The 72089-nt window shown below is 33.4% G+C and overlaps 2 protein-coding genes and 1 long non-coding RNA gene across 3 annotated transcripts; all 3 read right to left on the minus strand.

The window, feature by feature from the left end:
* Positions 1-690: 690 nt before the first annotated feature.
* LOC129227585 (uncharacterized) lies at positions 691-9346 on the minus strand. Its single transcript, XR_008580852.1, has 3 exons — positions 9221-9346; positions 6682-6746; positions 691-766 (listed from the first exon to the last, which is right to left on the minus strand). It is a non-coding gene; the product is annotated as an uncharacterized LOC129227585 (long non-coding RNA).
* A 4690-nt stretch (positions 9347-14036) lies between these two features.
* LOC129227961 (astacin-like metalloprotease toxin 5) lies at positions 14037-27000 on the minus strand. Its single transcript, XM_054862585.1, has 6 exons — positions 26931-27000; positions 22859-22932; positions 19546-19621; positions 17775-17889; positions 15659-15834; positions 14037-14305 (listed from the first exon to the last, which is right to left on the minus strand). The coding sequence occupies exons 1-6, from the start codon at positions 26998-27000 to the stop codon at positions 14070-14072; spliced, it is 747 nt and encodes a 248-aa protein (XP_054718560.1). The 3' UTR covers positions 14037-14069.
* An 8253-nt stretch (positions 27001-35253) lies between these two features.
* On the minus strand, positions 35254-46075 carry LOC129227318 (phenylalanine--tRNA ligase beta subunit-like). The gene is given in 3 exon segments (XM_054861861.1): positions 35254-36162; positions 36164-37385; positions 46039-46075. Coding segments are annotated over 2 exon segments (1758 nt in total). The 5' UTR covers positions 37334-37385; positions 46039-46075; the 3' UTR covers positions 35254-35574.
* Between the last annotated feature and the right edge of the window lie 26014 nt (positions 46076-72089).

Consider the following 72089-nt stretch of genomic DNA (forward strand, 5'->3'; position numbering starts at 1 on the left):
GGAATTCAACTATAAAATTTCAGTCAATTTTCAAGATGAAATTCGGTTGATTTCGCGAGAGAAATAACTAGCTTTTGCCTCTCAGTTTTTTTTTTAATTTCATCCGAAAGTCGGACTTAATTATCCAGCGGTTTGTATTGACGAAATTTGTGAGACTTGTGAAACTGAACAATTAAAACGAGATGCATATTTAGGAACGAAACAACAATTGATGTGCGAATTGCCTCCGAGGTGAAGAAAAATTTTATTCAAAACTAGTGGTACCCGCACGGCTTTGCCCGCAATAGAAAATTAAAAGGTCTTTTGGTACGCCTGTATATTTACAAATAATGTATGGTGAGTTTTCTCGCCAATTGGCATGTGCTCATGTTACGGTTCCACGTTATGATAATTTCGTAATTTACTCGTCCATCTTATGATAATTTTGTTCGGTAAAATGTTCTTAAAATTGGAATAGAAAAAGAACCACTTCGAATTTTCGAAAAATCGCTTCGGAGATGCACATCCCCATGATAGAAATCATGCTGTACCAAATTTCATGAAAATCGGTCGAACGGTCTAGCCGCTATGCGCGTCACAGAGATACTGACGGACAGAGATCCTGACAGGCAGAGAGACTTTCAGCTTTATTATTTTTTAGTAAAGACTGTTATTTAATAAATAAAAAAAAAATGTGATTTTTGAACTTACTTAAAGCAGGATCAATTACATAAGGGATTTTCCCTTCAGGCCATAATCTTCGTCTGCCTGTAACAGCATTTCTGTCCTTAAAAGAAGGGAAAAAATGCATAAATTGATCACGATCACTAAAGGATAGTTCCATGTGTGACTTACTCTACTAGTGAGCTAAACCTAAATCTTAAAATGACCATGAAAATACTATTATGACAAATTACTGAGTTTCACCTGTTGTTTAACCTTGATTGATTTTTGAATTATATATCCTAGCCATTAAATTTCATCCACTTCGTTGCATATTCTGTGTACATGTATAAAGCTCAGTTGTGACTCACTACACGAAAAGGAAGTGATACGGTATTAAGTACAAAAACTCCTGTTTTTTATCTCTGTTTAGTGAAAAAAAATTCTTTTAGGTGGTTGTAACTTGTAATAATAATAATACTTTAATTTTATATTGCTATTAGATTAATGAAATATATAATTAGTTTATGAAGATTAGATTAATGAAATATATAATTAGTAGGGTCTGGTGGGGGAAAGTGGTCAATGGGGTAAAGTGGTCATACGTCAAATAAATGACTACAGCTTGGAAATAAATGTTCGAATGAATGTGAAAATTTTATTTTAGGTTCGGGGAGTTAGAAACTACATTTTGAATAAAAAATTTCAAAACTGGAAAAATTTTATTTGGTAAAAAAAAATATTTTGTGTAAATATGAAAATTTTAAAAATCTAAACACCTCTTTAAACTTCTTTGGGAAATTTTGTTTGTTAGAATTAGGAACAGATTGACGGCACAGGAAGCTTCCTACATGTCTTAAGACCGCTTACTCATTAGCAGTTAGCTGAATATATTTTAGATAATTTTTTAGAACCATTTCAGTAAGATGGGGTAAAGTGGTCATAATATTAGGCTTAACGAATATTGTTCATCTAATGTCACTTAATAGTTAAGTATAAGGCAGATATAAATTAAATATTAATTTCACTTAATATGTATTGTTTTTACAGTAAATGGGGTTACATATACGGGTATATACGTATGCATACGCATATACTCGTGTAGGCGCGTATATAAACGTATTCACACAAATGCACCAATAAATACGTACATGGGCATCAGCGATATGGGTATTCTTTATCTATACATTCGAATATACACGTATATACTTGCTTTTACTCGTATGTATACGAACACTTATATACTCAGGTAGACGCGTATATACACGTACGTACTCGAGTAGACTCTTACATACAAGCATATGATATACAAGTATACAGGGTGAGTTTGAACTAGTGGGAAAATTTTTAAAAAGGTGTTAGAGGGGAGGATAAGAAGAAAGAATCATAAGGAACATATGGTCACACACACAATGCTGGCGCACTACATGCACGCAAAGCCAAAGACTGATGGATGCAAAACAGGTCCCAAATTTGTTCTACTAAGACAATTTTACGCAGCATTTCCATTCGTAAGAAAGTTTTAAAGCGATTGAAGAAATTTGTGGCCTGCAGCTGTAATACATGCGTCGCAAATCACAAAGCACTCTCTATTTTAATAACAAGACTTTTGAAAAATTTTCAGCCGTCGCTGCGCCTTTGTTGCGATGCATGTTTTAGAACTACTACGGGCCGTAACTTTTGAAAAGGGCTCTAAATATTTCTTAAAAACTAAAATTTTGAGTAAAATCAACTTTGTGTAAAAAATTTGTGACCGTTTTTGCATCCATCAGTTTCTGGCTTTATGTGCATGTAGCGCGTCAGCGACCATAAGCTCCTTATTATTCTTTGCCGTTTATCCTCCCCTCTCACACCTCTCAGATTTTTGCTCAAGAGCTTGAATTCACTCTGTAGGCATGCATGTACATAAGCGTATATACTCGTGTATACATATATGTACTAGTGTATACACGTAAATGTACGTATATACGTCTTTTCAGGTATATAATTGTGTTTACACGTATACATACGTATATACTCGTACTTTCTTTATACATGTATATGCGTGAGTCGACACGTACAAACACGCACTGGATGCATCCACGAATTAACTCGTGTACACCCGTATATACATTTATGTACACTTATGTATCTATCCACATGTACACTTGTACATATATGCGTATATACGTCTACTATACACGTATATACTTAGGTATGCACGTGTATACTCGAGATACAAGTGCATACATGCATATGACGTTTGTTTATACGCATACATACACGTGACACGTATATAAACATGACACATATATACTCATGTAAATACGTCAACACTCCTTTAGGTAATCACGTATACAGGCATATATACTCGTGTATACACGTATATACTTGAGTAGGCACGTGCATGCATGTAACTGATGTATACATGTATCTACTCATATATGAACGTGTTTACTCATGTTTACACGACATGTATATACTCGCGTATACACAAATATATTAGTGCATATACTTGTAACCATAAAAATAACTGAAATATACAAATATTAGGGTTATTTAATATGGTTTTGCATTTATTTTTAACTATGACCACTTTACCCCGTGCTATGACCACTCTCCCCCGTCCCATGGGGTAAAGTGGTCATAAATACAAAGGGAAAAGAAACTGTTATAAAACTAATTAAATCAAATTTTTTTTTTCTAAACTTCAATGTACTGTGTACTTTAATAATGCAATGTAAAATAACAACAAAAAAAGTTGAAGTGTTTAAATAATTTGTTGTATTTATTATCCACCAAAGTTAAAAACCTACGATTTTATGACCACTTTACCACACCAGACCCTATAACATGACATTTTACGCGTGACTTACACTACATGACCAATGTGACTCACGCTACTTCTCCAAAAAATATTTTTTTACGATAAAAATCCATACAAAAAATGCATAAAGAACGAATTGTTCTTAGTTTTACATAAATATTAAAGTTGAATCTATTATGTATGCAATTCTTTTTAGAAAAAATGAATGGAAAGGTAAACCCACAATTCTGTACTATGGTGTAGTTTGGCATGGAATTAGCCTAACGTAGATATTCTTGGAAAACAAATAGTTCTTATATAGGGGAATGTGGAGCAAAGTGAAACAGCAGGGCAAAGTGAAAGAGTGGGGTAAAGTGAAAGAGCGGGGTAAAGTGAAAGAGCGGGGTAAAGTGAAAGAGCGGGGTAAAGTGAAAGAGCGGGGTAAAGTGAAAGAGCGGGGTAAAGTGAAAGAGCGGGACAAACTGAAAGAGCGGGGTAAAGTGAAATGGTGAACTATTTACTGTCTTTAGCATCACCTATCTGGAAATATTTTAACTGTGAAGAAACACAAGTAGTCTATTCTAGTCAGAAAAAAGCTACCTCTGGATATTAAAGCATTGATAATACAAACAATTTTCAAAAATTGATACTCATATTGAAATACAGTGGACGCTGGTTAATTGAATCAGTGGTTATTTGAATCAACCGCTTTAATGAATCAATTTGTCAAAAACAGAATGAAATCCAGCTTTATTGAATCAGCCGCTTTATGAATCAAAACTGTTTACTGTCCAACTACGGATTGTAGGGAACTTTTAAACGTCCAGATAAGACGAATCTATGTGAATGAGGGGGAAAAGTAAAAATTTGATGCGCGTATTCCGCTCATTTGAATGAGACTCTGCTTCTGTAAAAGCTGGCATCGCTAAAAAAAATAATAGATTCGTCCATTTCCGGCTGTAAAACGGATGTTTGACTTTCCATACAATCGATGGTCAGACAGTAGAAGCTGATTCATAGAAACGGCGACCACTGTATTTTGTTTTAAATCAAAAATTATTTTTAATATTATAAATTGATAAAGTTTTTGTTATTAATAGTTTAAATATTAGTTGAGACCTACTAATCAGTGCGCTATTTAATTAGTCAATATCAAGTTTATTTGTATTTTAAATCTTTTGCACAATTAATCAAGTGCATGCGGAGCAAAGTAATGTAGTTCATTTCGTTTACTCATTTAATCACTCATTAAACCACTTACGTTTTCATTTACTAATAACTTCATTTGCATTTTTTCATTTAATAATTCACTTAATTATTCATTCATTCCCTTGTTTTCTTATTCATTCACTATTTAATTCACTTATTTATATTTCTCGTACATTAATTAATTAATCTACTTATTCATTCATTTATTGCTTCATTATGTTTTTACTTTTATTCATTTTTCCTCCTATTTACCCTTTCATTTGATCAAAATATTTTTTATAATCTAATAAAAAATATTTCAAAACAAACATTTTTGTTTTTCACTTTAACCCTATAAAAAAAAGTAAAAAAAAAATTTCACTTTTTTTTTTTTGAAGGTACACATTTATTTCCAAAAGTAAACAATAATGTTTCAACCAGCGGTGTTCCCGTAGGGTATACTCCACATGCGCCGTATACTCTCAAACATTTTTTAGCCATATAGCGTATACCCTCAAGCTTCAAAATTATTCATATTATGTCAAAAAGTACATATTGTGCATTAAAGTAAGAAAAACAACGTTAAAAAAAGCACAAATTTGCCAATTACAGCAGACACGTGTTTCGTCGTTACGGGGAACGCCTTTTTCAGTGCAAAAAGTAATGAGCTTATGGATGAAAAGACATCCGACAAAAGCGTTCCCTGTAACGCCGAAACACGTGTCTGCTGTAATTGGCAAATTTGTGCTTTTTTTAACGTTGTTTTTCTTATTTTACTGTTCAGCACAATATTTATTTATCTTATCTTATATTGTGCATAACTGATTACTGGGAGTGCACCCCCCCCCCCCCACAGAAATTTTAAAACCAAATCTCCAATTTGTTCATTCTGAAATTCTAAGTTAGCTTAATTATTTCACTTTGCCCTAATTGATGCGTTGGCAACCAAGTACAACTTAACTAATTTTACAAATATGTACTGATGCAAGGGTCTAAATACCGTGGGCACTTTGAGTACAGTATCAAAGCGTAATAGTTACATATGATAGCGATTTGAACATAATAAAAGTATAACTCTTATTGACTTTTTAAATATTAGGGAAAAATTCTCAATACCTTGCTGAAAAACTAAAAGCAAAATTCTATAGAGAACTCCAAATGACTGAAAGAGATCTCTAATGACTAAGTGCAAAAATTCTAATCATTGAAAGAAAATCTTAATGAACCAGAAGAAATTCTGTGAAGTAAAAAATAGTAACTACAAAGGAAAACTCTGAATACTGAGAAGATCCCAATGACTTAGTGAACAATTCCAGTGTTTGAAGGAAAACTTAAACGATTGGGAAAGGAATCCTTAAGATTAAATGAAAAAATCTAATGCTTAAATGAAAAATTCAAAAGACTAAATGGAATCATAATGACTAAGTGAAAAATTCCAAAGCTTAAAGGAAAACTTCAAAAGACTGTGAAGGGAATAATAATGACTTAATAAAAAAAATATGTCTAAAGGCAACTTTAACAGTCTGAGGGGAATCATCATGACTATAATTTAAATCTTTAAAGGAAAAACTCCAAAGTCCGCAAGGGGAATCTTAATACCTAATTGAAAACATAATGTGATTAAGGTAAAAATTTAGAACACTAAGGGGAATCGTATTGACTTCAATTCGAGTGTTTAAAGGAAAACTTTAAAAAACTGAAGAAAATCCTAAGAACTAAATGAAAAATTGTTATTTTTGAAAGAAAACTTCAAAAGACTGAGGGGGATCTCCTAATGAATAAGTCAAAAATTCTAATGTATAAAGGAAAACTACAAAAGCTTGTGAAGAGAATAATAATTTGAAAGTGAAAAATTCTAATGTTTGATTGGAAATGTCAAAATATGTAAGGATAAATCCTAATGACGAAGTGACGAGCTCCAAAATATGCAGCTTAACTACAGAGTTTTTCTACAAAAATTAGTAATACATTTATGAAAAAGCATGCTTAAAGATAACTCAAATACAAGGAAATATATGGCAGTAATATTTCGCATTTAAATTGTCCAAATCATTAATCATACTTACTTCAGGTGTAAAACCTAACATATCACCTTCAAAAAGATCTGGATTTTCCATTGCACGATCTCCATCTAAAATAAAGTAGCTACTTTAGACAAAATTATTAAAAGTTCGAAGCAGGATAAAAAAATTCTGCAACTTTTTCTTTTGTTTGAAAAATAACACACTTCGGCTTCACTTCCCTTTGATTCAATCTGTCAAATTTTTAGTCTATGTAGAAATGTAGTTTGGTTTTTATTAATAACTATTCCATTTTTGCTTCCGAAACATGAAACTAAAATTGCAGATAATCTGAGTATAATGTAGTAAACATTTGTTTATTACATTTGACTCAAAATCTCTAACTTTCTCGTTTTTTTTTGGAGCTAGAAATATTTTTCGGTGCTATAGTTTTGAAGATAAAAATGTTTGAATTTCTTCCGTAGACGCCAGCGTTATTTTTTTTTTAATTTTTTTTACTTGCTCAAAAAATACCCTCAAATCGAAAGATCATTTTTTCCCCACTTTAAGTCATTCATGGGAATGAGGTGTGATGGATCAGTTAATTTCAAACAAAAAATAATTTTGATCGAATCTACAACCACGTAATTTTTTTTAAGTGGGAGGAGAGGGGGGAGGAAGAGACCGACGGACATTGAATCGTTAGTTGAAGGTTCCTTGAAATAATTAATTTTGTCTTCTGATTTACTTTAGAGGCATTTTCATTATTCTTCTAGCTTTTTACCATCCCCCCTTTTTTGTACGGAAAAGTAGGGTGGTTATACATGCATTCATAACAAATGAGGGAACGGGAAGTTCTTTTAGATTTTTTATCGAAAAACAAAATGAAATAAATCAGCAGCTGTAATCATTTTATACAAATATGCAAAAACTTAAATCTTTAATGATTTGTATAGACCCTTACCAAGGGTAATTATACAAAATAAACCTCATAAAAGTGGTACTGTCAGGAATTAATCCTAAATAAAAAAAATTAAGGAAATAAATAATAGGAAAATAAATTGGCCATCATGTTCACTTTTCCAACTGAGTTGCAATGTAATATAATATATCCCACCAAAAATGACAGTATTCAAATTTTGATGTCAAAATGTGAATTTGTATGGAGAGAATTAAAAATTTATTGAAATATAATTTATTGATAACAATGACTTGTAATGAAATTGCCATTCCATGTGATGGAACGGGACATTTGAAGTAAGATTGTCAGTAGATTTTGTTTCTTAAATTCAAAAGAAACAGGCTAGAAAATTTTATTTTTGATCATGTTCACTTTTCCAACTGAGTTGCAATGTAATATAATATATCCCACCAAAAATGACAGTATTCAAATTTTGATGTCAAAATGTGAATTTGTATGGAGAGAATTAAAAATTTATTGAAATATAATTTATTGATAACAATGACTTGTAATGAAATTGCCATTCCATGTGATGGAACGGGACATTTGAAGTAGGATTGTCAGTAGATTTTGTTTCTTAAATTCAAAAGAAACAGGCTAGAAAATTTTATTTTTGATAGCAACAGTAAAGACTTGTCATAAGAACTAGGTAGAACATGAAAAGCTAATCATTTTGAAGAAAATAATTGAACGATATGCAATAAAATGCCTGCGACGGAACGGGACTCATACGAGTCCCGTTCTTTTACGGACATTTTACTGCATATTCTTCAATTAATTTATTTAAAAACAATAACTTTTGATGTTCTATATAAATCTTATGCCAAATCTTTGCTGTTGCTATCAAAAATAACATTTCTAGCTTGTTTTATGCGCATTTATGAAACAAAATCTATTGACTAAATTACTCTAAATGTCCTGTCCCAACACGTGGATTGGCCCAAAATTAAAAGACGAATTCACTGAGCAAATTTAACTTTAGACGTTGAGATGCTGTTTCATGATTTAATTTTTAAAAAAAAATTGTTAAAAATATTCACTTGTAAACCAAAATGAGTGAATTTTTTAGGGAAAGTTTTCAACCTTGCCTGTTCAGTTGTATTAAAAAATGAGTCGGATTGTAAGATTCTGATAATGGAACAGTTCGTTTAATTGAAACTCGAATAATTGGTGCCCTTTTGCAATTAATGGCCAGGGATATGTAACTCATTTTTTTTATTTACCGGCTAACTATCAATTAACCTTATGAATGTTCCACTACCTTCTCTGATACAAAAAAAATGTTTTGGATTAGTTAAAATGACTTTCGGCTGATCTGATTGGCTTTCATATCACAGAAGTTGTTGTTGTAATGTCTGGAATATATGAAATAAATTTCTTCCACTAAAATTACGTTGCGTTTTAATGGTTTACTTATTGCTATCTCATTGATATTGAGGATAAATAATTAATTTCAAGGAATTCAAAATATATTACATAACAGTAAGGATGAAGGCTTTCACGGCCGGTTTTAATGAAGTTGTGAGATTCCTGGCTGTTGTACCGTGGTCTGAGGGGGACAACACTCAGACCACGGCACAACAACCCGCAATCTCACAACTTCATAGTACATGTGTAATTAAAATACATCAATTTAATTTTTACCATGTTCCACATGACGGCTCTCCGCGAGATTTTGAGAACACAACCCGCAAATTACACAGAAAATCACTATCCAGTTCATGCTGAAGCAGTAAATGACTAAAAAAAAACCACTGCATTCCTTAAAATGTTATCATTACCTTGCTTTTTGATAAAGATTTCCTTACACACTTTCAAACCTTTAGCTTCACTTTATCGACGCTGTCATGTGTGAAGAATCCCACGGTTTTTTATGCCGTAAAATTTTGAAACATTAGTTGAAAATCTGATAAATGTTTTTATCCTCTAGGTGTGTGTAATTCCTTTAAGTTGTTGGTGGTTAGGTTATTATGTAATAGCTAAAACTACATAATAATCGTCTTGATTTTTCAGTGAAAGAGAGTCATATACATGGTTTTTGAAAAAAACATTTTCGCTTGCTTTACTGAAGAATGTGACCGTATTCCAGTGTTTATTCCAATCTTAAAGCTTGTGAGACTTTGGTAGGACTCCCCAATGGGAGGTCACGGGAGATCCCTGTGACCTCCTAATTTTTTTGTTTAATTTTAATTCTGAATAAGGTAGTTTGAAAACGTGCTCAAACAAAGTAGGGGAGACCGGGGTTAGTTGTTACACGGGATAAGTTGTTACATTCGAATTTAAAATTAACCACCAGTAGAAACTGATTTTCCATGCACCAGATGATAACTCTCACTCATCTGCATTCCCTTACGGTCACTGGAGTGCAAGCAGTCAATAGCAGGGACAGTGCTCAAGGAAGACTGTTTTTTGAGTCTGGAAGTAATTTTTCTTTCCGCTGTTATTTTTCTAATTGTGACTAAGCCGTTGCAGATAACAGATTGATTTCTATACCACGTGAAAGCCTACATTTTCAGGCATGTGCTAACATATTTAAAAGTTTTGTACAAAGATATAATACCAGTAATATATGGGCCACGATTTGAAGTGGCGTCATATGGGGCAAGTTGTTACAATTTTGTTGGGGTTAGTTGTTACAAGTAACAACTTACCCCATGCAAGTTTTAATTTCATATCATGTTTTCTTTTGAAAGGTGATATGGCGGGGGACTATAAAAACAAGACGGACAGGGGCAAAACACCTAAAGAAACATACCTAGAGGCGGGTAAAGAAGTAATGGCAGTTAGTTCATTACGAAAGGCAGTCGATCAATGCGAAATAAATTTCATGATAATACAAAGATTCTGCAGTAAGATGAAAAATGATGGTAAGTAGTATTTCTGATATGTTTCATTGCATAATTTAATTCATATGAAATACTGTAGTTGGATGACGATAATAATAATAATAATAATTCTGATCTCTTTCATTGTATGATTTAATTTATTGTTAATATGTGTTGTTGAATAAATAATAATTATAAAACCAGTGATAATAATGACAAATAATGTATTATTCGAATTTAGGTCTTTTCTCCAACGCCGCAGAGAGCGCAGAAGTGAAGACGGACCGCAAGCGGAAACCATAGGTCAGCCCCACTTTAACAGATACAACAATAAAAAATACTTTGCAAGCCGAAGCTGGGAAGCAAAAATCCTGAAAAGGAAATTGTCTCGAACTAAGAAGAAATCAACAGACACAAAGGCAGAAAAAAAGTGCAAAAAGGTGCATCCAAACAGTGCATCCTTCGGATGAAGATGATGAAAACTGGTTCTGCATAGAGTGCGCTAAACCGTACTTAGAATCCAAAACACCATCTAAATAGCTTCAATGAAATTGTGACGATTGAGCACAGGACCGATGTGCTAAGTTTGATGAATTATATGCTTGTAAAATTGTAATTCGGACAATGATTATGATGAAGATAGTTTATCGGAATAAGTCATTAATGAAGCAAATTTGTAAAGCCAAAAAAGTTTTTGATTTTTAACGTGGTTGAGAATTTTTATAATTCTAACAGAATAAATCACTAAATGTGTAAGATTTATTTTACTACTTATATATATCTTATGTAGCAACTAACCCCATGCAGTGTAACAACATGCCCCGTGGTTGGGTAAGTTGTTACAATGTACATGTATTCAAAGGACTTGAAATATTTTGGAGTAGTGATTTCTAATCATTTTTTAAAAAAATATGTAATGAATGTTAATCAATCTAGATGCATTTTAAAGTTTCACACATGTAAATACTTGAAATAGTAAAAAATATTGAAAAAAAGTGTAACAACTAACCCCGGTCTCCCCTACTGATGTACAACTCACCTTACTTAAAGTAATCCATAACACAGGACTGTCGCTATTTTTGCTTAATTTTCACACAATGTTTTCCAAATTTTGTATTTTCTGAAAACTTTCTTCAGTTCTCTCATGTCTTGCAGAACACTGTTTTACAATGTTGATGCTCTAAGAGCTTTGCGTATGTCATCGCTTCAGTTGGTTTCCAAAATCAAACCTTAACACCGAAGCAAGAGAGAATTTCGATACTAAAATTGGAAGAGAAATTATAGTATTTTTTTACCCAAAAGTTTTGAATTCCACGTAATTTGAGTCATTTTTCTTTTGCCAAGACGATCCGGTTTCGATCTCCGGCTTGGCCACGGGAATGAACTCTGCAGCTCTATCGTCCTGTTTGGAAATTAGAAGACTTCGTGTTAAGAGGATGGTTGATGAAGGAATTCAGACAAACAGTTTGTGCATTACGAAAAAGTAATAAATCATGAAGATTTTGAATCTTTATCTTTACTAATAATAAAGCTGAAAGTCTCTCTGTCCGGATTTCTGTCTGTCTGTCAGGTTCTCTGTGACGCGCATAGCGCCTAGACCGTGCGGCCAATTTTCATGAAATTTGGCACAAAGTAAGTTTGTAGCATGGGGGTGTGCACCTTGAAGCGATATTTCGAAAATTCGACGTGGTTCTTCTTCTATTCCAATTTTAAGATCAAAATCATCATAAGATGGGCGAGTAAATTACGAAATTATCATAACGTGGAACCGTAACATGGGCACAAGCCAATTGGCGAGATACGAAATTATCATAACGTGAAACCGTAACATGGGTACAAGCCAACTGGCGAGAAAATTCACCATACATTATTTGTAAATATACAGGCGAACCAAAAGACCTATTAATTTTTATATTACGGGCAAAGTCGTGCAGGTAGCACTAGTTAATAATAAAGCTGAAAGGTGTCTGTCAAGCGGGTGTCTGTCCAGGCTCGGCTCTTGGAGTAGGCGACATAGGCGGCTGCCTAGTGCGCCAGATTTTAGGGGCGACAAATTTCGAAATTGAAAATTTTCTTAAGAGTATGAATATCTGTTTCAGAGCCATAAGATTCATTGCTTTATTGCTAAAAAAAATGTTAATAATAATAATAATGATTTAGAGTGTGTACCAGTCCTTGGATATGGAAATAAAAAAACCAAAGTTGGAGTCGGCATGTTTTCGAACGACTCCGACTCCTTTACCACAAAATCAGTCCGCCTCCGAGTCTTCGACTCCGACTCCACAGCCCTCGGCAGAGCCGGCCCTGTGTCTGACTAGTCTCGGTAGTGAGTCTCTGAAAGTCTGTGTGTCTGAATCTCTGTTACGCGCATGGCGCATAGACGGTTCACCCCTTGGCACAAAATTAGTTCGTAGCACAGAAGTATGCACCTTTAAGCATTTTATTTTTAAAAATTCGGTTTGTTTCTTTCTCTATTCCAATTTTAAGCTCATTTTTCACATTAATTTGAACATATGAGGGAGAAATATTTCCTTCACATTTACAAGTTGAAGTTTACTTGAAGTATCTACGAGTATTGGAGGAGCTGTATAGGGATTATTTTTAGAAAACCAAAGTTCAAGGCTTACCTTAAGCAAGCCTAATGATTCTAAATGATTCAGCTTATTAAAATGAGTTAAATTGAAATAATTTGACAGCTTAAAAAAGTCGTTACTTTCTCAGTTTTTATGGAACCAAGCTCAGTAAATTAATTAAAATATCATATAACAGGCGCTATTGCAACGTTCTTTCTAAAATGTTTGATTTGGAAAAATGTTTAGTCGTTATATATCGGTGCATGACTACTGGTTCTGATTTAAAATGTTGATATTTGTTTTCAGATAATAAAAGCATTTTTAATTTAAGCTAATTCCAGGCAGAAATGTTTACTTTTTCTTTCGTTTAGAGAGTATGCAGTTTACGGTTCTGTGTTTGATTTATTATTAATTGAATGTTATATATGAAATGTTACCGCATGCGTGTGTAAAATGGTACAACTTTGTGCCAAGGGGGCAAAAACGGGCCACTGTTTCCATGGTGATGATTTTGATCTCTAGTGGTATCATTTTCGAACTTACGAGCTCCAAAAAATTCACCAGGTAGTGTAACCATTTTGGTAGGTAAAGAAGTTTTTTAATAGATTGCCATTATTGTCGTATACCTTAGATAACTTAGTCGTTCTTAGTGCCCGTTTAAGCAATTTGTTGTTAAGTGAAAACGAAAGGCACAAACGATAGCAGTTGATTAGGGTTACAGATTAATCATTTCATGACATAGTCATTTATGCAATGGAGGTGCACGCAAGGCTCAAACTATTGCTATCTATTAGAATTACTGATTGATTATTTCTTTATTTCCCGACATATCCATTTATGCAATGATACGAGTAAACTTTCTACATAAGTTAGTCATCTGTAAATAAGTTGTGCTGTTTTTCATTACAACACTTGTGGTCAAATAGCGTTTGAAGTCAAAAAGTAGTTGTCACACTTGGTAATCTTTGCTTGAACGCCGACGAAAAATTTTTCATCCGACTTGTATCGCTTCTGAACGGATTTAAAAATGAGCCACTTTAAAAACTTTATGACATGTTTTTGAAGCATTTTATTTAACCAAAAACGAAACAAACTTTAGCAATTATACAGCTTAGAAATCCTGAGAATATCACTTTCACTAAGACCGGTTTTTGCACTAACGTCATGCAATGTTCTTCCATCCTTTGCAGTTATTGTCTTCAACTTCTCCGCTGGGTTCTTCAGTTTCTTGCTGAAGATAGTTTCACCGTACATCATTATCGAATCATAATCGAATGGCGTGAGCAGTTCGTGCTGTTTCGGATTCATCTTAACGAATTGGTACTCCATACCTGAAAGACATCATCATTAAAACAACTACAGTATAATCTCGATTTAACGATTTTCAAAGGACCGGAAAAAGTTATCAATAGATAAAGAATATCGTTAAATCGAGGAGCATAGGCATAGACATTTAATGCAGTCAAATCCGGATCAGTGAAATGTATCATTAAATTGAGAAAATCGTTAAATCGGGTACCGTTAAATCGAAGTTATGCTACTACAAATGGAAATCGAATGATATGTTACAGATATGGACTGATAGGGTTAGTTGGGGCAAAATAGAAACAAATTGTTTTATCAGCAAGACCCGACTGCGATTCTTAAAGACACTGGCCACGAAATTTATTTAACCCCCCTCCCCCCACCGCTCCTACAAACTTATTGTACATGGTGAAGCAAAACATTATTTTGATACTTGAGTATTAAAAAAGTCATGCTAAATTTGGCGGTACCTGTTATTACAATACATCTTTATACATAAAAGGCTACTTCTGTATGTAAGTATGTCCGGGGTAACCTTCAAAAATACTGGACCCATTTTAAACATTTTGTCACCACAGCTGCATCATCAGGATGCAACATAGGCTATAATTTATTTCTAAAAAACTTAGTTTAAAAAAGTTATGATGGAAAATTTCATGTAATTTCCCCAGTGTCATTCCATGCCAAATCATCCAGAGTTTTTTGAAAATGCCACCCACCATCTCCGATTTTGATCAAATGATAGATTTGGTGTACTTGTAGATTTTTTTTATACTGAATATGAAAATTTTATGTATTACTAAGATTATTCATAGATATTTTATAACACACCTATAATAGTTTCGGATTCAAATTTAATGTTTTCGGTGTGTACTGTAATTCAAAGTATTAAAACCTTTACTGATACTTGATCTTACCTTATTGTGATGTTTGTATTTATTTTGTACACACCTGAATTCTCACGTTTTAGCTTCTTTCACACGTGCTGGCTTTCATTTTAGGGAAAGCGCAGTTTAATAAACTTTATTTTTGAAAGGAGTTTCATTTTTTTGACTGAAAATATATAAAAAAAATGTATTTTTAACGACTGCCTGTGAATGGCCCAAAGAGGGCCGACGCATTCAGGAGAGGATATTCAAGAGAACATACACATTCAAAAATTACAAACTCTTCGCTCTTGATAGTTCCATTACAGTAAAAGAATTTTAATTTTTACAAGTTCTTTCGCGATGTGGCATGGATCCAGGCACGTCACGGATCCGCTACCTACTATCCTGTTCGTTAGAGGAGGTTGATTGGAAATTCCCTATTTGGATGAGAAGAGATTCGCTTACAAATGACTGGATAAAGAATGAAAATTTACGGTTCCAAGAACGTACCTGGTTGTATGTTTTCGTAATGAATGTCAATGTAATCATCCCGATCCGAACGGGAATGTTCGTGGAAGAAGCCAATTGCATGTCCAAGTTCGTGCAAAACTGTTCCAAACTGCCAGCATTGAGGCCCAAGAGACAGTGGCTGAGCACCTGATGTTCTTCCAACATGAGAGTAGCACCTAAAGAGGGAGGAAGAAGAAGAATAGTAAAACGTAAGCTGGTGCGTACTTAGATATTGAGTTTTGGGAGGTGCACATCGGCATCGTGACAAAAGTCAAATGACAAAAGTCAGAACAAATAACTGGATTTCATCTTTGTTCTTCGATTAAAACTATTGTTGAACTTTTTTTTTTTTTTTTTTTTTGCAGTAATAGGAATTAGAAAAATAAATATTATTTAAGAATAATGAAGATATCCTGAAAACAAACATTCACTCTAGCCAAACTCGGCGAAATTTTCACTAGAAAAAAATGACAAAATCATTGAATATTCGAAAACAAAATTTCGCAGTATTAAAAATGTTTAAATAAGAGTGTATTTGAAGAAGACAGAATTAAAATATAAACTCTTATCTACTTAAACTGTCTTTCAGATGATATATATAGGCAACCCCACACTTTTTTTTTAAGTTTTCAAGACTAAAAATACTATCACTCTTCACTTACTCGTATAGCGCGGTATGTCATCGTGATGGCAGGGGATGTGGAGTTCGAGTCCGACTGATTTTTGGGTAAAGGAATCGGAGTCAGGAGTCGAAGACGTAAAGTTCCAAGAGTCGGAGAGTCAGTCATTTTACCTCTTAAGTCAGCAACTATGCCAGTGCTTGTGGTGCAGTCGGACTACTTTTGGGGTAGAGGAGTCGGAGTCGATTGTTCTAAAATTTCTGCAGTCGGAGTTGGTCATTTTCCCTCTGACTCTGCAGCCCTGGGGGAAGGCACTAAAGGCGCCAAATGCAGAACTCCCCTCATTTTTTATCACACTTTTTTACTTCTATTTTCCAAAAAGGAAGTATTGTATCCGCGAAAAAATTTCCACTCAAAAATCGACCTTAATTTCCATTTTGCTCACCCCCGAATGAATGTTGAGTTTTTTTTTTTTTTTTTTTTTTTTTTTTTTCAACTCGACCACACGTGGATAAGTGCCTAAAGTATAGACCCGCGAGATATCCATTTTAACGATTCCCGAGTTAATTACAACGAGTTTTCTCGTGACGTCTGTATGTACGTATGTATGTATGTATGTGTGTGTTCGATGTAAACTCTTGTGGTGTTATAATTTGTCCGACACTTGGCGATATATCGCCAATCTTTTGGTCGTCAAGTCTTGACGCCAAATTAGCGAAAAATTTGGCGAATTTTTTTTAAATTTTTAATTTGGTTTCAATTTGGAAACTGTTGGTGATATTTAGAGAGTAAACTATTGAATCACATTAAAATTGCCAATAATGGGGAAATGACATGAAATTGTAGTAAAAGGAAATCATGTGATGCACACATCAGCTCGTTTTTTTTCAGTGAAAACTTTCAGTGAAAACTGCGTTGAGCATTCTTGAGGTGGGGGAAAAACCATTCTCTTCATTTGGCGACATCGTCACCTCATCTCACCAACATTTGGAATACATCGTATACCAGTAACGCTGTAAGTAGCGCGTGAGTCTCATAATCCGATTCCTGAGTGAGCATGAGTTTTGATCCTTACTGGGGGCAGTGCATTTCTTCTTCAGAAAACATTTTTAAGCTTAAATAATATTTTTGAAGTGAAAACTTCTTTAGACGATTTGGGCATTTTTTAAGATGGCGCGTTCAACTCAAGTTTCGCAAGAAATACAATTGCTGCGAAACCACTTGACGCAAGTTAAACCGTACAGTAGCCTAATAGTCACGTGATTCTGGTCAAAAATGAAAAATGATTTTTTATTATTTTTAAGCAATTTATTTTTATGCATGAAAAAAAAAAGAATAATACCAACTAAGAATTTATTTTCAAATATTTCCTATATTTGCATCAATATTGACTTTATAAACGAACTGAAATAAACCATATCGAAATGTATATAATGCATGCTCGGATTGCTGATAAACGTAAAAACTAGACTGTAGCAACAAATTTCTATATTTACCCATTTCCTCGCACTATATTTAAATACTGAGTTTCTTCTTTTCGTTTCACAAAACGTATGCAGGTTTCGTTCATGATGTGACTCATAGCTGCTCTGATCATGGGCTTTACATTCTCTAAGCAGAAAGATAAACGATCAAAATGTGTTGCATACATCAATGTAACGATTAGTACAACATCTTTTTAGAAATATATTATCTCACTTGTTCTTTACTAGAGAATGAACACACACCGGAGAATGAAGAACAAATTACACTAGTCATCATCAAAAATGCATCCGGCTCAAAAATAGTTACACTGGTGTAAGAAATTAAGAGAATTTTTAGATTTGGTCTATTATCTCCAGAACTACTGGACCGATTTTAATGAAATTTGGTATGTACATGCAGTGAAACAATACAAAACAAATAACCACCCAAAATTTAAAATACACAAGCATGATCATAAATAACACTCGTTAGAGTAGGATGGTATGAAACAGTGGTTGAAAAATTGAACAAAAAATATGAGTTAGTAGGGGGTATGGTCCCTCTAACTCATATTGGAATTATCATGGTGGATTATGCATTATCCTCATTATCATGGTGGAAGTTCTGTGACCATTGATGAATGATGTTTCTCTGAAACGGGCTATTTTGTTCACTACTTCCATAATATTTTGTTTGAAAACTAAAGCTATGAGCAGTGAGCATGCGGAAAAGTTTCACCAAGATATCTTTGCTATGGAACGCAGATATCAGGGTCATTGGACTGAGTTAATTCTCAGCAAATGCTGCTGAACTATTACAAGAAATGGTCCTTCTTTGACGTACAAAAAGCAATCGAAAATGAAGCATTTACAGCAATATGCTAAAGGCAACCACTGCTTTTCAAAAAATAAGCATTGTTTAATAAAACAGGACTTATTTAATAACATTTATTGCACAGATTTTTTTTTTTTTAATTTTTAACATTACCTTTAAATCAATGTGTGGTTGATGTGCATCCTTGTCCAGTGGTCTTTTATGTATCTTGAAAGCAAGAGCTAATAAAAAAAAAAATCCACTACCATATTCGTTTTTCTCGACCCAAAATTAGTATAAATTGAGTATTTAAAACCAGGATGCAGACAAAAAGTTCTTTTTTGTTGAGTAGTGTTATTATTATTGTTGTTGTTGCTTTTACTATTACGTATTGTTATTACTGCTGTTGTTGTGGTTGCTATTACGTATTAAACGTGATTACACTATATTTTACTTTCGAAATTTTATCGGAACTGTTTTGTGGTATCTGTTTTGACTTTCGGTTTAGTATTTCTGGTGAAAAAGAATCACTTGAATCCCCAGAAATCAATTATGTACGAGTTAACGCTGTTCACTCTCTGACAGATGCAGATCCAGATGGGGGGGAGGGTCATGGGACATTACCCCCTCCCCCTTTTGTCAACAAAAGATAGCCTAAAGTTGCGTTTTGTGGATTTATATTTCCAAAAATATGCCTAAGATCCCCCATTAATTCCCCCCCCCCCACCAAAAGGACACTTATGACCCCCTTTCTGGAAATGACCCCCTCCAAACCTGGATCCACCCCTACTTTCTGAAATACTTTTTTTGCCGAATGTTATGTGAATTATTGCTATTTTTGAAAAGATAATATTTGTATCAAAGTTTGATTTGAAAAGTTGCTAAAAGACATCAAAAGCTCAATTTCACGAAAGAGTGAATTTAAGAAAACAATTAATAAATCTGGGGATTCTTCACACATCTAAAAAGAAAAAATATTAGTTTACTTACTCAATTTGGAGTCAATCACGAAAGGAATTTCAGCATTAGGCCATTTCCTTTTCTCTGCAACTACAGCATTTCTGTCCTAAAATCAGTAATTTCTCAATAAATGAAAAATATATTTTTATCAATACGTACATAGCAATCTAAAACAGCAATTAAAGTACTGAAATTTTTTTTGAAACTGAAGTTTTTGAAAAACTCCCACAAATTACGTGCATAACGTAGGGGAAAACTATGGTGGTTTGACCCAGTTTTTAGAAATATTTTTTTCTATTTTTTCCTGACCGTTACAAAATTTTCCAATTGACATTTTTTGTTTCCTTGTGGTATCTGGCAACTTTTTACACTGTTGATTAAGTGATGCATAAAAGTTTTTACTGGAGTAATCGAGTACCTTGATGCTAGAACCAAGTAAGTCCAGGTTCACACAAAATTAGTTAAGTTAAGACCTTTGGTAAGACAATTTCGGTAGCATTAGTGGCCAATACAGGGTGTATCAGTACAGTGTTTACCGACTTTTAGGGCCGATAGAGTTCACCTAGGCGATGGGAAATCAATAGCAATGCATGGTCGGAAACGCTTTCCTGACGCGATAGTGACGACACAAGGCACAAGAAAGACAGGACTCAAATGAGAGGAGGAAACATGTTTATTATTTTTAATGTAGCAAAGTTGCTGGTAAGTTTTTGTCTGGTGTACACATAGAGTAAAGAAATTAACCTAGATAGGCCCCGTCTAAGGTAAAAAGGAGATGGAAATGAAGCCGGAATTATGGGATACAGCGGTGCAATGATGAGTGGGATTATGATAACATGGTCGCTTCGCGAAAATGATTTTCACCAATCTCGCTAAGGGACCGAATAAAGTAGATGGCGGATTGGTTTGCATTTTAATTTATGTTTTAACCCCTTGCCTCTCGCTCCCGTGAATATGCCGGGCTGGGGTTTCGATCTTCATTTCTCGCACCCGTGATATTGCTGTTCTGGGTTGTGCAATATTAACTCGACGAAACGATTAAAATCAATTCATTTCTAAGACCCGGAATACATTGTATTTTTTTTATACACTAGATGGCAGCACCAGCCAATTTTAAACGAAATTGCGGATTTTAAATGTGATTGCAGAGATGCAGGAAGGAATTTTAGTACTAACTTACTAGATTGTGACATTGACCTCTGTATCTCAAGCTTTGAAATTTACCACACAAGAAAAATTTACTTATCTTTACTTATATTACATAAAAGATTAATAATTTTTTTTTAATGTTTAAAAGACATATTTCTTAAATTTTCGCTGCTTGCTTGGGCTTTGCTTGTTAACTTTTCATAAAATTGTATTTTTTTTTTTTTTTTTTGAATTTCAATCTAAAAAATATTGAAAATGAAAAATGGAATTCACATGTTGTTCATACACTTATTTTCATATAATTTTCTTAAATAAAAAAATAGACACTTTTATGACCGTTTTCTTGAAAATTATCCGATTGTTAATGGGTTAATACAATTTCTAAAACGTGCTTCATAAACTTCCAACAATATCTAAACTTGAGTTAACTACCAGTTGAGATCCAATAATGGAATGTTTTGAATCTAAATGTATCTCAATATATTTAGCGAGAAACTAAGGATCTTGGGATATAGCGGTGCAACTTCCGCCTTCAATTTCTTTGTATAGCGGAGTCTCTCTATGCAATTTCTTTATTCTATGGGTGTACACGATAGATGTCGTTACATAAACCGAAACATCAGACGACGGTGCATTTGCACACGCGGTTTTTGTTTCCGCGCTCGCTTTGACGTTCGATCTTCAATGCGTCGGAGATGTGAGGCATGCATCACGGCCTGGGGTCGTAATTTCGAGCACCTACTTTGATCACAATGGTTGGCTTCTTCATGTTCCTTTTTCTTAGTTTTTTGCTGTACTAAGGATAATAAACATGTTTTCTTCTCTCTTTCGTGTCTTGTCTTTTTGGTGATCTGTATCGTCACTACTGCTCTAGGAGAGCGTTTCCGACCAAGAATTGCAGTGTGGTTTCCCATCGTCTAGGCGTACTCTATCTGCCCTGAAAGTCTGTAAACGCTGTGCTGATACACCCTGCAGAAGCTGTTATCTTTCCCACACTTTCGTGAGCATCCAAACTGGATCAAACCTCCCCTCATGAAGAAGGTTTTGCTCATCATAAAAGAGGAAAAGGTTGTAGAAATGATGCTGAAATAATTTCATGTCTAATGAGATGTCATTAGAAGGTACCTGTAATAATTACAGCTAAGGAAATACCATAAAATTTTAAACGAATTTAATTTACACTAGTAAAGATTATGATTGCTAGAAATATTTCTGTCGATTTCATTTTCAAAGCGACTCTTTCTGTGGCTGTACCGGTCACTGGATGAAGAAACTTAATGACTATGTATCTATCTGTTTTGGACAATGATGCAACATCTTCTTTTTCAGGATAAAAAAAAAAGCTGAAGTTACTTACAATAGATCTTCCAAGAATATTTTTTAGAAAATTCACGTCCATTTACTTTTATGGAACAACCAATGTACGTAAGAAAGTTTTGTTGTTGGTAAAATGTTTTAACAAAAAATTTCCATTCTCCAATTTTTAGGATACCATAGTTGTATGGATGTCTTTGAAATAATCACCTACAATGGGTCATGAGACACAAGAGACAGTCAAGAAAGAGAAAATAAAACAGTTCAAAGAGAAATCAACGCATTTCTTTGGTACTATACAAAAAATAATAATTGAAAAAGAAGCATGTTTGAATTTTCATGATTATTTTGCCAAACTCGTTTTTCACGAGCACTTGGTTATAGCGAGTTAATATGACGGTCCCTTCATGTTCGTTATTAACGAGTTCGACTATATTTTAAAACCTAAACTCAGTGCAAAAATCTTCGTTTTCTTTTTCTAATCGTCTCTGCTTAAAATATTGATTTCTTTGTCCTTGACTTTCAGAAGTAATAGCCCGTACGATATCGCGAGATCACGAAATCTGCTGAAAGAAATGAGATGAGATTTTGAATGTCAGTCGAAAAATTTTGAATGTTAGTCACATGAAAGTGGAAAAAAAAAAAAAAAAAAAAAAACAAGACAAAGAGTTTTCTAAAACTTGACTAGTCTGCGTCATGGGAAAACTGTTGTCTTGAACCTTTGAACCTTGAAAGATCTGGTTATCGCAAAATGAATCTCAGGTGTTTAAAGATAAAATCATGATGCACATAGCTGAAAAAAGATTGAGAGAATGCATTGCGTTAGGATGTAAAAAAGAATTAATTTAACTGATTATCTATTGAAAGTAATTCCACATACGTTTTCGTGAGAGATTCCAATGATATCCCCTTCAAAGTATCCTTGAAAAATGTCATTATCAGTCTTTGCTTTATCTAAATGAAAACAATAAAAACAAAAATTTGTTTTCATATTTATATTCTGAGAACTGGACTTAAAAACATCACATAGATGGCAGCACCAAATAATACAAGGTTTTGTTTCTTTAAGTTCTCTGATGTTGAAAAAAAGAAAAAAAAAACATTACTTCTTTCAATTTGTAAAAAGTAAAACACACACACATTATTCAGTGGTGCCGTGTCTTTATAAAGGGCATAACAGTAACACGGACTCACTGCGCTACTGAAATCTCTATCTCCTGAAGGGTACTCCGCAGTATGTGTGGGGTGTGCAGAATCGCTCTCGAGGGAATGGCCAAGGACATTTTAAATTGTAGTGTAGTTTGTTCAATTCTCCAAAACAACTGCCCAAATTATTTTCACAAGTTTTGTATTGTAATAATATTTTATAAAGAAATTGGACACATTTCAGAGAACAAAATGTTGAGTAATTTTTGCTGCTGCCATCTAGTGTTGAAATAAAGTCCCAAAATATTCTTTTATTGAAATTTTAAACTACTGCTGAAAAAGAAGTTCAAAAATATTTAGAAACAGTAAAACGCCAATAAATAGGTAAATCGAAAAATAAAATTAATCATAATGTAGTTTATTCTCTATGGTGAGGTCCACTATACACTGTGGCACTGTTTACACCCATATTAAAATAATTAATACGAATAAATTTAACTGCTTAAATTTTACCTCACTACATGTTATTCAGCTCAGACACTCCTACATAAACATACCTCTGCACACAAACAAGTCCTTACATACATACACACACGTAACTGCCCGGGAGGAGGGGCTGGCTTGGTAGGACATGAGCCGTTTCTAGAAACAATAGCCTCCAATGAGTAGGGTCCTGTCGCAACTCGTGATTGCGAAAAACATAATTTGAATTCAAAGAGTCAGAATTCAAATTAGATACACACACGCACACACATACACACACACACACATATATATTCTTTTTTTTTTTTTTTGAGCAATCACGAATGCTAATTGTTTTCACTTGACCGTCCTTGATGTTTGGTTCCTTTATCAACTCCACCGTCCTCCGCAGGCGTGACTGTCCTCCGGTAAGCCGCTTCTCCTGGTCGGTGGCGTCCAAGTCCTACACATAACGCTCATACACATACACACTCACACACATCTTTACACACATACACGCCAACGTGACTTCACACAGGTCTATGTACACACACAAGCCTACACATACGCAACTATACGCACGTAACCCGCTACTGATTGTGAAAAACATAATTTGAATTCAAAATTTAAGAATTCTTCTTTTTTTTTTATTTTTTTTTTTTGACGCAAATTACTGTTTTGGAAGAGTTTTTTCGCGTCTCCATTCATTGACTGATCAAAGTAATAAAGAAGTTTTGAACACTATATACCCACAAACTAACAAATACGTTCAACTGTACCTCAACTTCAATCCTCTTCACAGCCTCCACATCTGTGTTATCTTTCTTATATGAATAGATCTTACTTTAACTTCTACTCCCATTTTTTAGAAAGGAAACTGCCAGATATGTTTCAAACTAATCGTTAAACGTGATATATAAGATTACTCTAAGCGAATTATGAGTTAAAACAACATTAAAAGTAAAAAAAGAAAATAACTTTTTAGTTTGTAATGAAATATATAATAAATAAAGCGATGAAATCTAATCCTCTGCAAGCTTAAAAGGACAAACTAATTATTCATTTAATAAGATAAACAGTTGTGTAATAAAATTAATCTATGCCTCAGTGACTGTGACATACGTATTGTTAGGCTCTGAGAAGTTGAGCTCCGTCTCTGACAATGTTTTTCTGTTTCGGAAAATAGGGATGGAAATTGGCGCAAAGTTGAGTGAAGAAATTTTCTTAGTAGTTTTTCAAAAATATTCCAATTAAAATCCGAGCCAATAACAAGTCTATTTTTCACTAAACTCCCTCAAAACAGGTAAACATAGTCAAGGTCACAGCTCCACTAACCAGAGCTGCACCATAGACTAACAACAATGAGTGTTTACAATCATTTTCTGACGTAATATATTTGAAGTGGTCCAGTATCCATGTGTTTGTTGAAAATGAAACTTTTTATGCGAGGACTTTGAAATTCTGATCGGCAAACTTTTGTGTGATAAAAGTCGCACGTGCACTCTTCTCGCTTTCTTTCTTTCTCGCTGTCCATGATTGCGTGTGCTGCGTTGAGTACACCTGTTGGTTATCAACAGAGCAACCATTGGAACCATTGGAAAGAGATAAAATGGAGGGAATGAAGACTCATTCGTGAAGCCAAAACCCAAGTCACGTGATGGATTTGAAAGCAAAACATTGGAAGAAATCAGGTTTCGTTCACTTGTTTCACGCAAAACGTGCCAACCATTCGTTGTTGTTGAATCACGTGACTTGGAATCTTTGGATCGGCTTTTGCCAAGCCAATGATTGGTATTGCTCCTTCCATTTACTAATTCTTGCTCTAAGATTGGAACACGTGTGTATAACCAAAGCATTTCGAGTGTTGTTTTTAACATATTTTCTTCAATATAATATTCAATTTTGATGAGAATATGCCTAAAATGTCTTGGCCGGGACTCGGGCAGGAGTCTGATGGGTTCAAAGCTTTGCGTTCTGCCGATTGAACACCACTGTGAATATGAAGAGATAACGTTTTCGGGCTTATTAGGGCGTGGTCTTAAGGAAAAAGAGCAAAGGTCAATAAGCCCGGAAACGTTAGCTCTTCATATTGACGCCGGCAGTGAAAGCCTTAAGTAGTTTTTACCACTGATTATCAGTGAGACTGTGCTGAGCGGTAATATTAGCAGGTGTAAGAAAACAATAATTTTAAGAACAAAGAAGGTGGAGCACAGTGATACATATGCATATATTTTGTAGTAAGTTACCGCCCTAAGCCAGGGCTATAGCAAAAATACTTAAAATACACCACCAGCTCAGCAATTCATTCGAGGACTGCAGTTTCGAGCTTTTTAGCACTCATCAGCCCGGAATAGGAATCACATGAGCTGGGGGCAAAAAACCTCTTAGGGAGCCGAGAGAGCCAAACAAACTGGTAGCTAATGTAGAATTAGCACACCAGATGAGTGACCGCAGCAATGGTGCGGTTCAACTCAAAGATTGATGGCAAAGCATGGTATTTTGTAGTAAGTTACCGCCCTAAGCCAGAGCTAAGGTGCTGAGCAGGTGGTATATTTTAAGTACATATGCATATAATTTTACGTAACTAAATGAATGATAAACACAAACTATACTATTCAAAAGTGATCGATGAATAATCAAAATGTTTTCCTGTAATACAAAAGTTTCACCTCTATCGTGTGTCTTTACGACGCATCTTGCTTTCGTTGATATATTAATTTATACAAATGCCAAGCGTCAAAACTTAATTCATTTGCCTTAAGGCTTCTCAATATTTTTGAACAATACATACAATTAAAGTTTTTGGGTGCAAATCCCATATCTAATGGTAACTACTCATTGAAGGTTCGAAAGTACACAGGTCGTAAGCTGGTGAATCCTTCAGTCCTATTTTGAGAAAATTCTCATTGAAGCAATCCGTGCCCGGTTAAAAGCCGAAAAATGTCAACAGCGGAACAGACGATACACTATTCCAAACACGGATCTCAAGCTGCTTCCTTAGCTAATGTGGAAGTATCCAATTTTAATTTATTCTCAAAAATATCCATATTTTAATGAAATATGAGCAAATTCTAAGCATTACATTGCTTTAAAATGGAGCGAAAACATGATAAAAATTTATTAATTAAAAAAGCATTTAAAAATGTGTACGTCACTTATGTTGAGCAGCTGAGTTGTTATCTGCTAACTACGAGAGATAAAAGTGGATTTTACGAAAAACATATGAAATAATGCAAAATAAAATTTAACAAAAAATGTATCCAAAAGAAGATGGAAAATGGGGCTACTTGAGGAGAAGATATTTATCTGCTAAACACTTAAGTAATAAAATTACAGAAACTTACAGTTTGAGCATTCAACACCTAATGCACAGATAAGACCAAAAAATGAAACCAGAAATTTTAAATGCTGCATCTTGAGCAGTTAACCGTACAAAGAAGGAGAAATTACAAGTCCTAATTTTATCTTTCAAAGATTTATTCTCAGTTACTGATATGCAAACGGTAGCAACATACGGTACATTTCCCAGAAAAAAAGCACATTTACGATGAAAACTTCTCGATTGGTAATTATCAAAGAATTTCTGATTCGTTACACAACTTTTTAAAGCCGCCTGCTACAAATTTCGGTTTTAATGTTCGACATTATTGAACTAAGCAGTGCCTGATTACTGAACAACTTAACTCGGCCAAACACCTTTTTCAGGGCCCCCACTGTTTTCAAACCTGAAACTTAACCAATGACTAAAAATGTTTTTAACGTTTCGGAGCCCCGAACGAGTAAAAGCCCTAGGCCACGGCCGAGTTCCTTCTGATAGTCGGGTGATTGATCCGGTGCGTCAAATGAGGCCATATTGACCAAAATGGCCAACTGCACATTTTTCTATGTAGGATGGCAAACATTCACAAGAATGTCATTTTATCGTTATGAGAAAGTCTAACTGATGATAAAGCGTTATCAACAAGCGGTTAGTTATCAACAGGAAAAAGTGTAGCAGCAGTTATTGCAAAAGAGCCTTGTAAAAATTGCCTGATCTCATTTTAGAGTAAATTTTGTTTCTTCAAGGTTCACTATAATTTGTTATCATAAAAAAGGAAATTTTTGGCAACTTGTTTTTATAGCATGTGAAACTTTGAAAATTTCGGGAGGGGTTCTGCTCAGAAAACTCATTGTTCTAAACAAATTTAAGGTAATTCTGAGAAGTGGAGGCGGGTGAGTGGTAATGAGACCTTTAATCATTACCGCTCGTCACTTCTGTACTTTAAAACGAGCTGATGTGTGTCACACATGACTTCCTTTTACTCCAATTTAATGACATTTTCCCATTATGGTAATTTTAATGTGATTCAATAGTTTACTCTCTAAATATCACCAACAGTGGCCAAATTAGAACCAGATTTAACCCCTTCAGTCGGAATTATGAAATACATGACCAAAAATGTTTATATTTGGTACACAGTATACTATGGTAAAGGGTATCTTATAGACAAAATTTCAGGTTTGTAGGAGAAAAATTAAAAGAGATATGGCACGTCCAATATTCCGGACTTATATTTTTGAAATTAATATTTCATATAAAAAAAAGATAAAATATGAAACAAACTTCATTATAAAATGTTGTTTAAACAATAATAAAACATAAGCGTTTGAAATGGTTAATTAAAAATTATATAGTTTGTAAAAAATCAGGAAAAAAAACTAGCTTTTTAGACGAGAATTCATGGTTGGAAAAATGAGCCACTCTCTATCTCCTAATCTTTATATGTCAGTGTTGTCAATCCCAAAACGAAAAAATATTTCACAGATTATAATAAGCAGAATGTCAAGAGTCAACTACAAAAAAAAATCAAGAAATTTAATCAATTATTAAATGATTAGCAGCTGTTCTCAGCATTCATTCGGAGGTGAGCAAAATGGAAATTAAGGTCGATTTTTGAGTGAAATTTTTTTCGCGAATACAATACTACCTTTTTTGTAAAAGGAAGTAAAAATCGTTCTTATCAGAATTCGAAAAGTTAACATGGGACAACTTTAAATGAATTAATGAAAAAAAAATGTTTTAGTTGAAAAAGTTCTAGAGAATAAATAAATTGTGCTCAAAATTTTGAAAAATACAGCCGAGCAGTAAAACAAATAGAAAGTAAAAGGGCATTTGTGAGGTAGCAGCTGCCATAAGCTAAATATACGTTGAGTCTAAATGCAGTTAGCGGAAATAAACTAGATGTTTTGATTGTCAAAAGATATAAAAATAGCAATGAAAACGTTGTTACGATAGTACACGCTTTTATTTTCTAAGAGGAAGCTGAGTCTATATTGAAAAGTGGTAATGAAACAATTTCTACTTCATTTTTTACATTGGTTTTTCTTATGCAATGCATGGATGAAAAGACTACCTTTTCATCCAAAAGTTCACTTATTTTGCATTGAAAAGGGGGTTCCTTGAAACCTTGAAACAAGTGTAATTCAGAAATCTGCAATTTTGTGCAATTAAACGTTGTCATTTTACGATAAAAAACTGCCACGTTTGAAATTCGGTTAACTACAAGAAAAGCGATTTTGTTCATTACATTTTGTTAAGTTGAAGAAAAAAATAGCATAAAAAAGATAAACATTAAAATCGTTGTGAAAAGGATAATATCAAAAACTGAAGTATACATTTCATTTAATTACATGAAAGTTCCTGGAAGAATTTCTTTCCTTCTTTTGTAACACTAGTGGTTACACTGTTTTTATTACCGGTTGAACACAGTTGTAGTATTAAAACATGCAACAAGGTAGCATAATGGTTAGACGTCAGTAGATTTTCAATCTGTAGAAAGGCACCAGTGTCCATGTCCTTTTATTTTGCTGCTCGTTAAAGATCCATCGAGTCGTTTTGGCTAGGAAATTCTCAACTAAACTAATATCGTAGTGTAATTTTGTTTCCCTTTATTTTAAGTATTATTTAATTAAGAAAAAAAACCGACCACAGGGCGACTAAACGAGGAAATTGGCAGTGGAAAATTATCAGTCAATTTTCAACCAAAAAATAAATTGATCAATAACTCTTAAAACTTTAAAAAAGGAATTAAATAATTGGGTAAACTCATTTCCACTTAAACCAAGATGTAGCCTAAATGAACAAATGTTTTAACAATGTATTAATTACTTTAATGAAAGTATTCACTTCAACAAACTTTAAAAATATATCCTTTTAGCACTTCCATGTAAAAAAAAAGTCCCTCTTTCAAAAAAGGGTCTCTAATGAAATTCTTACTACTGGCCACTGGTGACCATAGCATTCCTCCCTCAATTAATCCCCCTCCCCCAATTTTTTCCTTTATTATTTTACTGGGGGGTTTTCTGTACTGCATTCAGCTAGAAGTGAGAGTGGAAGGAAACAAAACAACCTGACACTTGGCAAAATCGTTGTCTACTTGGCACTGGAAAGATTGAAAAAAGTGCCAATCAGATACGCGAAATATTGATGAACTCAAACGTGAGAATCGCCAAAATCCAACGAGTATTTCACGAAATGGCAAATGTTGGCAACCCTCTTTGTTTATTTCCGCTATCACTTCTTCCTGAATGCACTATAATTCTTTCCATATTATCTTAAACATATTGTTATCAACACATATTTGCCGGCCACCTTGTCTGGGGATCAGAGAAGTCTGACTGTAATGGGGAGGTTTCGGGTTCGAATTCCAGCTCGGGCATGGATGTCCTCTCTCCTGTCCTTTCTTTGTGTGAATATGTTGATATGCTGTGAATGATTGCTCTTGCCTATCCTATAAACGGGGCCTTATGGCATGCGTGTACTGTGTAAGTTGGACCTTCACACCAAATTAGGGTACGGCTGAAAAAGTGAAGCAATCCACCCCAAATTGCCAGCCTAGCTGGCACAAGACAACAACAACAGCACATATTTATGTCGGATTTTGGCAAGATTCAAATTTTATTTTCTATTTATAAATATTATGTACTTTGTGGGGATATATATCTGTCAGATTTTGACCAAATTTACTAAATGATGAAAGTCTGTTCATGAAGTCGTTGTTTTAGGAACAACAACGTGATGCAGCAATCTATTATGTTATCATAATCTCTAATGTCCTAAAGATTTGTATTTAGAGCAATTAAAATTTTAATTGAGAGTAAAAAGTCAATGGCACTTGTTATTCAAGTGTAGATAAAATTAATTTTAAATTACATGTAGGTTAATGTGGGGCAAAGTGAAAAAGTTAAGATTAATTTACTTTTTTCAAAATGAATAAATTAGAAATTTGTTCCAAAAATTAGGTAGTAAAGAAAGAATATATTTTATACTAAAACTTGCACCAAACATTATTTTTCATTTTCAGCAGTAAATATGTACCTCAAAAAAAGGTGGAAATTTTTAACTTTTTTTTTTCATGGGGTACAGTAAAAAATAAAATATTTTTCTTATGCAATATACTTTCCATTCGATTATTCAAGATACTTTCTATCAAATAAATGAGCATTTAAAAGGAGTGAATAAATGAAAATAAATGCAACAATAAATGAATAAATTATTTATTATATGAGAAAAAATTTAATAAATGAATAAACTAGTGAATGAATAAGAAATAAGTGAATGAATGAATAAATGCGGGAATTTTTAAATGAAGGAATGTAAATGAAATAATTACTTACGATATTAGTTTACTTACAAAATGTGGGTTTCTCTGCTCCCCAATAAATATTTTGAGCTAATAATGGTGAACCCCGCCACATCCCTGAAGCCAGCATTCTGTAAATTGTTGTATTTATAAGGTTTGACTATGGAGGAGGGGTGAGGGGGGAAAAGTGTGACCGAAGAACCCTCAATACCCCAATATCATAATTGGTCCCTGATCCCGCGCCTCTTACATTACCTAACGTGACCTACAATTGCGTAGTTAATACTTCAATTTTGAAACTTTTGCGGGGGAGCGCCCTGACCCTTCCACGAAGTACCCATTCCAAATCGACTAAAATCTTGGTTTTAGGAAGTCAACTTCTTTGGGTAAGTTTCCAGGGGAGAATCCTCGTACACCCCCTCCCCCAATTTATGTAAGTACATTACGCTCACAACTAAGTTTTTCTTGTGAAGTTTCTTTCTTTGCATGTGTTCTGTACAGCACATATTTCTCCAGATTCTTCGTCATATTCAGATTTCTCGCCAAATCCTGATTCTCAGACTAATTCCAATATTTTTTTTGAGCTCGCGATGTTTTCTTCGCAAAAGCCTAGTTTCATATGTCTCTCATTTTTAACTTGATTTTTTAAACATGATTTAGCTTTGTGTACCTGATATTCTTACTGGAAAAATCTTCCATATGTACATATTCTTCATTTTATTTTGTTTAAATTTTTTTTTTACTTTTAATTTTTATGTGGAAGTAGGGTACAAATACAAAATCGATATTCGTGTTGCTAGACACAAGAACGATTGTTTTCTTACTAGAGAAATTTGGGAAAGGGAGATTAGAAATCCTGTAAAGTATAACTTGTCTATGCTCCCGTCGGGCAAGCTTGCCCCTGTGTCAGGAATTTCCTAGCGACACCACTGCCCATGCACTTAACTATACAAAGCATTTAAAATACAAATAAGCCTTAAAACAAAAAATACTGCACCGAATATTAGTAGACCTCAACTAATACTTAAAATGTTAATAGCAAGACCTTTATACATTTAATTATAACAAAAATAATTTTTGACACATAGCAAAATATTACTATATATTATATATGAGTATCGGGGGCCGTGGTAGCCCGATCGATAGAGTGTCGGATTCGGGGCCGGAGGGTCCTGGGTTCGAACCTCGATGGTCGAAGACCCACCGTCGTCATTAGAGGGGACTGGGCGACGTTAAATATGCTCTTGGTCTCAATGTCCTCCAAGTGAAACGATACCTCTGGGGGTGCTAGCACCAGGTAGCTATTAGCTCCTGGACTCATAAACTGTTCGATCCGGTGATGGTGCTGCCATCTATCGGCATATAAAATAATGGAGGCAAGGCACTTAGTATGCAGTCCTCAACATAAATACAGTTATAGTCAGTTGTGACTCTGAATAGGAATAGGAATACATGAGTATCCATTTTTAGCTTATTTTCCCAGTAAAAGTCAGAGAAAGAAAAAAAAAAAAGCATGAAAGAAGGCTTAATGCATCTTAAAAATATCCCGAAAAACAAAAAAAAAAGTCAAAAATAAATAAAATAGTTAGATAAATATTGAAAAATTAAAAATTGGAAAGTAGGGTATTGAGATGGAGAAAAATGTCTGTCGGTCTGTCTGTCTGTCCCCCCCCCCCCCCCAATAACTTCTGAATGAATAGTCCGATTCGAACAATTTTTTTTTTGTTTGAAAGATCTTGGCGAGGACATCTTATTCCCATAAATCATTTTTTGATTTGAACAATTTTTTGTTCAATTTTGATCAGTTCAAAAAAACTTAACATTATCACCTATCGAGAAATTTAAAGCAAAAATAAATCTTGAACTTAGAGGAGAAGTGTCTCCAAACAAACTTTGTAGGGAAAAGCTTCTGATGAAAAACATGTATCGTAAATATCTTTTTGATTTGAACAATTTTCCGTTCTATTTTGAACAGTTCAAATCTCTTAACATTAGCGCCTACGGGGAAACTGAAAGTCAATATAGATTCCGAACTTAAAGGCGGATTTACTTCAAACAAGCTTTGTTGGAAATAGCTCTTGACGACCTACTCCCGACTCCGACAATTTCGGTGCTCCTGACTCTGACTCCTGTGCCCGAAAATTACTCAGACTCCCCGACTTTGAATCTGACTTCGTAGCTTTGGCAAAAATTTATGCACGAAGGAAAAATGGATGACTCCGACTCTTGGAAATTCAACTCTGACTCCTGTATCAAATAATAAGTTCTACTCCGTCTCTGCAAATATTGGCAGACTTGCGGACTTTTTGGGGAAATGACCGATTCCAACTCCGAGTCTTTGAATTTAAAACTTTCGGCTCTCGAATCTAACTCGTTTGTTCCAAAATCAGATGGTCTCCGACTCTGACTCCACAGCCATGGATTTACTGTGAAATAATTGTTTTAAATATATTTTGATTTTATTTTCAAGCTAAAGTTTTAATTCATGTATTCATTTTTTGGCAGAGAAATCCTTTATGTTTCTACATAAAGATATGAGCAGATGATTTTTTTTTAGACAATGAAAATTATTTTTTTAAGTTGACATTTTATTGTTTTTTTTTTATTTTTGAAAGTACATTAATTCATTCTTAAATTTTTTTTTGGCAACAGGAGAAAAACGAACTTTTTTTTTTTTTTTTTTGATGGAAAAAATGTATTTAGCTGTTTTGTTTAAAAGGTGCTGCTATTTTATTTGTACTTTTATTTATTTTTTACGTATCTAATTCTTTAGGTGAGCGAGGCATACTTTATTACTAGAAATAAGCTTAATATATTAAAAAATATGTTTGAAATCATTTACGATTTTAGTTAATTTTGAGAATACTGATCAGATACTAGAAAGTCGATATTGGTATACGGGAAAGTAGGTTCGTTTAGTTCTAGACAGAACTTCATGTTGAAAATTGCTTTTATTATCATATTCTTTGATTTTCAGATGAAACATTTTCTTGACTGGAATAGGGTACATATTTACTACATTATTAAAATATTACCAGATAAGTGGCACTAAAACAGAGTAAATATTTCACCATTCCACTTTGGCCTGCATTCCCCTATAATTCCAAGTTAGCATGAGACAATACTATCTTGAAATGTTAATATTTTGCTGGGCTTGGGAGCAAAAAGTTAGATAGAGCTAAATAATAAGAAACTTTACTTTACAGCTACTTTTTGTGAAACTGATATATATGACATAGGGTGTTGTTGTTATTATATATATAGGTGCAAACTAATAATAAATACATATCTTTTCCAAATCGTAGCTGTTCTTATGAATGAATAATCCTCATAGGCAGTGATGTTCCCATCAATTTTTCTGAGGGTATACTCCCAATAATGCATTATGCACAATATGTGTATGTGGTCATATACATAACGCCATAATATGAAAATTTTTGAAGCTTGAGGGTATACGCTATGTGTGTAAGAAATGTTTGAGAGTATACGGCATATATGGAGTACACCCTATGGGAACACCACTGCTCATAGGACTACTTTGTCTACTTAGCACTGTCATACATATTTGAAAATTTAAATGGAAAAGATTACACAATATATTCTCTTAACAGCCTTGCATTATAACCTATTCTTAGAACAAATGATACAAAATAATAGTGCACAAAAACTTCCCGTATTCACAAGGAATCTACAATTTTATTATATGGTCAACAAGTGATAACTTGAACGTGCCTATATCTCGAAGTTTTCATTTTGTCTCAAACTATTGGGAAGGCTGTGGGGATTTCCAATAAGTCAAAGGTTTTAGATGGCCCTGTGGGACTTAGAGTTATCGAGAGTTGATTGTAGTGTAAGAATGTTTTGCAGGAAATTATCTCATCAATTGTCAATTTCTTTATTAAACCCTATAAAAGTAGTTGTTATCAAATATGTTAAAAGAAAGCTTCATTTTTGATTTTTTCCCCCAGGTATCAACAAATGAACAAAATGCATACACAAAATAAATACATAATCATTAGTTTAACAACTTTAATTTGTGCAAAAATATGAAGCTATATAAATTAATAAATACTCATAACAAAAAATGAAGTTCAATGTTACATAACTTACAATGATTTTTATGCAAACATTATAAGATGTAGAATTTATAAGCTAAGTTTTTAAAAGAAATATGTCTTTAAAATTTGACTATTTCAATAAATGAAATAAAATTGAGAGTCGTAAAAATTACTGCATGTAATATTAATTTATAACATAAAGCACATCGCTCATATTGAATAAATTCGTACATTTTGAAGCCGTTCCAAGCATATTTATTCATGTGTTTGAAATTCTAATCACTATGCTAGTCCATGATAATATATTTTTATACAAATGGTTCAATACTAATTTCAACAACAGAGCAAGGCAAATTTAAATCAAAATTTAGGATTGATTCTGGATGTAAAACACCAAGCGTGCCAATCTTTTTATTTGAAACTAAAATGTCTGCACAACGACCGGGGAAAAACATAGAATTGTCACATGCTTTGATGCAATATCCATTTGGAGAATCACTACTTAAAACAGGAACATCAAGTAACTGCATCACTCTATCTAATATTCCATGAATTATTTCAAAACCAGGCTTTTTGTTATAATATACAGCGCATAACCTTCGCTCATTTTTGGAACCAACATCCAACGAATCATCTTTAAGGACGACGTCAGATATTTCAAACAACTTTAAAGGTAAGGGCATTTTCTTATTAGCATGAATTGTTTTCAGCAGTCCAGGCAACAAAGTTGTTCTCACAACTTGGAATTCGAGTGTCTTAGGATTAGCTACTTGAACAGCTGTAGATATTCCATTAGCAGATCTGAGCTTAGTTGAAATGTCATCCTTTGAGCATAAAGAAAATGTTAAGCCTTCTGTAAACCCAGCCTGAGCAAGTTCTAGAGAAAGCTGCTCAGAACAATTTATTAACTGGTAACTGAGCTCCGATAGTGACCGTGTGTGGGATTGTTTTCTTGATGTTGTTATACCCGTAAGCGATGGCCACATCTTCTACAATATCACACGCATGTATAACATCATGTCTGGTGGGAGGAATTTCAACTTTGATTTTTGATTCACCTTTCTCGTTATAATACATAACTTCAGACTTCAAACACATTTTTGTCAGTAACTCAGCAATCTTCTCTGGAGTTTCTTGTATGCCAACATATTTATTGATGTAGTCAGGTGATATTAGTTCCGTACGATATTTCAACTCCGGATATAAAACAATATTTCCGTCTGGATCGACGACTTCGACAGGTTCAATGACAAAAGGTTCTTCGCAGTACTCACTAAACATACAGACAAGCGTGTCAAGAACAACAGTAGCTTTGTGCAAATCAAGAGATGTAACTTCAATGAAAACGTTTTTAGTTTGAAGTGAAATTTTCGTATGATCACCGTTAATTATAGGGGGCATAGATAACACTACATTATTCCTGTCATAAATGATCGGGTAGACTGGCTTATCTTTTATGATGTGAAGATATTGCTTCAAGTGTGGTTCATTCACATAAAGCTCCATTAATTCTTCAGCAGTATATTCCTTATCTTTGTTAAGCGGACAAAATTTAATATCTTTGGGTGGTTCTGCAGTAAAACGAAATGGTCCAGAAATGGTATCTAAATCATGTGTACCTATAGCTGCAATCGTTCTTCTTCTGCATATATTGTGATGAAGTTTGTCTTGCAAATCAATAAAACTGTCATAATTACTTGGAGTAAAAGTAACACCTCTTAGTATAGCAGCAACAGCAAATGGTCTAACTTGGGAAGTAGCGGGTTCAATTATCATTCTTTGCTTTTCCTGCGGACAAGATAAAGTATACCTCGGAATATCTAGCTGTTTCTGGAATATTTTCAGAGACCTACAAAGTCCTTCCAAACACAACAAATCGTACCGATTGGCAGGGATATCTATTTTATACACACTAACTTCTGCATTTTTCGAAGGATCTGGCCTTTCAACAACTACTTCATCCAGTTCTAATCCAAATTCAAAACACAGATCATTGAATTCTTCTTCAGAATACACTTTTCCAAGAGCATTGAACAATAACTCCTCCTTAATACCAATGGTAGGCATGGTTTAAAAAGAGCAGAAATCGCTGCAGTTTAAGAAAGTAGAAACTTCACACCTAAAAAATAACAGAAAAAGAAATTTGCATTAAAAGTACACAAATTGATTCATAAAACATTGGACAAAAACTAAAAAAGTACAGTAAACTCTCGATTATCCACGGAATAGGGTGGCACAGTAACCACAGATAAACGAAAACCGAGGATAATCCGAATAATAGGTCAAAAACGATACTAGTATGAATACAATAGCTAAAAACATTGATACATTGCATGTACTAAAATTAAATGAAAAAAATAAATGCAAAAAGCTTAAAACGAACAATAATGTAATCATAAGTTTAAAAGAACATTTAATGACTGTTTTTAAAAAAAATGTGAAAAAACCTGCAGATAATCTGACCGCCAATAATTGGAAGTTTACCGTTAGTAGTCAAATTTTCAGACGCAAAATCTTGCACAAAAGAACATTTTAATTGAGGAAGAAATTTAAAAAAACGAAAATGAGAGAGTGAAAAATAATAATTTTAGCAGTTTCAGAACAATGCAATCATTTTGATTTGAACATGAAGAAAATTCTTCAACATATTCATTCTGCTTGTCTGATGGCTTTTAATTTGAATTTTTCTGAAAGCTGTTTTTTGGGTACCAATCTTTCAGCCAATTTTGGGATAATGAAGTTTGATGAATGAATGAAAATTTTTACATCACACGTTGAGTATACTGTAAAAGTACTTACTTTAGCGAGCCATAACTTTTGCCAAAATGAAAATATTGCCAATTGTACAAGCTGAAAATTTTGCAAATTTTATGTGAGCAGCAAAAAAGGCTGAAAAAATAAATATTTGGCGAGAATTCAAAATTTGTCATTATGATGAGCTCATGAAAATCCAAAAATTAAAACCTCAAAAAAAAAAAAAAAAAAAAGTGCTGTCACAGTAGCAAAACTATCTCAATGCATGAAAATTCAAAATATCTTATATTCAGGGTTCATACTCAATTTGGATAAAAAAATTCCATGACTTTTGCATGACTTCATAAAAATTTTCGTGACCTTGTTACATGACGAGAATAGTACTATTTAATGTCAAACTTGCCAATTTTCAGAAACGAGCATTAGCAAAACTTTTACGTGACTGCAACTACCTCATAGAAACACTTAAAACATGAATGCTGCAGAAGCTAATTAAGTAACTATTCTCATTTGTCTTTATTATATTAATATAAGTAAAATAAAAATATAGTGAAACAATGTACTGGCTTTTAAATGCCTAATAAATAGGGCAGAATAATAATGAAGGGCACAATTTGAAAAAGTCATTACTAAGTTTCCAATAATAAATTTACTTAATAAAAATATAGCCGTTTGGTATCAACAGTGCTTCTAGTTATCCATGTAACTTGACAGTATTTTCGTTCATTGAAGCAAAGCCACCGTTTGTCAATAAATTCATTTTTCTAAACCAGATATTTCAGCGCCACATGGGGAAAAAAATGGGCTTTGCAAGTAATATGTTGAGGATCACCATTTGAATATTAGAGTTCCCCTATTTCTATGTTTTATTGCCTAACTTTAGTCTTTACTTTCTAAAGCCTTTAATAAATTAAGATAAACTCTGACAAATTGAATGTTTTTTTTTACAAGTGGTTGAAATAAACTCGGATATAATTGAATTATATTTTTTGAATAGGTGTGGGAAAATCAAGAACATGCAAGTCTACTACTACAGAATATAACACGTAAGAAGTGCTCAAAATAATGGTAAATTCAAAATTTTTCCATGACCCGTACAAACCCTGTAATATTTCACAAAAACAAGATGTAAAAGAACATTGATTTTTACCTTATCCAAGTCACAGCTCATGTTTTCAAAAATATATCATTAATTTAGAGTAAAACAACTAAAAGAAACTATAATTACAAAAAGGGCTCGAAACTAACAGTGGTCCACTGGTCCGAGAACACAAAAATATCCATTGGACCAGCTTAAAATAAATTTTAGTTCTCTATGCAAGGGTAGAAGTGGTCAACTTGTAATATATAGGACATTTTCCAAGAAAAATATAGGACAAATATAGGACATGTTTTATAAATAATTTTGATGTGAAAAAATAAACAATACACGCATAGTTTATAAATTCTAATTATTTTTGCACCAATTATCAATGATTTCAATGAATCATAATGCTTACAGTTTAAAAACCCAAATAAAAGTTATACTTAGAATGAGTTTCCTGTTCCTGAAAGAATAATGTGATAAGAAAAAAAACATTACTTATACACAAAAAATATTTTAAAACAAATTTAAATAATCTGACCTCTATTTACATTTAATACAACTATTTACAATCACTGATTATTTATATTTTGGAATACCTTTTGCCTAACCTTTGTCTGCATTACATATTTTGTGATTTTAATATTTTTATTACCAGCATCAATAAGAGTTAGCGAAGCTTCTATTCTATATTACATATATATATAGATATATATATATATATATATATATATATATATATATTTATGTTCATGTTTAAGGCTATTTTGTATGCCTTGACCGCCTACATGAATCAATCTGTGCAGAATCAATTTTTTCTTTAAGTTTCACTATTTGTTTTTTTTTTTTTTTTTTTTTTTTTAAAGGTACACCAACCTTTTCTTTTGCCTCTGATTGTTATGCATCTCTATAAGATTTTTCCATTGCGTTTTGAGTTTTGAATTTAGCACCAAGATAAATTGTGACAAAACAGAAATTATTCCATGGTAATGCACACACTTATTGCTTTCCCAATTGCAGCATCTTAATTAACCTTAAAATTCGTATTATAGCGTCAATGCTTTAAGATGATTGTTCTTATGTAAGTATCTTTCTGTTTGTGAGGGAAACCTCTTTCAACTGATGCTACATCTTGTGAAAGGGTGCCAAAATGAGTTTTACTACTAAAAATCCTAGGCATTTGCAACTAGAAAGCTGATCAATATTTATTTTTGCATAGCATTTTTCCAAAATGAATTAATTGACTTCCAAGTAACATCAAATCCTCATTCCTAAAAAATTTTAAGATTAATCCTTTTTTTTTTGCATAATTACATACATTTAAATATTTTAAATACATTTAAATATTTTAATTAGACCTTTTTTGGTATTAATAACGGCTGAATCTTCACCACATTTTGTTGTTAGTGAAGATTCATTGACAAAATGCTTTATCAATAGTTTGGAGAGCTTGTCATAAAATATGGATCACTGAAGCTTTCTTTTAAATCAATTTTTAAATTTTGTCAAAAATACTTTACACTTATAACAAAATTTAAACAGATGGGTGCCGGCAGTCATCCAAAAAAATATATTTTTTAAAACTTATGTATCTCGTTTTTAAGCAGTCTTCAATTATCTTTTGTCAAGTTGTGGAAGAAAGTGCAAATAAAGTGACCGCAAGGCTTTTCAATAGTCAATTTCTATAAATCTTTATAACCAACTATGAGAATATAGGAAATATAGGACACTTGGCAAAAATATAGGAAACATAGGGACACTTTTGATACTTTTTTTTGAAACTATAGGAAATATAGGATATATAGGACTACTTCTACCCCTGTCTATAGGACCTTAGGACCAGTGAAGACTAATATTTTTATTCTTTCAAAAATTGTAAGCATCATCACTTTTTGACTCTTGTTGAAAGTTTGTACCTTTATTTATAATGTTTAGGTTTTCTTTGAAAGAAAATATAATAAAAATTTCTACAGCATTATATAGCATATTGTTTTTACTAACCTCTTGGCTTTCTCCCAAAGCAAGTAAAAAAAAAAGATTTTGTTGGCTCAAATTGGGTATTGGTGAACAGAAAGATGCCCGTTTAATTCTCTTCCTGAGTCGGTGAAATATGTCTGATGAAAAATGGTAATTGACGCTATATTAGTCATATTGCTGTTTTTTTTCTTTTAATAACCTATTTTTTTATTTTATATTATTTAAAATCAAAATGCAAGAAAGGACCACTGAAATTTTGTAGGGTTCATTGGACCAGTGACTTATTTTTAAAAACTTCTACCCCTCTGATTACAAAAATTATAAATTTTCTGAGTACAGCATAACTTTGATAACCTGATTTAATGATTTTCTCAATTTAATGGTACATCTCACTTGTCCAAATTTGACTGCATTACATGTCTATGCTCTTTGATTAAACAGTATCTTTGATTTAATGATAATTTTTCCAGTCCCTTGACAATCGTTGAATCGGGGTTTATATTGTATTAGATTTTGCATTGAAAATATCTTTTGTCCAACAAGTTGTTTCTTACAAGTATTCTATCTATTTCGTTCCAGTTTTGCCAAAGAAATAGAAAATTACAACTAACATGGTACGTAGCAGAGGGATGCATGGATTAGTTTTGTGGGCCACATGTTGTGTACTACTTCTTTTTTAGAGTATTGAAATTCCGCTGTTTCTGTGTTCTATGACCAGACATAATATCTTAAGTTTCTAAAACCTTTGACAAATTTAGATAAACTTGGATAATTAAATAATTAAGTTTTTACGAGTGATAGATACAAACTGAGATGCAACTTATTTGCATTTTTTGAGTGGGCACAGCGAAATCCAGACCGTGCAAGATAAAATACATGAAGTGTTGAAAATAATGGTAAATTTAAAAACAGTAATGTTCAAGCAGTGAAATCACATTGCAAAAAAAGATGTGCAGCAGCTACAGAAGTGGATGCAATGAAATTTCAAAATTCAGATCTCTTTTTGGGATTGTTTGATTTTTCAGCTTTAAAAGCTTTTATATGCAATGCTGCTGAATCACTAATGCTCTTTTATCTACTGTTACTTTCTCTTTTCCCAGGACATTTTTCCACGACTTAAAATAAAATTCCATGATTTTGAATGAGAATTTCAATTTTCTATGACTTTTTTGAGTCTGAAATTTGCTTATTTTTTTGCCATGACTTTCCAGGATTTCCATGACCTGTACGAACCCTGCTGATAATTCCCTGATTTTCCAATCGTGACTTTTACACAGATCTAAAGGATTGTAGCACAAAATTTTCGAAAATAATTGCAAACATATTTCTGGATTACAAATAACCTTTTAATCAACATAAAAAGAGGAAATAATAGAAAAGAATGGTCTAAGAACCACAAACAATGTTTGAATGAGAGTTTAAAAAATACCTTTGTGCATGAAAAGTAATGCAAGAAATCGCAATATTCAAATGCACAAAGCTGCAGATTACTGCAGAAGGATGGCTTTTCATCCATAAGATCACTTTTTTTTTTGCATTGAAAAAGACGTTTCATCTGATGCCGTAAAACATGTTTGCAGTAATCTGCAATTTTCTGCAGCAAAATGTTGTTATTTCATATTTTCATGTTTGAATGGTCTGGTGTCGTTTATCCATAAACTCATTTCTTCAAACATAAGAGAGACAAATCCTTATAACAGGGCTGGATCTAGGGGAGGGCGGGCGGGGCTACTGCCCCGGGGCCTCCACAACAAAGGAGCCCCCACAATAAAACTTTTACAAAATATCCTAACTTTCACGGGTCGAAAATATCAGATATATACATATATATCAAAATATTCGGATATATATCAAAGTATCGGATATTTTTGAAAATATGATGATCTTTTCGAACCCTGATTAGGGGCCTCCACTCCTTCGTTGCCCCGGGGCCTCCACACTTCCAAATCCAGCCCTGCTTTATAACCTTGTAACACATGTCAGTCTTTTTTTTTTTTTTGCAAGTTTTGTACTTTAAGACTCAATGTTTCAACATTTGCTTTTGATTTCTCATTCAACTTACTATTTCCAGCATAGTCGACTATATGCAACCTAGACAATGTACAAGCACAATGCTGCGGTAGAGTCTCGAAAATCCAAGGTAATTGGTGGCTCACCTCACCTTGATTATCGAAAGCTCAGATTATCTGAAAAACTCTTCCAGATTTAAAATTTACTCTACTGAGAAGACATAAGTAGTCTTCCTTTAGTAGGATAAAGGTAGAAGCACCTTTTATTTCCTTGCATAAAAAAGAAAATATTGTCTTTACGAAAAATTTCAGCATAAATTTCCTTTTAATAGATTGTCTAAATGAATTTGACTTGATTTTTTCTCGATATCTGTAACGTATTTATGTGTACAAGGCAATGAAAACACTGTGCCTGAATCCCTTTCAATGAGTTATGTCATGACATCTGTTTCAATTAGAGACGTACCGAGTAGCACTTTGGCCGAGTACCGAGTACTCGGCCTTTCACTACTCGGCCGAGTACAGAGTTACCGAGTTCTCGACCTTTCAACTACTCGGCCGAGTTACCAAGTACCAATTATGTTTTAAGAAGAACCACTGACACACATGTGATGAATTTTGAACTTATTGGAATAGTAGTATAGACCTCCTTGTCCATATAATAGTTTTAAAATTAAATTCTTGCTTAAATTTAATTACGCATTATATAAACAATTTTGTTTGTGTCAAAAATTTTACAAAAAAATTATTTTTAAAATTAAAAATAAATAAATAAAAGGTATGATTCATCAAGTTGGAATTAAAACAAATTACAGTAATATCCCTCTAATGCGGACACTAACAGGACAATATTTTTTGTCTGCAATAGAGAGGGGTTTAATAATGTTATTTGCTTTGGAACTGGGGAATTAAAAATTGTCCGCATAAGAGGGATGTCCGTTAGGAGGGGTTCCACTGTATACCAATCAATTCCAGTTCTAGTCCGCCAAACATAAATATTTTTTAAAAGCAGATAAAACAAATATGCAGGAACACTGCAGACACGTGTTTCTGCCCCCCCCCCCCTTACAAGGAACGTCTTTATCAGTGCATAACATGCGAGCTAAAGAATGTAAAGACATTCAACACAAAAATCCGACTTTTGTCGCATGCCTTTAAATCCACGAGCTCCCATTTTGTGCATTGAAAAAGGAATTCCTTGTAACACCAAAACACGTGTCTGCAGTGTTCCTGCACTGTGCTTTTAACGTTGTTTTTATTTCCTTTTATTTTTTAAACAAAGGTATTTTTTATTTTTATTTTATATTTTTATAACTAATTTTTGTTTGTAGCAAAAATCCATTTTTAATATAAAAATTCCATATTTTCTATACTTACCTTTTTTGCATAAGTTTTAATAAATAAGTTTTATTAACTTTTGGGACATTAAAATAAAGATTTATTCCATTAAAGCATTACAAACTTCATTATTTTCAAAATTTAAATTTGACTTATAAATTTTAATTGTAAATGATTGCAGAATATAATGCTTGCTCTTTTTTAAATAAATTTTAGTATCTGTCTTGGACAGTATTCAATTTTTTACAACTACTCGGTATCGGCCAAGTATCTGATCAGAATTCGGCCGAGTACCGAGTAGTTACCGAGTACTCGGTACGTCTCTAGTTTCAATATGTCCGTGCATTTGTTTGTATCTTGTATTACACAAAAAACATTTAGTTTTTGGAAGGTTTCAACTTCCCCGTATTTTGGAACTTATAGAGCGTCATGTTATGCACCTCTTTTTTTTAATTACAACCGGATATATTCCAAAGGGATGTAAACATGTTCTTTGTGGCAAATGAATATCAATTTTATGCATCAAAGTTATTAGCTCCATGGCATCTCTTAAATTTATATCTTGTAGTCGATAAAAATTTCGCGCCACTTAGGGAATGTTGTTGAAACCGACTTCTCAAGGTATTTTCATTGTTTATGATACGTAGTTAATAAGTTTTGCAGTAACAAAAGATTTGTATTTTCTGGTTTTAATGAAAGTCTTTTTTTTTTTTTTTTTGCTACTAAAAATAAACTTAAAACAAAAAGTGGAACCCCGAATTTTTGAGACTACTGTATGACCCAAAAATGCTTTTCCTATAATGAAAAAAAAAAAAGATATTTATTTGATTTTGCTCAATGAAATAAAATTCCAGGGACGAAAGCTACTAAGATTAGCCAATTTGGTGACTGAAAACGATAATTTTCCCTGATAATAGGAGAAATTTTTGAAATCCTGATTTTATTAAAATAGAAATCAAAATTTCCGGAAATTTCGGTTTTCAGGTATTCTACCTTGATATTAATGAGCTAAAACTGAAAACAATTTTAGTTGTGAGTTTAATGTCTTTGTTTTCATAACGGTGATTCTTTGAAAAATGATATACAGATACTTATAGATTTATGGGGATTTTAAGCAACAAAGAGAAACATAAATTAAGCAATGAGGTAGTAGAAACAGCTTGATTTCACACAGATAGGATTCATAAATATTCATAAGATGCAAAAAAAAAAAACATAAATTTATCTCAATAAGCCAAATTACGTTCCCAAGCTTTAAGACTGAAAAATCACTACATAGAAAGCAGTAAATACGACAAGCAATTTATAAATATTTTGAGACTATTATTATTTTCTGAACAACATCAACGATTGAAAATTCAATGACAGTCGTGTGATATTTCTGATCTCGTTTAATTAAAAGATTATCATTTGATGAACACATGAAAATGATGCAATGAACAGCAACTGTGATGGTTTAAAAGAGTGATCGCAATGCCAAAATAACCAAATAATCTTATAAACAAAAGAAAGCGTTGTGCTGAATAAAATTTTAAAATCAAAAGCATATTGCCTTGTGACATAGTAAACAATTACCGATATAATTTGAAATTAAAAATCATAAAACATACCAAATCGTCAGTATTGACAACTTGACACACGTTTGCGAAATTCGTCAAAGTTGCAGTTAGTTATTCCATTAAATTCGGGAAAAAGAATGGATTTCGCAAGGCAATGCGATGCGAACGCAACTCTATTCAACAAATGAAATGAGATCTTCTCCTGTGACGTCACTAAGGTGTTTACGCTACCTGTGAACACATTATTTGATAAACTATTTTCTTTTTCCAAAAGACATCTTTTAATATTTCTATCTTTAAGAAACGTTGTAAGAGGAAGGCGAACAATTCATTTCGTATAAAATGAATTCTTTTCGATTGTATTTTCCTGATTTTCAACTTCTTTGACGGCATGATTCCGACCCGCTCTCGCTTTCTGCCCAGACGAAACTTCGACTGCTTGGCTCCTCATTCGAAAGTCGTTGTAATTTCCATTTATGTGTGCCCATGGGCGCCCATCTTGTGGGAGGGGGGCAAATGGGGGCTCAACCCCCCCCCCACACAGAAATTAGAACTGCCTTGCTTTTAGTACTTTTTTTCTATGCAAAAATATAAAAATACTTTTTTCCAGCCATTAATGAATATGTTATTAAAAACGTCAAATTGTAGTAACTTTTATCTGTACTTAAATCGGTTTCCTTGGGGAAAATATCTTAGTAAAACATGAGGAAAATATCTGAGCCTCCTCTTAAAATTGTGCATATAGGCGCCCATGTGTGTGCCGTTTTATAAAATGAATTACAACAAAGTAAATTTTGAATAAAAATGATGTACGCCACTGACAGCTTATTTCCAAGATTTCTTTAAATAAACATCCTACCCGCCCTCAATATTATGTATTTCATGAGAATGTTTTGGATACGGTGCTTACGTGACTGACGCCGAAGTTCTGGCTTTTACAGTAAAAAATATTCAAAAAATTAGGGGAGGGGGAGAAACAAAAAAACAAAAAAAAAGATCAGTTGTTATGATTTTTAAAAATATCTTACAGAGCCGCCTCGAGGTCAGAAGAAAAGGTTCCGGGGGTGGGGTATTAAATTGGCATTCTCTTATTTACTTCAAACTTCTTTTAATACTGAAAGAAATGTGTTCAGTTTCTTTTCTTGTATAAAAAGGAGTTATTAATAAACTTAAGCATATTGACATATGAGCTTAATCGTAAGTATAATATTCACACAGACCGGGGATTTCTCCCCACGAAAATTTTCGAATTTGTAGTAATAAAAATGCACTTTAGATGACCTTCGGTAATAGTGGAGAGGTTCGAGGATATTTAATCGTCTATTTGTCGAAATTGAAACTTAGAAATAGTTATCTCCAATTTTGATAAAGAATGGATAGTTCGGGCTCTCCTCGGGAAATTTTTCAATATTGTAAAAACAGTTTTAGATAGCTATTGGTGAAGTTGAGGGTTGGAGAAATTCTAAAGCCGATCCCCGGAAATTTTGTAGTTTGCTGGCCCGAATATTTAAATTTAGGACCACCTGCGACCTAAATTTACATATCCGGGCCTGCAAATTACAAAATTTCCGGTAATCGGCTTTAGAACCTGCAACAAAATCCGCAGAGCCCCTCCCTAGAGGTAGAGTCCCTATACCCAGAGGCCAACAGGGCATATTTGCAACGTTAATAATTCATTGTGCTAGTTTTCTCAATTTTCTCAGACCGTGCCCCCCCCCCCCCATCCCCCGCAATGTGGAGTCTGCGAATATGCAGATCAGGACCTACTAAAATAGGTATGATCTTAAAAATACATTCTAGACGATCTAAGCTAATGTTAGGGGGAGAAAAGGGTCAGGGGCGCTTCCCTGACCAATTTTTCGATGGTGAAATTTGAAAAACACAGTTGTTATATTTATTACCTAATTACATTAAGGACGAAGGAGGTTCGTTGCAGGGGCGGATCCAGAATTTCTTTTAAAGGGGCAGGGTTTCAGTGGCCAGTAAAGTGAAAGGAAAACAACGTTTGACTAGAACTTTCTTTAAAATAATGTGCAAAACCTATACATGTATTCTAATAAAAATTGATATCGCGAAAACTAATTATAAAATTGTTCGAATAAATGAAAATAAAACATTTTTTATGTTTAATGTGTCGAGAAAATTTTCGTTTCAATAAAAACACGAAAGGCACAACATTTTGTTGCATTAAAATTTTGTGCAACAAAGTTAAAAGAAGTACAGCATTGCAGACATACGTTTCAAAGTTTGCATTGTAAGCGTGCCCTGATGAAAGACCCTGAACGCATGGGCCTACTGGACCTAGACTCAGCCCCCGAGGTTTAGGACTCTTATCTTTTTCAAAGTTACTTTACATGTAATAGAATTTGCATTTGTTAGACTTCATAAGACTATCTAACAAGACTAAATAAGAACTGATTAACATTAATTACTTTAAAATCTACACTAAATTTTCCAAGACTAAAAATTGACGTTGGAAATGTGAGTGGAAAGAAAGGTTCGGGAACCATCTTAGGGTATTTTCCAATATTGAAATTTCATATGCTCAGTTTCAGATGATGTTCGATCATATTATCATGTTGTTCAGGTTCAGGTGCTCTTTCCGGAAACGTTTTCAGAATTGAAGATACGAAATTTTAGACCACCTTTGGTAAGGGAGGTTCGAGAACTTTCAGAATGTTTGATGTCTTAAAAACGAAATTGGAGGCGGATTGATGGAGTGGGACTGTTCTTCGAGGGTTCGAGTGGGGGCGCACTCCTAGAAGCTTTTCGAAATCGAAGTCTTAAATAAGTAATTGTAGACCATTTTTGTTGACGATTGGCGGTAGGGTAAAATATGGGGTTTAGAAACTTTTTTTGAAGTTGAAGTTTCAAAATCGCGCTTCTAATCTTGGTTTGTTGGCATAAAATGAAGATATAGAGTTTGGGGACCTCTCTCCCTCCTCTTGTCAGTGACCCTATGTTTTTTTTTTTTATTTGATTAAATTATTGATGGAAATCTTGTGAGAAACCCTTCACCAGTTTTTCTTTTCCAAACTCATTTGAGTACTTTTGTTCTTCTGTAATGAAATTTTCAATTTCCAGCCTCATATTTTTCGTTTTAAGATACAAGCGCTTACGGTCCCAGTCAAAAAACTTTCACCATTGTGAACTGATATGGTAACTTTTTTTGCGATATCTTATTTTTTTTCCCCACTTTCCTTTATTTTAAATATCTGCCTCCTGACTAACGTGATACAATTTTTGCTTACTTTCTTTTTTCTTTTTCTTTCTTTTTTTTTTAACGTGCCCCAGTCACTATGAAAGAACACTTGGATCTTCGACCTACTGGCATCGAACCCGGGACCCTCCAGTTACAAGTTCAATACCTTATTGACAGGGCCCGACTAAAAGTAAGGCCCTAGGTCCAAAAAAAGTTGGAGGCCCCCCGAAAGTTCTATTGTGGAATGCAGTGATTGATTTACAGGTTTGAGGACCATCGGAATGCATTTTTTTAGGCCTCTTTGGGAATCACAGAACTACGTATAAATCATTTATCATGTGCATTTATGAATCCTCTTCGGGGTCTCTCATAATTTTGGCATAGTTAATTCCTTAATGGCAGAATGAATAACAATTCTACTTCAAGGAAGATTTTTTTCCAATTAACAAGTCCTGTTTTTTTTTAATCATTATTTTAAAAATACACGCATTTTTCATATATATATAGTTGCAATACAAAATTCCTTAAATAATTTGGGCCTCAGGTCCAGGCCTACTACGCCTTTGTGGTAATCAGGCTCTGTTTACCGTAAACAAAAATGCAATAGAAGTTTATTTGCCATCACTTGGGCAGAATCTGGTCATAAAAATAAAGTTATTAAGTTGTGAGAAAAACTTTTGCATACCGTTGTACAAAAAACTATGAGTGAGATTGAAGTAGTAATGATCTTCTGCGAAAAAGAAGGGACAGCTAATGAGCATGAAAAAAAGAAAAAAAGAAGAAGAAGAAGATCTTTCTTTAGCTACAAGGCTTCAAATTCTCTGCTAAAACTGTTATAATTCTAGCTAGAATCAACTTAAATGTTCGAAACAAATTCCATTTTACTCAGAAAACCCGAGCTTCGAGTGCTATCATATTGTGCGAGAATAATGTTTTCATTACTAAAAGTTAGCATGGGAATGCTAATTATGTTTTAATTCAAGTCCTAGAGAGTGATGAAAACAGGCTAAATGGGATCCTTGGAAAATTTCGAGTTTTGGTTTTGATACTAGATTTAACTCGTGAAAAAAAAAGTTTTTTTTTTTTTTTTTTCCCGCCTTGTTTTAAACGAAGTATTGATGCAGTTGAAGGGTCATCTGTCTTTTTTCCCCCAAAGTTATAGATATAATAACAAAAATCTTTAGTTATGGTTTTTGTAGTTGTCCTTACTCTTTTTTTTTCATTCCAAGCCCTGAACGTACATTTTACAGTAAGTATGGAGTCGTAAATTTTATGTGATTCTCAAACAGATCATAATATATCTGTCCTAAAAAAATAACAATACGATGAAAAAACATTTTCATTAATCAAATTAAAAAAGATAAAAAAAAAATTAATGAAAGAGGGGGGAAAAGAAAACGAAAGAGAGAGAGATATTTCTCTCTCTCTCTCAATCTTTTCGTAAAAATTTGTTTTTAATGCAAAATTTTCGCTTGGACAGTCACAAAATTTTCAATGATTCGATGTTGTTATTATTTAACTAGTTTCAAATGTTTTTTTTTTTTTTTTTAAACTTTCTTATTTTTCCCTTTTCCTAATTTTGAGCCATCATAAATGTCTCTCGATGAAATATGTTATTCTTTGTGACGAATAAATGCGTTAAATTAGAGACGAAATGAATATTTCATGATGAAAAAAAGTCTTAGTCTTTCGTATCTTCTCGAGCTTTTTTTAAAATTTGAGCTTAGAATATGTTTTTATTTTATAAATTAAAATCAGTAAATTTTAAAAATACAGCAAAAGTTTGGTGCTGCCATCTAATGTAAAATAATCAAAGCTAAAACTCTGCAGAAAATGGCTGATTAAAAAAAATATTGATAATAATAAATGTGCATAAAAAACAAAAATTAGTGGTAGTCTACAAATAATGTCACACTTTGACATTTTGTGACTGGGGGGGGGGACTTGGAAGAAGTGTGACTTCACAAAAGTTTTTATAAACAATTTTCTTTTAAAAAACAGCGTGACATTTAAAAAAAAACGGAAGGGGAGAGGGGAGAGCATATAAGGCGAAGTTTGATACTTTGTGACAAGGGACAAAGATATAGAGGGCGTATCATTTGTTGAAAAAAAGTGTGACATAATTTATGGACAGCCTCTCATATCTCAATCATATTTCTCATTTGTTTAAGCATAATATTGTTCTTAATATTACTAAAAATATTTTTGAATAAACTAACACGTGTGTCCGCCGTAATAGATAGAATTAAAATGGGGTCTTAAAAAACTAAAGCAACAGAAGATTTTCAAAGTGCAAAAGTATACCTTGATGCATGATTAAATATTAACTTTATTGTTAAGAACCAAGAACAGTTTTCAAAAATTAGTTTTAAAAACGTGGCCGTACATTTTTCTTTTCTTTTCTTTTTTTTTTTTTTTTTTTTCATTTTTCTTAATGCGTTTCTGCCAAAGAAACTGCTATTTTATTACTCATAAGGGTAAATATTTTTGAACGATGTGTGCAGACACAAGCTCAGTCAGAATTTTTTCGGAAGGAAAAGCTTGGTCATTAACGAGGCAACTTTTGTCTTGGGATTTTTTTTTTCTTTTTTAAAATTGCTATTTTACCTAAAAATACTTATTATTAAAAATGAGCAGTTCCTACTGGTTTACTATATTGGGATAGGAAACATGGCTTAAAACCAAGTGCTGCTGCTCTCCTGCGTACAACAGCGTGTCTCTCCATATTCGAACTTATTGTTTCTCTTTTTGCGCCTTAGTTCGGTTTCTAACAACGTAATAAGCATGACAATTCAAAAGCAGCTGTAAATTCACGATAAAAATGATCTAAAGACAGGATAGTAAAGTTAAATATAAACAAATTTATAAAGGATTAAAGTTGCAGATACTGTTAAATAAGTTAAAATTTTGCAGTGGTTTTTCCCACGACCGCAAAAACCCAGCATTACATCAAAAACTTTTTATGCCTACAAAGATTCCATTCACACAGTTTATTCACAAAGCTTACAACCGTAATCGGATTATTTCTAAACAACAATAAACTACACCAACATTTGTGCCTTTATACGCTGTATTATATTCATTTACTTATTAAGCATAAAGGTAATTATTTAATGCTAATTAATGCATGCATTAGCATTTTTCTTCATATGTGGAGCCATGAATGCAATTTCGGTATGTCTATAATTTCACAAGGTTGTGAGCATACGAAGCAGCGCAAGAAATTTGCTATCCCCATTTTGGTTCTTGCGATGAATATGTTATATTATAATTCGTGCAATATTTCTTTTTGTGATTTTTAATTACTATTCGTGGTAATTCCACTTCATCATGTTATCATACAGAAAAAAATACGGTAAGCACACTTGCATATTATTTACTTGTGCGTAATATGCATATATTGTAGACAATAATTTACGCTAACCTTTTATAGTTTCGAAAAGTAACGACTTGACCATAATTACTCAATTTCTCCACTCCCTTTTTCTTCAACGATTTGTGCATTAAATTAAAGAAAGAGCTTTGGATAATGTATTTGTTTTAGATATTAAATCCAATTCCTTTTTAACCATATCATAAGTTAGAAGTATTCGTTTCAAGTTTCAGTTTCAGATTTGAAGGCGGACTATCCTCTGCAATATTATCCTTTAATTTTGAAATATAATAGGCACCCTCCTGTTCTGTGGCGCAACCAGAGGGGTAGGGGTCCAGAGGACACCCCTTTGGTTGCACCGCCCCGAGCGCCCGAGCCCCTAAAGAATGTTTAGTTGAATGTTTTTCAAAAATATTTACTACTGAAGGGGAAAAAACGCGCCCAACAAAGGAAAAAATAATGAGGAAATAATAAGAAAAAAATAATGATGTTGGGGTGAAACTTAAAGTTTTTACTAATTGGTCAGCCACTCTCCCTCCGTCCAATTTCTTTTATTTTTTTCCAGTTCGCCGGAAAATAAGAAAGTTTTTAAAATGCTACTCTGCCGATTTTCTTCCCCAACCACCATGCTACTCTGTCGATTTTCTTCCTAAACCCCCATCCTCCAAAAGGATTACGAAGCATCTCGAATTTCGTTTCCAGATCTTCAATTTCGTAAAATTCCAAAGCTCCCGAATATGAAACAACATATGAAACAAACGCAATTTTAAGTGATTTTTGAAACTCCGTTCAAAAATCACTTAAAATTGCGTTTTTAGAGCTTCAATTTCAAAAGATTTCCGGGCCCTAATGTTACCAAATATGTTCTTATAATCACGTTTTAAAGACTTCAATTTCAGAAAATATTCGAGCAAGGGCCTCCGAACCTCCTTCCTTAAATATCATCAAATATTAGGTTTTTCAAACACGACTTTCGAAAAATTTAAGCTTGAATAGATTTTGAACCACTTCTCCTAATATCATAGAATACTGCTTCAATTTTGAAAAAAAAAAAAAAAAAATTCGGAAGTTTTTGGAAATCTTTTTTGGAAGTTCAATTTCGAAAAATTGGAGGGGAGAAAAGGAGAATTGATTTCTATCTATTTTTCGAAAAAAAGAAAATAAAAAAAGATCGGGTCAGAAAAAATCCATTTCTTATTTTAACGTCAATAAATATGACCTATACAATCACGTTTTAAGGCTTCAACTTCTATGAATTTCTGCAGAGCGCCTTGTACCTTTTTTCCCCATAACACCACCAAAGACGGTCTAAAATTGCGTTTTTCAAACTACAAATTTAAAAAATTTTCCGGGCAGATCCCCAGGACCCCTCTAATTAAAGGACTTTTTTTTCAATTTATGCCCCCTAAAACTATTTTCTACTTGCGCCACTGCTCCTGTTGTCACGTTTTGACAGACATAAAAGTTTTATTAATTATTCATCACTTACAGATTAGCTAGATATTCAAAGTGGCTTTAACATAGGACAGAGAAAAAACTTTGTTCTGCCGCGTGCAAACGATGCTATACGTGCTTTTTTAACCCTGGTAAAAAATTGAAAATAATTTTTTTTAAGAATTGGCTTCTACGTATAATGCACTAATAAACAAAAAATCGCAATTTTTGGACTTACGTCAGTCTGGCTCTGAGATACAGGTTTGATGAATGCAGGGGTGCCCACAGGGGGGGATTATGGCGCAAGTTGCGCCATCAAAATTTTTGGGGGGGATTTTTTTTTTTAGAACATTTTTTTCTTTAGAACATGAAATTCTTGATTTTTGGAGAGAAAAAATATTTAAACATACTGAACAAGAAATAGATGCAGTAATAATACTTTTTTCACGTTCTCTTCAGGGCCGTCGCCAAGGCGGGGGGAGGGGTGCTACACCCCCCAGTTTTTCAGAAGTGGGGCCGCCAATTTCATTTTAGCGATGAAAACGAAAGAGAAAGGGAGACTCTTCACTGTTTTGAAAAATTAAAATGGTAATTATAAATGAACAATTAAAATAATAGTAACAAAAAGTATTTTTTCTGCAAAATTTGAATGGAAAATGTAATTTTAAAATACAATTTGGGAACATCCATGATTTTCTTTTGTTAAGAGTCGCGGAAATGTACGCTTCAAGCATTTTTATTAACCAAAAAAAAAGTATTCAGTACAGTACACTCTTCACTAGGCCGCAAAGTGAGTATGTCTGCCTAGTCGGAAACTATGGGCTCGGCTCAAATTCAAGTATTGTGCATAGAGTAAAATTAGCATAATGGGAGGGAGGAAAGGCGACAAAACTAACATGGTGCACGCCTTGTCTCTCGACGGCCCTGGTTATACAAAATTATGCTTTATGGTTTTTCAGTTAAAAAAAACAGAAAAAAAAACATAAATAAATAGGACAGCTTCATTAGAACAGCCCATATGATTGGTTTCGCCGAAACATTCCTATATGTTTTTTTTTTGATGAAAAATATTGTCCTGAAAATCATTGCTAAGTGGAGAAAAATGTATGGGTCGCCGAAATAAATGCGAAATAGAGAGCAAAAAAGTAACAAAACAGTTAAATGCAAAGAGAGATTTAATGTATTGTAATGAATACTCACACCAAAAGTTCTAAATTTTTGAATGAAAAAATCGAAATTAAATCACAGCTTAATCAAGAGATGCAGGTGGCATATTTAAAATAAAATGAAGTGGAATAGAGACCTGAAGTATCGCAGAAAATTACCACATCCGTTCAAAATGTTATAAGTCCTTTTTCCAAGGCCGCAAACGCTTGTATTGCAAGAAAACAAAAATATTAGCGGGGGGGGGGGGATTGAAAGTTTTATTATAGAAAATCCAAGCAAATAATCGTGTTTGGCAAAGGAAAATTGGAAGAAAATATTACCACAATATGTTTATCAGTAATTAAAATTGACAATGAAGATAGGAGGGACGTAGAAAAACTGAAAGGAAGAGTGGGGAACTCCAAACCCTTCTTTTTACGTCCCCAAAGCTGGCCTGGAAGTGAGTTTTTAAAATTTAGGTTTTGAAAAAATCCCGGAAAAATTGTTCTCAAACCCCATCCTTTGGCCTAACGTCATTAAAGCTGGCCTACACCTGAGTATTTAGGACTGCAATTTCGAAAAACCATGAGAGTGCTCCCAACGTAACCTCCGAGAAATGCCCTCTCAATTAATTATTCATCCGCATTCAAGGTCGAATAAATTTCGTCTTTTGGACTTGAATTTTAAAAAAACTCCCTGAGTTGTTCCGAAACTGTCGTCCTCCAAATATTACCGGAGATTCTCAAAAATATCATTGTTAAGGCTTCAATTTAGAAAAATTTTCAGGGGAGAGATCTCCAAAACCTTCTACCCCTCTAACAGTATTAATAAATAGTTTACGATTACTTTAATTGAATTTCAATTTCGAAAATTTGCCAGGGGAGGACTCCAAATCTCTCCACCCATTAACGTTAAAAAAAAACTTCTAAAACTGCGGTTTCTACGGATCGAATTTTTTTTCGAGAGAATGCCTCTCTCTCTCTCTCTCTCTCTCGCCATCATCATCAAAAAAGGTCTTAAATCTCGCTTTTAGTGCTTCAATTACGAAACATTTCTGGTCGCGAGCACCTTCAAAACTCCCCCCCCCCTTTCATCGAAGATTGACTTAAATTACGTTTCCGGAGCTTTGATTTCAAGAAACTGGCGGTGCACTAAATTTTAACAAAAAAGTCTACAATCGCGTTTTAAAGACTTCAAAATTTCAAAAAATTTCGATGGGGGAGGACGCATCTCTCATCCCCTTAATATCACCATAGATTGTCTAAAACTGCATTTTCGACCTACAATTTTCAAAAATTTTCTCGGGGTAGAGCCCCCGGACTCACCTTTACGTGTCACAATCAAAAATAATTCACAATTGGGAATGCGTGCTTCAAGTTTGCATTTTGAAAAATTATAGAATGATGACCTCGAGTCTCTTCCTCCCTTAACATCATCATAGATCGTCTAAAACTGTTTTTCAAATAACAGTCTTGAAAATTCCCGAGGGAGAGCCCCTGGACCCCTCTTCTGAATATAATTAAATATAACATACGATTGTGTTGGGAACTTAAATTTGGAAAAATTATCGGGAGATGCTATCCTCTGGAACTCGTCTCCCCTTCCTCCCAAACGTAAAATATAGTTTAAAACTGCGTTTTTATGTCTTCAAATTGCAAAATAATGCAAGAAGGTAGCCCTCCGACACCCCCTAATTCTGATTGAATATTTTCCTAACGATTATTTATATTACTAGTACTAAGGTCTAGTAATATGACTATCCCTGCTAAACCAGAAGCCAAATCTTCTCTCTCTCTCTGCACATTCGAACATGCGTTTGAAAAAATTAAGGGACCGCAAAAAGCGTACCCCCCCCCCCAGTTTTTTTGAAATAGCGACAGCCCTGGTGCTCTTTCCAAAATTTAATGGCCGTGTCTCTTTTTCAATGAAAGGAGCATCACAGACGACATGGAGTTGGTGTCCATTTCAAAGTTGGATCAGAAGAGTTGATTTCTTTTCAATATCTTATAAATTTTCTGGAAGCAGCGCAATTCTGCATGATGAATACGTATGACAGTGATGAGAGGGAGGGAGGTCAAAATTTTTTTACAGTTTGTAATAATTCTGACCAGTATGCTCTAGTCTTTCATTGATTCCTTTTGCACCTTGACAATCATTAAGAACTAGTTTTGAAGTCCCTGCAATTGACAATTAATATATTTTCTTCATTAACTAGCTTAAGCTTATGAAGAATATATATATATCTCTCTCTCATTTCACTTTACTCCTATCGTCTCAACCATTTTTAAATTGATTGTTTCAATTTATCATTAGATGATTTTTATTAAAATTTTCAGTGATGTTGGTTTTCGCTGATGGAAGTAGAACAGTCTGTTCTTAAGTTGTTTAAATTATTTTTCGTAAATCATATTTACGAAACATAATATCCATCTATATCTGATATGTATAGTAGGATATTTGATTTGTTAAAATTCTCGAGTTCTGATTTTCGATGTGTGCAGAATAGTTGAATCTATTTTTTAGGATTTCCGAAAAATATCTTTCATGGTGTGTGTGATCCATCTTTTTTTGGCTATGCGACTTCAATTTTGGAAAACTTCCAGGAGAGCGCCCCCACTGTAACGCCAGAATGACATCCTCTTTATTATCAAGAGTCATCTAAAACTGCGTTTCTCGTCATGCAATTTTGAAAAATTTATATGAGAGAGCCCATGATTCCCCCCTCTTTCCTTAACACGATCAAAAACAAGCCTAGAATTGCGTTTTTGGAGTATCAATCTCAAAAAATTGACGGAGGAATGGCACCGAAATTCACCTTCACTAACATTATCAAGATATATCAAAAGTGTTTCTAAAGCTACAGGTTCGGAAATTTAAGTGGAGCGCCCCTCTGCCTCCTCCCCACTCTCGTCAACATTATTAAAATGTCGTCCTAAATTTGGTTTTTAGGGCTTCAATATCGAGAAAATTCTGGGAGAGCATTCGAAAACTCTTTCTTAACGTCACAAAGGTGGCTACAATTGCGATTTTAGAACTTCAATTTCAGAAAACTGCTTGTCTCCCAACCATAAATAGCGTTTTCAAAACTTAAATTTTGAAAACTTTCTAGGGGCGAGCCCTAGGATCTCTTCTTTCCTTAACATTACCACAGATAGTCTAAAACTGCGTTTTTAGAACTACAATTTTGAAAACAAAGGAAAGCCCTCTTTAACACAACTGTAGACTATTTACAATTGCGCTTTTAAAGTTACAATACTGAAAAATTATCGCGAAGGGGCCACCTAACCTTTTATTTTCCTAACATCACCAGAGATCGTATAAAACTGGTTTTAAAATTACAATTTAAAAAATTTTCTGGGGGAGAAACTCCCCGGACCCCCTATCTAATTGACAATAAATTTCCGTTTCACGGTTCATGTTGTATACATCTAGTAATGACTCCATCCCAAGCCAGAAAGTTGTCCCTGTAATCATTCATACGTTTGGAAAAAAAAAAAAAAAAGGTGTAGCAAAATTCATGGGTACCCAAAATTTGTTTACTCAAGGTCCACGTTTCAAAATTAGGGAAGGTAAGGCGGGTCAACAATCCAACATTTCAGTTCAAATGGTATTTGTTAGCGCTCCCCCCCCCCCCCGTGAATTTGACTGGAAATTAAACACTCTAAAAACTTATGTTTAACCCAATTCGAGCGAGAAAATTTTGGGGGGGGGGGGAATTTGCGCCATTGAGCTTGGGGGGATGGGCACCCCTGGATGAATGCACAAAATTGGGGCCGATTGAATCATAAATGAGCTAGAACCAGGCCATAGAAAGGCCATAAACCTTAGGTTGGCTCTAGTTGGCACTCTTACCTTGTCTTTCGTAGATTTAATGCAATGAAACATTTTCGGCATAATAATATTTTTTTTTTTCAATCTCATTTTTCTTTCTGTCTGGGCTCCATTGCTGTTGTACTCGCTTGCTTCCTCCAGCCCCCCTGCCCTCGCATCGTTTGGATTGGAGAAATAGAACGTGACAGCATGGCTTTCCATTAAAGCTAAAGAAATTCGCATACTCAGCTGCTTAAGTTTTTTTTTTGGTATCTTTTTTGAGCAATTAGGATATTTTTTTTTAGATTTTCATTAAATCTATTCGTTTTGTGATTGATAGATAGCGAGTCAGTTGATTCATTGCTTTATTCGGCGAGTGGACCTTAAGTAAAGTGTTGTGTCTGACCGAGACGGTTGGTTTAATTCATTTTACATCATTTCACCGCCATATACACCGAATTAACTATAAACGCTTAGACACGCTAATCATAAATGATTCTTCTTTAAATTAATTTATTAATTTAAGAATTTCATATGTTGAAGATATCTAATTGAATTCTTTCAGATATTGTTTTACACTTTCAATTATTCTGTTTTAAAACAATCAGATTTTTTAAATTTAATGTTATAATCTTTTTAGCACCACCTTTTTTTTTGACGATTAGTATGACTAAGAAATCAGAAAAGGTGACTGAAAATGTATATAGTTGTAACTTTTAAAAAGGTGGAGCAAATTAGCGATAGGTCATTGAAAGTAAAAAATAAAGATAAGAAGGGGGGGGGGGTGCGGAAACCTAAAACTTTCAAACCCATCCGATTCCAAAACATTAGTTTGTGAATTTAAAGAAGCATTTTTTAAAATATAATTTAAAATGAGTTTTTCTCTCAGAGTATGATACGATTTCTTGTTGTGAAAATAAGAATAAAAGTAGAATTTTTATAACTTATAATAACTTACTATATGAGATATGAAGTATTAATTTCGAGGGAAGTTTTTAATAACTTATGCGTAAAACAGCACACAAGATTACGTTATTATTAGTTTTTAAAACGTGAAGGCACATTGCCTTGTTGGCGTCCGCCCATGTCAGCACAACGATATTGACGAGCATTTTTACGTGGACGCCTATAAATAGGTGATTATCGGCGACTCTAATAACGATTTACGACGATAGTTCGCTTAACCACCGAAAGATGGCCCACAGTCCTTCTCGCACCTCGACAATATGAACATGAGAGTGATGGGGAGGGCAATTTTCAGCAGCACCGGTCATATTAAACTTTCTCAAGGACCGATCACTCACAGGTTTTTCGCACTTACAGCTACAACGATATTGTATCCAAATGTTCGCCGTTTTCAGCCTGAAGGATGAAGAAAACATACAGGCTTTGTTTGTTTTGTGACAAAAAACTTTACATATGTGTATTTTTTTTTTAAAAATAAATGTTGTACCTAAATACCGAGTGCTACAATTAAGTATTAAGGGAAAGAAATCTCGATTTTTTGAGCATTGCTATAATATAAGCTGTTGTTTATCAAACGACGAAAGAAATGACAATGTTTTCACTGTTACATAACAGATGGCGCTAACAGGTTCATTATTCTTTCAGGGACCATAACAAGACGTTCCTTAAACTGATCTTACATTCTCAAAACCTTTTCCAATGCAAAATGAACGCTAGTTCTCATCGACAAAGAGAGAAATAAAAGGTTTCTGCAGAAGAAGTAAGCACAATCTTTGAAAGATTTTTTTGAGCAATGTTGTAACATAAAAATCTTGCTACTGGATGATGCTCATTATGACACAAAAGGAAGTGGCAAGGCAACATTTCCACTACCACATAACAGATGGCGCCACCAAGCTCATTCTTTTATGGACCATAACAAGACCAAGCAAGACGTTCCTTGAATCGATCTCACATCCTCAGTACCTTTTTAAATGCAAAATGGACGCACGATCTCATCGGCAGAAAGAGAAATAAAACGTCTCTCTAGGGGAAGTAAAACGCAAGGAGGAAAGAGCGAAAAAAAGAAAAATAAAGAAAAGACCTCTTTGAAACGAGATTCCAGGTCGTGTCATTTATTTTTCATAAAATGGCAGAAATATATCGCTCAGTTTATTTTTATTTTTTTTCTTCTCTTTGCCTTTTTACGTTTTGAGTCTTTCGGGCTAGCATTTTTATTTTGGTTTCTCTGACGAGAAATAGGAGAATGATAGAAAGCATTTTGCGTAGTGCCCATGTTGTTGGAATCTATCGATGCCATGAAATTTTACAGCTTCATGAATATTATAGCAAACTATTTTTTTCCCAGCTGCCAAAAGATCATTGAAAATACTTAAGAAGCGAAATTTTCAAAATCCATGCTCATCTCTCTAAAATACAATCTACGGAAAAAAATGTCATTTTTGCTTCGTCCTTTTATTTATTTATTTATTTATTTTTCACTGCAGTACAGTTGAACCTCGTTTATCCGGACCCGTTTATCTGGATTTCTGGTTTATCCGGATCAATCTGTATAGTTTAAAAAATGTTTTATTTTCGCATAATTAAATTTTTTAAATGATGATAGTGATTTATAAGTCCGCCTACCAGTAGAAATTTGAAGTAATACTTCCTAAATTCATATGTTTTGACAGTTATAAGATATGTTAAGCAGAGTTTGCCGATTTCAAATTTAAAGAATTTCGATGGTTTTATTAGCATCAAGAATTCAAATATTGAAAGAAAACACTGAATTGTTTGGCGCGAATGGATCTTTGCAATAACTACAGTAAAACGAAACACTACAGATAAAGAACCGAGTTTGTATGATTCTTCAATATAAATAATTTTATCTTTCTAGCGAAATTGAAAAATAAATAAGAAAATAAAAATTAATTAATAACCATTTTTCATGAAAAAAAAAAAAAAAAACGTTTTGTTTGGAATAGGTTTGAAAATTTCGAAGGAGTAAACCCTGACAACCCCCATCTTAAATACGGTCCTGGCAGAACTATGTATGATAAAGTGTTTGTGAGAATTGTAATTCAGAAACAAAGCATTTTTAAAAAATATTTTTGCTGTGGTAAAAAATATGACTACTTATTGAAGAATGTTCTGCGTACCACCCCTATTATCCAGACTTTCGTTTCTTCGGATTGCTTTTAATCCCAGAGTTAGTCCGGATAATAGAGATTCTACTGCATTTTCAATTACAACTGAGATCTGAGAAGTACTTGTTCTTAATTACTTATCATTTGCATGACGTGTAAATTTGTCATTAGTTGGGGAAAGCCTATCCTGGCCGCATTGTGAAGGTTACTCAGAGTGAATCCTCATCACAGCATTAAGACGCTGCTAGATGGGGTTTGGTCCAGCTGGGGTTCGAAAATACCATGATATTTTCGAAAATGTTGAAAATACCCGATATTTTCAATCAGTACAAACTGAAGTCCAGAAAATAGTAAATGCATCCTCAAACCACTCCTTATTTTCTTCTATTATTATTAAAGCAATATGTAGAGTTGATATTAAGGTTTCTTTCATTATTTATTACGCAATTTTTTAACAAAATTAACAAAACTTATTGACAAAATTTATTCTCTGTAAAGATATTTTTAAGTAGTACTAATAGTTAATTATATTCAAACTGTAAGTGTTATAGTCCATCCATTATTCTCTTTTCCTGAAAAAGAAAATAAGCAATATTATTGAAAAGGCTGGGAAAGCATACTTCCGATATCTCGAATACCGGTTACTCGAAGGTTTTAACCGGCCCCTACGGAATTCAAGTTATTGAGAGTTGGCAAACGAAACGACAAACACTAAAACTGAAATTCATTTTTTTCTATCAAGTTAAGAAAAAAAAATCACTCTGGATGTAGGAATAGCGAATTCACTAGCAATTTGAAATTAGTTCAGGAAAGCAGTTAACATTGCAATTTTACTCTTAAATTTCTCAATCAAAGGTAATAAGTAAATTTCTCCACGATAACAACATAACTAACATTAGAAACTGGTTGGTAGAAACGTCAATTAAAGTGAATTTCACTAAAAATCCCAAATTGACCCAAATTGGTCGCACCATTTAGTTCGCAAATTTAGTTCTAAATTAGTAGCTACATTTTCATACTTTTGTACTAAATATTTAAACTGATGATTTTATTTTCACTTCTCAGATTTCTAGGTGCTACGCTACCAATCGATAACACTTAGTTACTAATCACTCCCCCTTTATCTGCTTAAGTCAGTACCGAGTTAGTTTCAAAAATCCAGACCGCAGTATACCAGAACGATTAATTTTATTTCCAACGTATCCACGATTCATAGGCTAGAAGGAAAATTGTATGTGACTACAATCGAAAAAGCAGGCCCACCATTTAATGGGTCAAAGAGGGTCAACTGTTGCATTGCAGTGTTTTGTTGGATTCGCGTTCCCGCGGAATTTCCAAAATTTCCTAGAGAACTTCGGTATTTTTTTTTCTACAAACTTGCAACCCTAATAATACTATGAACAAAAGTGTTCAAATGTAGCAACTGAGGAGGAGGCCTTAGTTTTAACATTATTACCGATCCTAATACAGTAGTTTGTATAAGTGTAAAGGCTGTTTTAAACAAAAAAAAAAAAAAAACCTTCAGACAGGGCCGCGCCAAGCCTGATCGGCGCCGTCGTAAAAATGTCTTTTGAGCACCTTTGTGCAGTGGCGTTCAAGCAAATAGAGTTAACTCCTGGGGTCAAGTTTTGTAGCCAAATTTAATATGGCAAAAAAAAAAAAAAAAGTTTGGCATTTGAAAGAAAAGCAATCTGTAATTTTTCAACACAGTGTCCGTTTTCACTTTATATCTCGAAGGTATTTCGAGTATGGGTGGATGTAAGGGAGGGGCGATTGAAATTGACTTTAGGAATCCGTCTTTTTCTCTTGGGAACCTTACATCGAGTTGCCGTTAAAAAATAGATTGCCAGTTTCAGTTAATCAAAGCATTTTACCCCAACAATTAAAAAAATCTTGAAGTGTGATCGAAATATTTATTACTTGGTAATATGCAGCTTACATTTCTAATATTTGATATACTGTCCTGAAAGCAAGATGTCTATTTTCGGACTTCATATTGATCAATATTTAGTTTGTTTCTGAAGAAAATTTTTGAAAATATAGAAAGTTATGAAAAACCCACTTTACCGAGACAGGTTTTTTTTTTTTCAAGTATGCCTGCCCGAAAAAAACCGGGCGGGTTTTTTCATGCTGTGCCCGGTTTGACGAACAGTGCCTTTGGTATGCTAATGCATTTTTGGGGAAAGAAAATATTTTAAATATGTGTCAAAGTTAACACCGCTCTGTCTAACTGATATACATCTCTCGAACTAATAAATAATTATTCAAAGTGTTATGCCTGTCAAAGCATGACAACAGGGAACTGAATAAATTTCTAAATTGAAGTGTGTGTAGAGGATATTTCTCATTAAAATCTGAAACTAAAATCATTTCCGATAAAATCAAAAATTCTAAAATACGAAACCATTACAAAAGGCATTGAATTTAAGATCCAAAACAAACACATAGTCTATCCAAGTTTTTTTTTTTTTTTTTTTTTAATTTAATACACAAATAGTTCGACTCGTTTCTTTTCGGAACTAAGCAAATAACCTAAATTATTTTCTAAAATGTATAAATATTAAGGGGGTCCGGGACACATTTTGAAATTTTTTTTATTATGTACTTTAGAGTTTTGAAATTTTTTGAACTGATTCATCATTTATTTAATAAGCAAAATCATAACATAAATATGAAAAAATATTATTTTTTTATTTAAATTTAATTAGTTTTTTTCAAAAAAATGGGGTTGCTTTAAATTGCTATAACTCAAAATATTGTTGGTCAATTTTCAATTTTTTTTCAAAAAAGTATGCACAAATATTTAAGCTTTAATTTTTATTCGGCAATTTTAAAAATATTGAATCAATAAAAAATAAAAAATATTTGAAGAAAAATTTCGAAAAATTCGAAGATACTTTATTTAAAAAAAATCATAATTTTTGCAGTAAACGTTTTTTTCAAATTCGCCGAATAAAAATTAAAGTAAATTGCTTGAAAAAGATATGCTCCAAGTTTCATTACTTTATCTCTATCGGTTCCTGACTTATAAGAGTTTGAATGCAAGAAATCGGGAAAAATTGCATCATGGAGAAAAACGCGTTTAAAGTTTTAAAGTTATGTACACATTCGTTAGATGCATGCAACAAAAATAACTATAACTTTCGTTCTATTTAAGGTAGAAACAAGATTCAAACGTCCTCTTAAGCAGAAAAAAACGGAGCAATTTTTCAAAATATAAAAAAAATTGCAAAATTTGAGGATTTTTGTGTCCCGGATCCCCTTAAGCAAAGCGCATCTAAGTAATATGCGAATGTACTTAGCGTATTTTTTTTTATGTACGACAACATGAAGCATTGGAATTACAACGAATCAAAAATCACAAAAATACTATGATTCCACAAATTATAACACAAGATATATACACCGTAAGAACCAAAATGGAGACAAGCAAATTTCCTGCTCCTCGTATTCCCAATCTTGTGTAATATAGATATACCGAAATAGCATTCACGGCTCCACATTAAGAAGGAAAATGCTAATGTGTGCATTACTTAAAATCACTTGTTTTCAGTGTAAAAGATAGCGCTTTTGAATAGCATGTTTGGACACAACATGTTAATAATATTTCCTTATAGATTCTCAGCGAGACGGATTAATTGATTCAATAAGCAGTATAATTTCACAGCCTCCATTAGATACAATGAAGAATTCCATGTTACTTTTCGGTTGGAGTTTATTTTCCCTTCATTTGAAGCACTTTTTATCGACCTCGGCGTCTTTTTGACTCTGGCGTAGTCGTGCCTTGCACGACCTTGCACATAGGTACGGCGCGGCCCTGCCTCCAGAAGATAATTCTGGTTGCACTAGTGGGAGGAGTATCACTTTTTAATTATTGAAGTGTTAAAAGTACAAGTTACATAGGGGAACAATGTAATGTAACAAAAATAAATACATTCTTAGATAAAAAGGTAAATAAATGAAAAAAATAATAAAAAGAAAATAAATTTCTCCCAATTTCGAAACTGGTAAAAAGTATTTTCGGTCTTTTATTTTTTCAGGGAGACGTTTTTTTTTTGCAGGAACATTTTAATTCGAAGCTATGAAAGAGAGCTGAACATTCAGATTTCAAATAAAATATAAAACATCTTCATTGGAAAGGTCTAGCGAAAATATAGTACTTTGCTACACTATATATATACCGTAAAATCCCGAAAGTAACCCCCCCCCCTATTTTCAAAACAAAACTTGTTGATTTCAGAAGGGGGGGCGGGGTTATAATCGAGATTTTTCTGAAAAATTAGCCAAAATAATTGTTTTTAGTAGTATTAATTTTAGAGTACAGAAAAGAAATAATAAGTAAATAAGAGTTAATATTTATGAAGAGAGAGAAATTAATTAATAAAAACCTGTCAATTTTCTAGTAGTAATAAATTGCATGAGGGCGCTATTTTTTTTTCGAAAGAATGGATTTTGCACCTTAAGTTGGCAAAACTCCTATAATTTATCGCTTGAAAATTCATTATGTACTGAATGTAATAAGGTTACAGTAAAAGAAGCAAAATATTAATGTTCTTGTTTCAGAATAGAAGCAAAAATCGCAATCACGGCCGCAAATTCGTTACGAAGATCATAATTTCGAAAACTGAGCTTTACAAAGTTCGCGAACGCAAACACAGACAAATCTCTTACTCGATTTAGTAAAATTTACATTTCTGATGATCCTAAACTTGTTCAATTACATTATTTCTAATTTTAAAAAAGTTATTTTTAAGTTTCGCGCTACTTTTTAAGCAACACGTTTTCAAAATGGCGCTGTATTGAAGATCGTTCAGTTTCACAAATCCGAACAAAAATGCTCCTTCCAAAATGAATAAAAAGCAGTACAATCGTATAAATTTCTTTTGTAATACATATGAACAAAAAAAAAAAAAAAAAAAAAAAAATAAATAAATAAATAAGGCGCCCTTACATCAAAAGGAGTCTAGATATTTTGTAAGGAATAAACCGTGGAGAACATTTTTTTTTTCTTTTTTGTTTACATCATTGTGTTTTCTTTTTTTTTTTAGAAAAGCAAAACTGCACATGGAGGGGGAAGTAAACCTTTGTAAATGCTTTCCAAGTAAAGCAGAAAATGTTATCCTTCTTTTTTTGAAGGGAGTGGCAAATGAAGATAATCGGAAAATTTTCAGGTGAAAAGGGGGGGGGGTATATTCAGGATTTTAAAGTGATTTCACTTTCCACATAAAAGGGGGGGGGCTATAATCGATAGAGGGGTTACTTTCGAGATTTTTCAGTAGATTAAAATGCTTTCAAAAATTAAACTTTATTTCAATTGTACGTACAAAACATTCAAAATCAAAGATATTTTTCTGATATAAAAAGAAAATAATGCTGTACATTTCTACGACTAAAAATTTTCTGCAGATAAAATATTTAAAAAAATAATAAATATGCCATTGTTAAGCAAATCTTTTCAGAAAAAGAGCACAGTTGAAACTAATGGTTCCGCTGTAAGTATTGTAAGCAAAATCATTTTCGAATGCTTTTTCTTATAATTCGTCATTAGAACTTTTTCGCTTGCTGTGCAAAAACTTAAACTTTCATGACGTCATCAAAATATTTAGCTGCCATCAGCAAATGTCTTCGCGGGCGCGCAAATGGTACAAAAGATTCTAATATTGATGGCGTCAGCAACATTACTTTGATTTATTCCTTCTCTTCTTCATTTGAGTAGAAATCTGTGAGCTATCATCAACTCTCAGCACGTCTGGTTCTCTCTTCATATGCTTGAAACATATCCTTATCCTACTTCATTTGCCATTTTCAGGAGTGCTTTTTATTTCGTGAATGATGTCGGTGTCATTTATAATCATAAATGTTCTTTTCATTTTGTTTTATCTTTATTTTTGAACTGCTAAAAGAGAACTTCTGAAGAATATTCAAGAGAAGGAAATTTCCATCAGAGAAATTTTACAAATCCCACAATGAGGATGGACTTGAATACTTTATATTATTCAATAAGAATTATAAGGGCTAATATTTTCTGCAGTAGCTATTTGCCAGACCAAATTTAGCAAAATATGCAATGTTTTATCAGGGTTGCCCATCTTCCATCTAAAAGCGATGACGCATCCTGAAATACTACAGAGCTCCCAAAGAACACGATCCTCAAAAAACGAAAAAATACCCCCCCCCCTCCACCCACCTCAAAACACCATCTAACTATTGCAATGGCTATGACCTCTTTTTGGTGACATCCGTGGTTTTACAACTTGCTGATCTTCTTGAAATGCTCTTCGTTTGTCTCAAACATTTTAAACCAACAAGACTCTATGTATATCTATTTTTATTAGGGCACGTCATCGAGTTCATATTTAGATAATAATTGACTTACAAAAAAGTACTGCCTGATACATTAAAATCAGAATCGAAGCACTCAAATGAATGTATTGATGGTGGGCTTGAAAAATTCAGCACCATTCCTTTTGTAAAGTTTGAGATTATGTATTCTATTTAGCGTTCATATTAAGCATTAAAAACTAAAATATTTAAGTCATTAAAATAGTTAAATAAAATTTAGGGCAATAGTCTCCAAAATTCACAGCAATAGTCTCGATGATTGATTGGAATGAGCTCTTTTGGAACATTTCATCACAACCACAAAAATATGCACATAAATACCATGTATCTTCTTTTTCGTCATATTTCCCTTCCCTTCAGCTTCATGTTTAAATTGTACAGATGGAGATAACTGGTTGCGCCATCTTTCGATGATTAATTCATTTATCGGCATTCTATTCGAGGTAATGACAGTTATTTCAGACAGCTCTCTTAAAAGATGGCCATCCCTTCCGTGCCATTGATTAGGGCGAATGTTGAAACGGAAGTTCCTTTACAGAAAAAAAAAGAAAATAACCATACGTACAACGTGCATGCATACATATTAGTGTATCCCCTTCCACCCAAAAAATCAATTTTTCACTTGAAAATAAAAATTTGATGAGGGAACTAGCCTTTACGTCAGTCAAAGTCTTTTGCGAACGACTGACACTGTTTACACTAAAAAAATTCACACACGTGCAGAAAGGTTCGAAGTTGTCTCACGTAACTGTGCTTGTTCCATACCCGTCATGTTTTTAGCAGAAAAAAAAAGGTCGGATACTATTGTAACAGCTCTCGTATATTACCTATCCTAATACGATAATTTTAATCACTGGCGTCTCTAGAATGGGTGTTACAAGGAGAGGTAATTTTGATGACACCCCCCTCTATAAAAGTTTTATGTAAAGATGAAGTTTATACAATTTTCAGAAACAAATTTTAATTTATGTGACTCAAAGAGAATTTTCATTATGACAAAAGTAAAAGTTGCATGATTTAGGGCAGCATTTTATGTAAAATTTGCTCTGGATGCATTTGTAGCTCCCCCCCCCCCGCAATATTGTGCTGGTTTTTTACTACAATTTGAAAGCTTGAATATAATCAGAGATATATTTTTGTAATATTTTAAAGATTTAAAGATTTATATTTTTCATAAACTTTTAAACCCGTTTTGGGTGTCACCCTGGGAGGAATGCCCCTCCCTCTCCCGGTAATGACGTTACTGTTTTTCTGCAAGGAACTTTTATAACCCTCTACCACTCCCAGAAGATGAATTTTGGAAGCGATAGAGCAGTGAACTAATAATTCTTCACAATTCTTCCCTTCTCCATCTCTGTGAGAACAATTAAGAATTACAGAATATTGTCTGCTGCAGAGTAATCAAGTTACAATAGAAGAGAGAAGATGAACTATTTCACTGTAACAGTTCTTTCCATTTCGTCGTCAAAAAGAAAAAAAAAGATTTTTTTTTTTTTACAATGCTTTGTGAATGTCCTTTTTGTACCTAATGTGATTGATTGCTGCAACTAACTGTCGAAACACTCTAACACAACGAGCAGTGAAACCTTCAGACCCGCTTCTTGTAAACTTATTGCGACAAATAAGGGAAATAAATTAACCAGACTTGACAGAAAATGTATCAAAAGCGCAAACACATATAATATCCCATTAATAATAATAATGATAAAAAAGAATATTAATATTTCCCGGGAATATCTTTCCTTGGGTAACTCATCTGGAGCATAGATTCTGGAAGAGGAATTCTCATCTTAAAAAGAAGATAGGATGATCATGGGTTCAGTCGGCATTCAAATGAAGTTTAAAGACAAGATGACGTCAATACCATTGCTATGACAACCATTTGACGTCACCGAAGTAAAGTCTTAGGTACAGCTGCTTTTGTCTTTCAATATGAAGAACTTGTTTGAGGTTCTAAGGGGGACCCATTGTTCTTCAAATTTTTGCCGAAGTACAAAAGACTTCGCTCTTTTGTACTATTAATTGTTTGCAAGAAATTTAATTAATATTTTTTAGAAGGAGAAAACGTGTTTATGATTAATGTGTGCCGAGAGTTTTTTTATAATGTTTAATTTTGCGTAAGAAATTGAATCGCTTAATCCAAAATCGTTATAATTTGTTTATAAGAAAGATGGCGACGAACTATTATTTAATGGAATTGATGGAGTTGCATTTATTTCATCAACATCATGTCAAGTATTCGCTAAAAATATAATGACGTTGTAATTATTAATGTTAAATGACAGGTAGGAAAACTAAGGGATAATAAGGGGATAAAAATGAAAAAGTACAGCAGAGGGCTGCAAAATGATTCAGAAGGGGAACAATTTGTTGCTTACATTCTTTTTCGCAATAAGAGCTTTATAGAAGTTGATTTTTCATTTTAGTTGTTGAGCTGTATGTTTACTACATTTTTTTAAAGATTTTTTACGTTTAAATTTTTGTAATCAAATGCAATTCAGCGTAATATCCAACGTTTTAAAACAAAATTTAGTTTCAATAAGTTGAGATGATGCAGCCGGAAAGGGTTTATATCTTTACTAATAATAAAGTTCAAAGTCTCTCTGTCTGGATGTCTGTAGGATGTCTGTGACGCGCATAGCGCAAAGACTGTTCGGTCGATTTTCAAGAAATTTGGCACAAAGTTAGTTTGTAACATGGGGGTGTGCACCTCGAAGCGATTTTTCGAAAATTCGATTTTTTTCTTTTTCTATTTCAATTTTAGTAACATTTTAAGGAGCAAAAATACCATAAGATGGACGAGTAAATTACCAAATTAGCATGACCTGGAATGGGAGAGAGTGAATGAACATAGCCAATTGGCAAGAAATTCGTCATCCATTATTTGTAAATATACAGGTCAACCGAATGACCTTTTGATTTTCAACTACGGGCAAAGCCGTGCGTGTACCACTAGTCTCTAAATAAATTACGAATGCATTACGTAAACACGAACTGGTGTTAAATGAACCTTTACTGTTTAAACTTAAAAGTTTGAACGTATTTTTTGAAAGTGTATTTCGTAAAGATGCTAGTTTTACATTTCGATTTCAAGAAAAAGTTTCTTATTTAGTTGGTGCAGGGACATAGACTTGATAACGCAGAAAAAAAAACTTATTAACACGGGTTACGGAGGATAAAAGTTCCGATTTGGAGCACTAAGTAGCAACGGAAAAATTGTTAGAAAAGAAAAGCAACTAGACGTTGAAAAAAAAAAAAAAAACTTTTATTCCGCAGAAGAACAATTTATGTTGTCGTTGTTGTTGTTCTCGTGTTCCAAAGACAATACATATTGAAGGGATAACAAGAATAATGGAAATTTAAATAGTCCTTAAATACTTTCGAATGTCTTGATTATTACCTCCGTTAAAAATGGTGCGTCAGGACTGAAACGAGTTGTAAAATGTCTCTAATTGGAAGTAATCCTATTTTGATAATGTTTGCAATGGGTGCTGAGCACCCAGTAAGAGTTGGAAGTAAGCCAGATATAGTTGGTAGTAAGATGGAGTACCATTTTCAAAACATATGCTCTTCTGCTGTCCGGAGGGTATTTCATGCCTCGATAATGATCTGTTCTAAGTCTGGCAATGGTTGATGAAATATTTCTGAGGCAATCAGAGCAACGTATACAACGTATGCCACTTTCCTGCAACATATAACG

This window comes from Uloborus diversus, chromosome 8 (genome assembly GCF_026930045.1).
Source record: "Uloborus diversus isolate 005 chromosome 8, Udiv.v.3.1, whole genome shotgun sequence".
Taxonomy (NCBI): Eukaryota; Metazoa; Arthropoda; class Arachnida; order Araneae; family Uloboridae; genus Uloborus; species Uloborus diversus.

Excerpts from the sequence above, each read along its gene's own strand:
- LOC129227961 (XM_054862585.1), bottom strand. The coding sequence starts at position 27,000 with ATGCAGCATTTAAAATTTCTGGTTTCATTTTTTGGTCTTATCTGTGCA. Across the intron at positions 17,890-19,545 it reads CGTGATTGACTCCAAATTGA|AGAATGTAAAGCCCATGATC; the intron begins GTAAGTAAACTA and ends CTTTCTGCTTAG. Across the intron at positions 15,835-17,774 it reads AATATAGTGCGAGGAAATGG|GTGCTACTCTCATGTTGGAA; the intron begins GTAAATATAGAA and ends CTCCCTCTTTAG.